This window comes from Vicia villosa, unplaced genomic scaffold, assembly GCF_029867415.1.
Source record: "Vicia villosa cultivar HV-30 ecotype Madison, WI unplaced genomic scaffold, Vvil1.0 ctg.000756F_1_1, whole genome shotgun sequence".
NCBI lineage: Eukaryota > Viridiplantae > Streptophyta > Magnoliopsida > Fabales > Fabaceae > Vicia > Vicia villosa.
This window is the reverse complement of record NW_026705338.1, coordinates 420,146-492,234: the sequence shown is the minus strand read 5'-3', so window position 1 is coordinate 492,234 and position 72,089 is coordinate 420,146. Positions and strand designations below refer to the sequence as shown.

The 72,089-nt window shown below is 34.7% G+C and overlaps 5 protein-coding genes across 7 annotated transcripts; 3 read left to right on the top strand and 2 right to left on the bottom strand.

Annotated features, from left to right (window-relative positions):
- Positions 1-2,082: 2,082 nt before the first annotated feature.
- LOC131630960 (uncharacterized) lies at positions 2,083-4,690 on the top strand. Its single transcript, XM_058901701.1, has 6 exons — positions 2,083-2,418; positions 2,569-2,739; positions 3,452-3,616; positions 3,704-4,003; positions 4,131-4,228; positions 4,340-4,690. Exons 1-6 carry the CDS (start codon positions 2,233-2,235, stop codon positions 4,539-4,541), a joined length of 1,122 nt encoding a protein of 373 aa, XP_058757684.1. The 5' UTR covers positions 2,083-2,232; the 3' UTR covers positions 4,542-4,690.
- An 11,952-nt stretch (positions 4,691-16,642) lies between these two features.
- On the bottom strand, positions 16,643-24,920 carry LOC131630975 (E3 ubiquitin ligase PQT3-like). Of its 3 annotated transcripts, XM_058901719.1 has the most exons (16): positions 24,272-24,920; positions 23,873-24,060; positions 23,309-23,405; positions 23,003-23,084; positions 22,749-22,915; positions 21,994-22,070; positions 21,819-21,875; positions 21,558-21,714; positions 21,333-21,481; positions 21,021-21,185; positions 20,636-20,935; positions 20,405-20,446; positions 19,919-20,255; positions 19,560-19,679; positions 19,111-19,186; positions 16,643-17,546 (listed from the first exon to the last, which is right to left on the bottom strand). In XM_058901719.1, the coding sequence occupies exons 2-16, from the start codon at positions 24,039-24,041 to the stop codon at positions 16,860-16,862; spliced, it is 2,682 nt and encodes an 893-aa protein (XP_058757702.1). In that variant the 5' UTR covers positions 24,042-24,060; positions 24,272-24,920; the 3' UTR covers positions 16,643-16,859. The 3 variants fall into 3 exon arrangements, with proteins under 3 accessions (XP_058757702.1, XP_058757701.1, XP_058757703.1); XM_058901718.1 differs by having other exon boundaries at positions 23,873-24,920; XM_058901720.1 differs by lacking the exon at positions 23,873-24,060.
- Positions 24,921-41,449: 16,529 nt separating this feature from the next.
- On the top strand, positions 41,450-42,157 carry LOC131630952 (uncharacterized). The gene has a single exon (XM_058901693.1). It carries the CDS (start codon positions 41,450-41,452, stop codon positions 42,155-42,157), a length of 708 nt encoding a protein of 235 aa, XP_058757676.1.
- Positions 42,158-51,886: 9,729 nt separating this feature from the next.
- LOC131630959 (uncharacterized) lies at positions 51,887-55,647 on the bottom strand. Its single transcript, XM_058901700.1, has 10 exons — positions 55,450-55,647; positions 55,138-55,197; positions 54,985-55,024; positions 54,677-54,855; positions 54,513-54,551; positions 54,284-54,370; positions 53,797-53,857; positions 53,525-53,649; positions 52,333-52,424; positions 51,887-52,228 (listed from the first exon to the last, which is right to left on the bottom strand). Exons 1-10 carry the CDS (start codon positions 55,495-55,497, stop codon positions 52,114-52,116), a joined length of 846 nt encoding a protein of 281 aa, XP_058757683.1. The 5' UTR covers positions 55,498-55,647; the 3' UTR covers positions 51,887-52,113.
- An 11,327-nt stretch (positions 55,648-66,974) lies between these two features.
- LOC131630951 (uncharacterized) lies at positions 66,975-68,478 on the top strand. Its single transcript, XM_058901692.1, has 2 exons — positions 66,975-67,018; positions 67,197-68,478. Exons 1-2 carry the CDS (start codon positions 66,975-66,977, stop codon positions 68,476-68,478), a joined length of 1,326 nt encoding a protein of 441 aa, XP_058757675.1.
- The last annotated feature ends 3,611 nt before the right edge of the window (positions 68,479-72,089 follow it).

Genomic DNA, 72,089 nt, shown 5'->3' with positions numbered 1-72,089 from the left:
ATAAAAGATATGGCGATATTCAAACAAAGCACAAATCCTACAAAGAGCTTCATGCCCTTGAAGACTCTTAATGAGCAAATTTGGTGTGAAGTCCTTCATACACATGACATCCTACAGAGAGCTTCACGCCCTTGAAGGCTCTTAATGAGCAATTCTCAGATATGGCGATATCCCCAAACCCCAAAGGGGAAAATAACCAAGCAAGGGAGCGAGGACATAACTATGTGCCACACCCTTAATCCCATAACAGGAGGATTCACTAGAGGCGGGGAGACTAGTTTTACCTGCATAAGGCATGTACACCAAATTCTCACCATTGAGGGGTTGCCCGCAAGCCCTGACTCTGGACACAAGGGAACCCTAGAATTTGAATTACTAATTAACTAGACAAAATGCTTTCGCCTCTTTTGAACAATTAAAGCTAACCAAGTTTAACTTTGATAGTTGGACGACTTTCGATCTTACCCAACGAAATTAAGTACTGAAAACTTGTGCTAAAAATCAAAACAACCCCTAAAGTATTTCTACATATACAATATGTGAAATATTATTATAACGATAATCCTCACATTCTAACCTTTAAAGATTTAGCCAGACATAAAAACAAAAACAGGCATATCGAAATTTGTCATGTTAAAACAGAAATAAAGACAGGGCAAGATAATAAATAAAGTAAAGAAAACAAGACAAGATAAATGATAAGTAAATGCAAATACTAGAAATAAGGAACCTGCTCCAAATCGGAGGTTCCAAATTGGAAATAAACTAGAAAATGGTAAATATAGGCTTATTGCTTAAAGACTAATTTGGATGTCCAAAACGAATCCAGAAACTCTAATTTATAGAAGAACAAAACAACATGGAGTTACAAGACCGCCCCCAACTCCTTTTGGGCGGGATACAATATGTGAAGACGGCAGTCGCCGTCCCTTGCTAGGCGCCCGCCATGTGTGTAAAAAGGGGAGATCGTGGAAACGTGGCAGTTAACTCCTGAGTGAAGACAGACATGTCATGGCGTCTCCTATAGCGGCCGCTGTGCTGAACGCCAAGTGTACAATTTTGCCGAAAAACTCAATTTCTTGGGCTTTTGGCTTTGTTTCTTCAAGAAGGGCTCTGGATAAGCAAGGTACTTGAAAGTAAGACAAAAACACATATAACACAAGAAAATAACACTAAAAACTCTAAGAAATGTGTGCAATCTAAGTCAAGTACGCAACGTGTTTTAGTGTTATCAAGGGACTCATCCAAATGAGATGGGATAATTAAACTAAATCACTTCACCGTTTCTAAACCCTCTTGCTTGAGAAATTGTGTGCTGATATATTCACAAATGGTCCACAAGAGGCGGTACATGGGTTCTCCAAGGATAGGTGATGCGATACGTCGCCCCTGTCAACTTCACAGTCTCCCATTTATAGGAGCCCTCGCCCATCATTCGTAATGGTCGCTCAGATGATTGGATTACTCGTCTAATTATGGAAACGAGAAGAGTAGCGTGTCCTTATCCGTAACATTGTGGGACATGAAGTCAACAGTGTGATCCACGTTCTCCAGTATAATATGGAAAAATAACCACCCATTTCTCCCGCTTCTAAGAGAGAGAAATATTGTTACTGCTTTCTTGGAGCTTGAAATTCAGACCAAAGAGATTTCGGTAAATATACCTTAAAGCTAAGATTGAGGAGGACATTCAATTCACTCATAAACACTTGTATACAAAGCTACTCATAATTCTTGCATAAATTTACTCGAACACCACAACAACTCTAAAACTCTCATATAACCTTATACAACTAAAATTTCTTCCATTATACTTTTAGCGAATACAAATATTATAAAATTAAAAATAATACAAATTACACAACAATAATACATAAAAAGTTTACATTTTTATTAATACATAATACAATACATAACAATCAACAACATATTAACCAAAGCACAATAATACACAATTTTTTTTTAATTATAAAGTATAAAGAACTTAAATTATAAAGCATAAAAAGAACCAACATTAGTGCTAAAGATATTCCAAGGCATATACTAATTGAAATTATTTAAATTAAAACAAAATTGATAAGGAGAAGACAATCGAGTGACTATGTTCACAGTTGTCATACGAAACAAACAAGCAACAAATGAAACTCATTCAGATATGATTTCAGAAACCAAAACCGATGAAATTGAACCATGAATGAGTAAAGTGTTGTAGAATTAAAAGAATCGCAATCGATGGCCACTGCAACAACAGTAGTAAAGTATGGAATAATAGGAGTTGGAATGATGGGAAGAGAACATCTCATTAATCTGTATCATCTTCGCAACCAAGGTGTTGCTGTTGTTGCCATTGCTGACCCTCATCTTCCCTCTCAACAACTCGCCCTCAACTTAGCACACTCCTTTTCTTGGCCTCTCAAGGTATCATCAATCTTTTACTTGTAAATATGTGTTTTGTTTTCAGTATTTTTTTTTTTTTTGTTCCAATGTTTTCAGTATCTTTGATAACCTGAAACCAATTGAAAATTTGATGATGTATTTTGGTTAAGAATGAGTTTGTGATTTGTGAAGGTTTTCTCAGGTCACAAGGAGTTATTGGACAGTGGATTGTGTGATGTTTTGGTGGTATCTACTCCTAATATGACACATTATAGCATTCTTATGGATATTATCAATCATTCAAAACCACATCATGTATTGGTAGAAAAGCCTCTCTGCACCACTGTTTCTCATTGCAAAGAGGTATGTAACATGTTTAGTCTTGTCTTATAGATGTGGCTTTTGCCTTTACTGTGGGAATATGTAATGCAATTTTGATTTTAGCTGTAGGATTTCATAAATAAGTAAAATATGCTGAAAAAAGACACTTTTTTTGCCCCTTTCATTTGGAAAACAGTTACTAGTTGCATTGCTATATAGTTGGATTGGATGTCTTTTTATGGTTTAACAAAAAGGGATTTTAAAACTTTCAATCACCTATCCCTTTTAATGTCTTCACAACTGCTATGTTACCGCGAATTAGAATCTTGGTTTTACCATTTAAGTAACATCGACACATTAGATAGAATGCATGTTCGGTATCTAGGTGGTTGACATACGTTGGTGTCTGAGTCTGACACCGACACATGTAGTTTACATTCAATCATTTTATTTATTTTTTGAACTATTAACGATTTCTACATGCCAATATAAGTGCTTTGCACGGTTTGGTGTCAGTGCTTCATAGCTTACCATTTGCTGGAAGAGGTCATGAATGACCTTAGACAAGCTGTACTCTTTCGACACTTGTAGACATAATTATTGCAATGGCAATGGACAATGTAATATAGTCAATAATGCATTTGTTTTTTGGAATAAATATATCATCTGAGTTCCTGATTAGGTTTGTGCTGTTAGTTCCTATGATAAGTGTTTGGTAATGGTCTAATTTATCGCCTTAATGTGTATGGATTAGGTTGTTCGTGCTGCTCAAAAGAGACCAGATATATTGGTTCAGGTGGGACTTGAGTACAGATACATGCCGCCTGTTGCAAAACTGATAGAAATAGTGAACGGAGGAAGCCTTGGACATGTTAGAATGGTATCAATTCGGGAGCACCGGTTTCCTTTCTTGGTTAAGGTTAGATTAATTTTATACCAATTGAGATTACCTTGCATGTTTTGGTTCTAGTATTAAATAAAGCTGAGAGAGTGATATTGGCCATAGGTGAACGACTGGAATCGGTTCAATGTTAACTCAGGGGGAACTCTAGTAGAGAAGTGTTGCCACTTTTTTGATCTCATGAGGCTCTTTGTTGGCGCGAATCCTGTTCGTGTGATGGCTTCTGGAGCTATTGATGTTAATCACAAGGATGAAATATATGATGGAAAGGTTCCAGATATTATTGACAATGCATATGTTATAGTTGAATTTGACAATGGTTCTCGAGGAATGCTTGACCTTTGTATGTTTGCTGAAGGGAGTAAAAATGAGCAAGAAATATCTGTTGTTGGTGATACTGGAAAGGTAAAATTCTTCCTCTGGACCAGTAGTTTACATCTATTTAACTCAACTAACATATACCAGTTGAGCTACCTCACCTACCCATATGGTTACTATACGTGTGATCTTTATTTAAACATATTTTTAACAGGGAGAAGCTTTCGTTCCTGAGAGTGTTGTGCGGTTTGGAACGCGTAAAGCCGGACGAGATGGTGTCCAGAGTTTGAAAGCAGAAGATTCCCGGATAAAGTACTAGTACCTTGTGTTTGTGTTGAATATTTCATTAATTAACTAAGTTTTGAGATAAATTTGAAGTTGATTTTATTCTAATGATGGAAATTGTTTTTTATTTTTGTACAGATATGATGGGTTACACCATGGGTCTAGCTATCTGGAACACCTAAATTTCTTGGCTGCTATTAGAGGTGACGGTGAAAAGGGTCCTGCTGTAGATCTTGAAGATGGATTAATATCAGTTGCTATTGGAGTTGCAGCACAACTTTCGATAGAAAATGGTCGATTTGTTACTATTCAGGAAGTTATGGATGGCCTGGAAGCATGAAAGTCTTGTTTAATATAAGCCATATAGGTTAGGGATCATGCCACTCTTGTTATCACTACATGATAAAAATATTAGTTGTTATGGACGGAGTTGAATCCATGAACTTCTTATCAGTTATCACTTAATTTTTATGTTCCTCCTCCAAACTACTTTAGCACTCCTTTCTTAGACAGTTATTTTGCAATCAAGTAACATTCAGATAGAGGCATTTTAACTGGAACTGGTGTAGGATTGGAGGTCTAGAACTAGAGAGTTTGTGATTGGTCTGATAGAAAGAAAAAAAAAGAGCAAATGAAGTGAAGTATTACACTCTTTCATGCGGATAAAGAGTATTTCAAAACATGTCTCTATTCCATATCTTTATATTTTCTATAAATCGACCATAGTTGTACTTCTTTTTACCAAACCAAAGTTGTACCTAAACAATAAGAATTAGGAAGTGATCATGCAATGTACGTGTGTTTATGAACGGGGAATAATATTTTAAGATTAAAAAAATTGTATTTGAAACTTGAAGATTATCATATATAATTATAAACCTGAAAACTAATACTCTTTCGATAACAGAAGCCAATATAGAAAAATAATAATTAAAGTGAGATAAATTTTTATTAATTAAATAGATGATTTTTCATTGCACCTTTATTAATTCTCTCAAATCAAATTCAAAAATTCACTTCTCGCACCGTCCAAAGATTTAAATTCGAGTGCAACACAATTTAATAAGTATCTTTATCAGAAACGTATCAAATGCAAATAAATATTTGTCTAGATTCCTAAGAATACCCGACAAATATTTAAATTGTTGTAGTACTCGCTCCGATAGATGTGGGTATATATGTTGAGGCCCACAAGTCAGCCATCCAGAGTAACCAATATATCACATCCAAAGGCTGTGTCTAATGGTGCTCACCATATGAAGTGAAATAAATATCATTTGCCATAATGCGATCAAGAGCAAGTTTGTACGACTCAGTCGCCGGATTCCACGTGAATGGGATAGTCGAGCACGCAAGTGGCAACTTTTAGTGTAGTCGAAAACATACTCCCCTGCCAATATCTGGAAAATGATGGAGGATTCATGTCTAAAAATGGTTCATAATAAATATCAGTAAGAGTATATTACAAGTGATATAAAATTAATGATTGACATGTAAATAGATTATCTAAAAAAGATAGTTGTTTCTGATTATTTGTCTTGTCTTCCATTGACTACCTTCGTCTAACTTGGAGTTCTGGTAAATCAAATAAAATACCCCTAATTATACTCATGAATCCTCTCCAAGTCCATGAAGTATTTAAGGAGACAACATCAACATATGTCACACTTTTGTTCACCAAAATGGTCGTTGCAACAAAAAACAAGAAGTGTGTCTCAATGCACATTGTCTATGATAGGCAACCTATGCATCATCTCTAACATTATTTTATGCCTTCTTCAAATGGTCAGTGTAAATTTTCTTTAGAAATGAAAATTTGGCAATGACTTCCTATGGTATCTAGAATCTCTTTTTGAGCATCGTCTGGGTCATCTCCTAATTTTGTCACAATTAAGTCTGGTGTCTCAGATCTCTAACATGAAAAGTGGTCCAACAGTCTTCCTATGATAGAAAGATGGAGAATACACGATATATCATCAACATATCACCAATATAAAGATGAAATAATGACGTTTATGCATGTCATCTCTTAACAAATGTTGACAGAAGACCATGGTTAATATAATCATATCTTGTCATATAGACGACCTATAGTTTAGATAGCTCCAATACCTCCTGAAATCACAGTACATCTGGTTGCGACAATGTTTTTATCTTCCTAACATGGTGTATAAAATTTAGTGTGTCACGGTACAACAACAACAATAACAAACGATTCAATTAGTATGAAACAAATGTTTAAAAGAATCATTGTAGAAATTTATGCTATCTTTCCTTCCCACGTGTATCTAGAAGTATGATTTGCATATAATAAGTAGTGATATGTCATTGTGGCCTCCTAGAAAACTATCAAATGTGGTAACAACAGGTCTGACATGTTCATCAGCATCAAGAGCATGCGCGGAAGGAGCATCGTCATGAGCCGAAGATACATGACCACGAGAAGATGACACCTCAGTAGCACGAGAAAATTCTCCAACTTCTCGTCAAGGGTTATCTTTCTCCCTACGCACTAAAGCATGTTGAAACAGTCGGCCATGTTTGTACCTATGTTATTTGTTAGCAATTATCTATAATTACATATAACAAGCCATATCATAATCACAATTAAGAGACACTTAAAATATTAACAAACAGATTGACAAATAGAATGGAAAACATAATCAAAGAAGCTAAAACTATGGGTTCATATTTAGTTATTCGTATTAAGAGTTTGGGTTTTGAAATCTAAATTGTCGTGTATCATATTAGAACTCATCCAAAAAAATTATAACCCCTAAAATGTTCCAAAATTATAATCAGAAAAATCATGCATCAATATTAGATGAAGGAATTTATTGATGTAGCTTAATTATGCATATAATATAGCTTAAATATAATCTATTAAGGATTTGCATGCATAAAAAAAACATGGATGCAAACTTACCAAATGCGAGAGGTGAAGATTCTTAGTTTGAATGAAAAGGAGTAGAAGTGCTTAGTTTAAATAAACATGAATAGAAATTGAGAGAATCTGGATTTTTGAGAGGTCTCTTCAGCCTCATCGTATTTTTAGACTTAATTTTAAATGTAAGGAAAGACTAGTTATGTCATTTAAAGGTTGTGTTCAAATATTAATGTCCTATGGTGTGTTTGAAGATTTAAATTCATATGTATTTTTTACTTGCACTGGGAGCGATTCTGATGAAGAAGTTTATTGTAAGCGTCCGGATTTCAAATATTAGATGTTGCAAAAGGGTTATTTTTGAGTTTTCATCAGAGTGCGAGAAAAATAGGAAATGTGCAATGAATAACCCCCTTAAATAGGCACACATGTGCCTATGCCAAGCATACAAAAATTCACAAAGCAATCATATATGGAACACCAATCAAAAGAGATGATTTGGTACAAAAGCTATCATCAAAGTCATCCTTGAATATAAAAAGGGTTATGGAAGATATGATGTGCTTCCATGATCATCCATACGAAGTATAATTGTCAATTTAAGGGTTCTAGAAGATATGGTGTGCTTCTATGATCATACAAAGTATAATTGTCAACTTAAGGGGCTTCTAAAAATTATAACCTAACTTTTAAGACCCCAAAATTTAAGAGTCTAAAATTGAAGATTGCTTATTGCAACCTAAGTGGTGCTCGCGTACCCTTGTAAAAAAAATCAAAAAGCCCGTTAAATACATAAATGCATTTTCTGATGCACCAACTCCTCAGAACAAATCTGGAACTTTACTTCCCGAAAATGATGTGTTTAAAAAATCCAGAAACAGATGCAGAAAACTTAACATAAATTAACATTAATCATTGTTATGACATACATTAAAAATGTAACGTTACATAAATAATTGTTAACTTAAATTTAACATTACATTTCATAATCAAATAATGGTTGAGGATATTTCAACATATTTAGAATATCTTCGGTTAAATTTAGTGCAGTTCACTAGAGGAAGAAAGAGACGTTTCGAGAGTACATTGAAAAAATCACCAAAGAAACGGTGGAAGTCAATGAAGCCATTGGCAAACTAAAATGATTGATTTTCAATAATGGGTTAATATTAAATTGCATGTTCAGAAAAAATCTAGGGTTGGAGGAGTCAAGGAGCATGAGTGATTTTCTTGCTCGAGCAAACCCTAAATCAATTATGAAGACAAGTTATTAGTTGAAGACATTGAGAGAAATAAGGCATCTAAAAATAGAAAGCAATAAGACAACATGCGTCTTAAAGACATAGATAAGGAGAGGCCGAAGGGACCCCGATCTAAGTTCTTAGAGTATAATCTAATGAAATTGTCGAAGGAGAAAATATTGAAGGAGTACACTAACACAAAGTTTAAGTAAGCTAAGATTAAATATACCCCTACACCATGAATGTATTAGCATAGACTGATAAGACAGAGTATCATATATTTCAAAAATGTCATAGGCATAAAACTAACGAGTGCGTCCATATGAAAGATGCAATCGAATATTTGATCAAGAAGAGAAGACTTGGTAGATACATCAAGAATGACACCCCAAATGAGGGACAATAATAGGAACATGGATTCTCAACAAAAAGTCGTCCAACAAAGTGAATTTCTAAGCAGAAAGCGTTCTTCCCTTCAAGGTGATACACTCCCTAGAAAGACAATATAAGCAGTTGAAGATACTAGCAAATAGAGAGATAGTAGTGAAGATGGGGACAATAGGAAAGGTAAGTGATCCTGCTTAGCCTCCATCTCTAAAGTTTATCATTTTATTGCACCTATCACTGGAGGGTTTCCACCACCGAAGCTATTATCTAAAGGAATCGCAAAGAAGAAAATATCATAATTATTGTTTGTTGATCAGAATTGGGAATTTTCCTCGGGAAAGAGTCTTGAACAATTCGTTTTAGGCTTTAGAGAAAGAGATAAGGTAGGAGAGTTCCCAATTATATCTTTACATTGGTCATCATAACAATCATGGCCAACTTTGATGTTTCAAGGATCCTTGTTAACGAAAGTAATTCATGTGATATTATGCATGGTGAATTGTTCACCAAATTAGGTTTAAAAAGAGATAGACTATAACATTATATGGGTACATATTTGCAGGGCTTCAACGGAGAGGTAACACGCCCTTGGAGTGTCATTTAAATTTTTGATACCTTTGGACAGGATAAGGATGTTAGTATGGTGGACATCAAATCCTGGTAGTTGTGTGCAAATCAATCTACAATTGCATCATAGGGAGACCATTAATAGTAATTTTGGACATAGTTCTATCTATTGTCTTCTTAAAGATGAAATATCACGATGTCCATGACGAAATGGTAACAATTAGCGCGGATTTGGAAAAGGGCATGAAGAAACATGGACACAACTTCAATCCTATTAGCCTGGGAATTTTAGTATAGCATTTCTACATGAAAGTGTTTATATAAAGATATGAGATTGCTAAGTGTAAAATGACCTAGCTATATTTCCGACATATTGATTACTCTGATTGAGGAGGTGAGTTTGAATCGCCTATCAGGTGTTTCAGAACTTAGTATATTCTTGATTTTGGGGATTAGATGACTTAGAAACCCACTAAGCCTGGTTTGGAAGAATTTCAAGAACACACACACACAAACACACACACACACACACACACACACACACACATATATATATATATATATATATATATATATATATATATATCCACAAGATTAGAATCACTCTCTCTTTAAAGGGAAACAACTTGATTCTCGACGGGGGAAATTATTAGACCTGAAGATGTTTTTCAACATAACAAGTTAGGAGATTTAAGGGAAGTTTTCGATATTGATAGCAGTTTGCAGCAATTTGAGAACTCCAGACACATGGAAGCAAAACAGAGGACAAAATACCATGTAATGGTCTACGTGTCAAATATTGGAGAATTGAATGTTGTCGAAGGTTATTGATGTACATAGTATATAAGTAGTTTTCATCTCTGAGACAAGGGTTCTTAATTTTCATAGTTATTCTCTATAGAATTCACGCATCCAAGTTACAATGATAAGAGATTGTAAGAAATGTATGAATCTGCGTCCCATCTTAAATTTTAGCAATTTTACTCAATTGTTGTTTATGATTTGTTTGTTTTACCTTTCTATGCATATCTAATTGTTATTTCTGAAAAATCTTGTTCATTTGTTCTAATCTTCATGCAAACACACATTTTCTTAAACTTTCTACATAAATTATCCGTAGGATTTTTTCCGAGTTTAATATCTTAAGTGAATGAAAACTTGTGGTTTGATTTAGTAATAAAACAAGTAAACAAATTGGCATGCCCAATGAGACTCTTTTGTGCAAGAAATTTAAAATTTTGAAGAAAAGTGTTTTGTGCTTTTATTGTTTGTTTCGATCTATATACATGCAATGTTTTCAATGTTTGAGTGTCTACGTGTTTGGGAGTGGTAAGACTCTTGTTGAGATGGTTCATCCAAAAAATTACCCACTTTCCAAGAACAATGCTCCAAATGCAAAAGATTAACCAGTCGAATCAACGGTTAGTGATACATATGTTTCAAAAACTGTTGGAGTAACCACTCCTTTCGTGTGTCAAACGTCATTTTTTACGATGTCGACACATATGGTGGTTGCTCCACCACAACCAACTAGTTTGCCAACTGTTCCCAAGGTTACACAAATTACTATAGGATACCATAGGCCTTCTTTTCTCCTAAGTTTCACGCTAGCCCCTAGTAGTAGTGAATATCCATATGGCATGCCAACTGCAATGATGGAAGGCCTACAAACTAATGAATTTACATATGCATATAAAACAATGACTATTGTGTCTCCTATTAATCCATACTTAGCATCAGTATCTCCCGTAAGCAATCCTAGTCGGATGCCACAACCATAAGGAGAGTTAGGATATATCCCTTAGAATATGCCACCTTTAACTACAAGTTATCTCTTAGTTGTAAGGAAACAAATGGATGATAGTAACCATGATATGGTCAATATAATTACCCAACAAATTAGTACTGTGTTTAATCTTATAATCCAAAACACAAATCATACTTACAAACAATTGGTGCATTAAATGGGTCGAATTGGTGATTTTTTTAGTGGTCATCAAGCACCTATTCATCCAATTCCTCAAGTCCAAGTAGTTGGGGATATTCAATACCCATGAGTTACAAACAATGAAAGTTTTCCTAATAACCAAGTGCAACAACAGGCTACACCCTAACCGATCAAACAACCCATACCCAGGGCAGTCGAAGGAGACTTAGGTTGAAATGGGCCAGAGGTAGTATTGGTCAATAGGAAATAGGATGCAAATTAAGTGGTTAAGAGAGTTCATCAAAACAATTTTGGGTGGCAAAATAAAATAGCCAATATGGACGAGCATATCCTAGTCCAAATTGGCCTTGTGTTGGTCTTCATAGGCCTTATCTTGTTTCTACCTTGTCTAGGTACGTTCTGCAAATTGAACTTCCCAGGGATTGGAAAATTCCTAAATTTACAAAATTTTCAGGCGACACCATTGAATCCAGTGTCAAACATATCGCTCGATATCAATCAAAGGCAGGAGATTTGGCCAAGAATGAAAACTTGAAGATGAAATACTTCGCTAATTCTTTAACCAAGAATGTATTCACGTGGTTCACCATCCTACTTCCAAATTCTATATGTAATTAGAATCAATTATAAATGGTGTTCCATGACCAATTATGCATGGTTCTGTCGAAGATCAACCTAAAAGAATTAGCCAGTGTGAAGCAAAAAATGGCTTAATCAATAGATGATTATCTTAATAGGTTTAGGATAATGAAGTTGAGATGCTTCATTCAAGTGTTTGAATATGAGTTAGTCAAAAAATTTACAGGAGGCTTAGACTATTCCATTAGGAAGAAGTTTAGATACCCAATACTTAAGGGATATGTCCCAGTTAGCAGACAGAGTTAGGCAAGTCGAACGGTTGAAAGTTGAGAATACCAGCGTCCCCTATGGATATCAATGAGTAGGCAGTAGAAGTAAGTGTGTTGGATTATACTAAGAAGATTAAAGTGGTGTATCAGAAGTATGAAAAGGAGTTGATCGACTTCCTAAACTACTGCAAGATTAAGGGTTTTAAAGTTATGATATACCCTCGTTGCAGTCCAGTGTTTGACAAGGAAGCCGCCAAATCCCTCGAGAGTATAAGGCTTCAGCAACTAAAGAAGAATAATTAGAATTGTAGAAGGCCACAATTTTCTTTTGACAAAAGAGGAGTCCCCTACAAAAAATACCAGGAGCCTGCAAACTAGTGGAGAGTTAAAGGAAAACTTACCTTTAATTTATTTTCGTACCCTCTGGTGAATGGATTCGACCAGCGCCCAAACCAAACTTTGATCAGCAAAAGTAGAGAGTAGTTAAATTTGGAGATAGTTATTCATTCCAAGAAAATTTGTTAAGCGTCGAAGAACTACTCCTATGGTTTTAGAATTATTTGGATAAAAAAGACCATGACTAGAACTTAATTGAGAAGACATCAAAGGAAAAAGAAGGCGGCTATGAAGAGTGCAGAGTCTTGTAATAAGGAAATCCCAAACACTAACAGAGGATCGAATGGTAAAGAAACTCATGAGTGAAAAAAAATTTCCTCCTTCACCAACAATAGTCAAACCAAATGGCAAGGATCCCTTGCAAAATGAAGATGATGAGATGCTGATAGAAAATTTTGAGTCTGGGTTAGAGGATGAATTTGACGTTATATGTATGTTGTTTCTTTTTTGCCCATTGAATTCGATAAGATCACTGAGGTAACAAAAGAAAAGGATACTGACCTTGCTGAAGAACTAGCAAACCATAAGTCTTTATGTTATAATGTAATGAATAACAGTTGTGTAGATGAAGACAAGGCCATTTTCAAAAGGCCTGATTTAGGAAAGCAACAACACCTAAAGCCCCATTTTATATGGGCTAAGGTTGAGAATGTATGGGTTAATAAAGTCCTAGTTGATGGAGGGAAGGAGATTAACCTAATGACACATTCTTTATTAAAGAAGATTTGCAAATACGACACTAATTTGAGACCTCATAACATGGCTCAGTCCAATTATAAAGGAAAAACGAAAAAAATCTTTAAGAGTCATTTAAGTTGACATTGTTGTAGGAACCATTACAAGACCAACATTATTTGTGGTCATTTTGACCATGGCAAATTATAACCTATTGCTTGGTCAGGAATGGATCCATGGTGTAGAAGCAGTCCCTTCGACACTGCACCAGAGGATCTCGATTTGGAGAACTAGTGGGATTGTAAAAAATGTTAAGGAAGGTCATTTTTATTTTTTAACTTAAATAAATCATGTATACAAGAAATATTTTGACAGGTTTCACCATATTTTCCGGTTTGAACTGTTTTCTCTCCACAAGGAAATTGTTATATTCAATGAAGTTACATCCTATTCTTGGGTTCATATGGGAACATGGGGATATGGGACATTGGGATGACGAAGAGGTCACCACAAGTACTAGGTGGCCAGAACCAAATAATAATGATTGAATCGAGCACATTAGCTCGAATTTCAGCTTATATGACTGAAACTAGAATAAAGGCGATCTTATAGGTTGATTTCCTAGAAAAAGTGGTTGTCGAAACCACTACAGTTGAAACTAGTAAAATAGATTATCTTAGTAAGAACTCAATTTCAGACAGGCAGAGACTTGATTGTATTTATGATGAAGAGCCTTTACGATTCAAAACGGATCCATTAGCTCCAACTAAGAGGGTTCAAGCCCAAGATTCGCTAGAAAAGATTGATTTACGAGATGGAGCAATCAAAAATCCAACTTACATTAGTGTTAAGGTTGACCCAAAGCCTGAAGATCTAGTTGATCAAATTGCTTAAAGACCTTAAAGATTGTTTCACTTGGGATTATGATGTAATTCCAGGACTTAATTGAGGTCTGGTGGAGTTGAGATTGCCTATTCGACCTAACAAGAGGCCAGTGAAGCAGATGCCAAGGAGATTTGCACCTGAAGTAATGTCAAAGATTAAAGAAGAAATAAAAAGGATTTTGAGAAAGAAGTTCATACGAACTGACCGGTTGAATGGTTAGCAAATATAGTTCTTGTTATTAAAAAGAATTGAACTCTTAGACTTTGTATAGATTTTAGAGACTTAAATGTTGCTACTCCAAAATATGAATATCCGATGTTTGTTGGAGAACTGTTGGTCGACTCAGCAACAGGGTAATGAATTCTATGTTTCATGATTTCACTAAGACCTTTATACATGTTTATATTGATGATATAGTTGTTAAATCCTCGTAGAAAAATGGTCATTTGGACGACCCTTCACAATCCTTGAAAGGGTGAGGACATATGGACTGAAAATGAATGCATTCAACTATGCTTTTCGAATGTAGGCGACTTTTTGGGCTTCGTGGTTCATAAAAAAAGACATAAAAATAAACAAAACCAAAACAAAAGTTGCAGAAATGTGAGGGCTCTTAGGGTTCAGAAAAGAAAAACAATGTGGCGAAGAAGAAAGAAACAAATGAGGGTCTATATATAGATTTTGAAGAGGGACTTATCAATTTCCCCTTTTGAATTAAAAACTCACTAATGTTTTGATTTTCTAGATAATATTAATTAAATGATTTTTAAAATGGTTAATTCTTGTGGCTCACGATGGTCTAGGAAATCGGAATCCTAATGCAGTTTACACGCACATTTCTTGACATGACGGTTTTGTGAAAGAGATCATGATGACGAGGATGTATGCATACTACTTTGAACAATGTCGAGTGTTTACTAAAAAACACCACTTTCTTCCAATATGTAAACATGATCAGAATTTGACATTTTTTAGGGACATCTGTTAGCATGGGAATTCTAGTTTAGTATTTTGACATGAAAGTGTGATATAAAGGTATGAGATTGCTAAGTGTAAAATGACCTAGTTATAGTTTTAACATATTGACTACTCTGATTGAGGTGGTGAGTTCCACTCGCCAATCAAGTGTTTTAGGACTTATTCTTGAGTTCGAGGATTAGGTGAATTATTAACCCATTAAGCCTAGTTTGGAAGAATCTCAAGAACATATCCCCAAGATTAGGATCACTTTCTCTTCAAAACATGTTCAAAATCTCAAAAAGATTTGTAGTGATTTGGAATACAACACAATCATGTTTTAACGCCAGAATCACAAGTAGTCGAAAAGAAACAACTTAATTCTCGATAGGGGCAATTAGAAGACTTGAAGATATTTTTTTTATAGAAGCAGTTGGGATTTAAGGGCAATTGTCGACATTGATAGGAGTTTATGGGAATTCAAGAACTAAAGAAATGTGGAAGCAAAGCAAGGGGCAAATGACCACGTAATGGTGTACGTGTCGAACGCTGGAGAATTGACTGTTGTCAACGGTTATTAATGTACATAGTATATAAGTGGTTTTCGTCTCTGTGACAAGGATTCGAAATTTTCATAATTATTCTCTATAGAATTCACACATCTAAGTTACTGAGATAAGAGTTTGTGAAAAATGTATGAATCCGCGTCTCATATTTAGTATTAACAATTTTACTCGATTTTATATAATTTTTCTTCGTTTGTTTTACCTTTCTATGCATTTCTAATTTTTACTTCTGAAAAATCTTATTCATTTGTTCTAATTTTCTCAAACTTTTTTTGTACAAATTGTCTATAGAATTTTTTTGAATCTAAATGAATGAAAACTTGTAATTTGATTTACTAAAAAAAAAATCAATAAACACATCTATACAAGAGAAAAGGTGATATAGGTGAAAAGGTGAAGGAGGTCATTTCTTCTAAAAAATCACTCTCTAGATCGTAATATGATGAACTTCAACTCCCGTATAAAAGAAGCCATGTTCGAAGATGAACACACCCCGAGAGAAAAAAAATTTTATGCATGTTATTATAATATAATAATTAAAATATTTTTGCTAATATAAAAAAATTAATTTTATAATAATTATTAAAAACAAAACGGTCTTTGATAATATGAATGACTATAAAAAAATAGGTAGACTCTCCACGTTTGCACAAATAAACTAAGACTTGTAAATATTTTTCATTGACAAGTGAAAAAAAAAAAAAAAAACCTATTTTGTACTCCCTCCGTTTTTTATTATAAGTCGTTTTAGACTTTTCACACAGATTAAGAAAAATAATAATTGTTGTATGAAAATGAGGAATTATGAAGGTTTTTACAAAATTATTCTCCATTAATGACATGTGGAAGATAAATTTATATAATTGAAAAGAGAGAGAATAATAAATATTTAAGGATATAATAGAAAAAATAAAATTAATTACTCATTGAAATTGTAAAACCATTTATCTTAAAATACAATTTTTTTCTTCTAAAACGACTTATAATAAAAAACGGACGGAATACATGTTATGGTTTATCATTTAAGAAATGTAAAAAAGAAACTTAAAGCATAATCGAAAAGAAGACATAATTTCAGGGAAGAAAATGGAAAAATCAACACATACATTTAATTAGATTTGAATAAAACATAGTACATAATTGTACATGGACGAAATTATTGATACTTAACAGTCACAACAAAGTTACACGGTCAAAACCATCCTAGCAAAGTTTATTTTAAGCATCGGAAGAGAAAGGTAAAGTTTTTTGTTGGCGATAATTTCATTGCGTAAAGAGCACTACAACACGTTCAAAATCTTCACCTATCGATGCTTCCGATCTCTAGTTCCTCTAGAGTGTCTTCCTTCCTCCTTCCAATCTGTAGCCTGCGGCGGAGGAGAAGGCTCGTACCTTGACGGCCTCCGTTTGAAATGCCGTTCATCGTCGCTAGATTCATAATCATCCATGTCAGCGTTACTCTTCCTCCCTTCGTAATAGCTATTGGAAGGTGCCGCGGATGCACTGGCGATCGCGGTGGAAGATTCTGTCACTGAAGTAGTGCTTAGTTTTCTCTTCTTCGCAGCGGCTTCTTCCTCCGAAGGGAAACTTATCCGTGTGAACACGCTGGCCTTATGCTTGCGCTCCGCCGCTGCGGCTGCCGCCGCCGCCATAGCTTGTGAAGCATTCGATGAGGATTTTGCCACTGGTTCTGGTGACTTTCGAGATGTAGATTTGGCAACTGGTTCCGATGATTTCCTGGATGAGGATTTGGCAACTGGTTCTAATGATTTCCTGGATGAGGATTCTGTTCGGTGATGACGGCGATGCTGGTGACGGTCGTAGTCGTAGTCGCGATCCCTATCATCACGTTCGCATTCTGAGTGGTGATCTGATTTTCTTTTAATTGGACGTGGCGGTTCCACTTCACGGTGAGTTCGATCTGGAGATAGACGTTCAGAACGATGGCGGTGTTGATGATAATCACTACCCGCAGACGGTGGAATAGGTTTCTGCACCAAAATATAAAAGCCCAACCGTTAGGCCCATAAGTGCATTATTTTTCATTAACACCCCCAATAATAATAATAACTATGAAGAGTATTATATAACACCCAACTCATGTAATCACAATACCAAAATACAATGATAATATTGGTACAAGGCAAATTTGAAAACAAGATGAATTTTTTTATTAAATGCATTCAAAGATGACTCTTATTTTGGTCCCAACCTAATATCTAAATGAACGTATTTTTCAAAGTTAAAATAAATTGACATGTCGAGTCTTAAAAAATGTGCATCATGTATTGCTAATTTTGCTACTTTTTAAACTTCGATCCAAGTATTTTCTTAAGATTAATATTCTTCCCGAATTTAAATGATTATGTTCCTTAATCCTAATTTATCTCAATCGGTTTGATTATTTTTCAGTGGATCAGTTTGATTGTTTCTTTTAAGCAAGAATTCACCATAGTAAACGAAGTATGTTAGGCAAAAGAATAACTACTTTCTCTCACACTTACCGAATGCAACACACCTCTATAGCTAAATAATTAAAATCAGTTTTTATATTTTTTTTATAAATGTAAAACTATTTTTTTTTCTCTCTATTCTGACATAATAAATGAACCGTTAAGGCATTGTTACTATTCGCATGTAGGATTTATGATGTGTTAAAAAAATGATGCATAGATCTAGAAGGAAAATTAAGGGGGCATTAAGGTACCCCGGGCTTCCTGCTTATAGAGCTAGAAGTTGCTAGAAAATAAAAGCCACAGAATTACTTTAGCTGCCATATGAATGAATGAGAATCTCGGTCAAATCTCCCATTGGCACCATTCAGGCATTGTAACCCTAAAACCTTTGTATTAAAAAAATTTAAAGAGACCTTAAATAAAAGGAAACACACATTACAGACATGCTGTAAACAACTAAATCTAAAATCAAACTATCCAAAGTTTAGGAATCTCTGAACTTGATGGTCCAAGTTATTCCACCCTCCTCAGAAAACACTAATTATCATCTGGAAAACCAAATGTGGAAGAAATCAACCATGATCTTGAAAAAATCGCCAAAAATTTGTCACCCAATTAGAGTCCAAAGACAAAATGCGTCAAACAGCCTGCTTAAATGATTTGAACCTCCAATGGTTCAAAGCATATACCCATCCGACACTTGAGCAGTGAAGATTTAGTAACAGCACTGAACCATTATCACATGCAGCAATGCATTATCATCATTTTCTTTTAACCCACTTTAAACCAGTTGATGCTGTTGACCATAAATTAATGGCGAGACAAATGGGCATCGATCCCTCAACCATTTCATGATCAACCAGAATATCGCTTGATAAACAATTCTTTTTATCAATAAAAGAAGCCAGAAGAAACAATTGCCATAGACTAATATAATTAAAGGAGCGAAATAATTTGTAGGATTATATAGTGCAATCAATGTTCTTCTGCAAGCTTGAAGTTTCTGGGTAAACTTTTGGTAAAAAACCCACAAAAAGTAAAATGCGCATAAAAGTCCACACAGAGAGGGATGAAAATTAAGACAATAAAAAGTACATACAGTTTTTGATTTTATTGAAGAAACATCCCCAACACTGCTCGCTTCCCTACCAAACTCTCGATCTTTGGAGAAGTCCCTGTTCCATGAAAGAAATAAACTCATTAAAACAAGTTCAAACATGTTAACTTTGACAGTTATTAAATTAGGCAACAAAATTCACTAGGTAAAGCCAAGGAAGAAATTAGTTTAGGTAGAGCAGTGTATTGCAATTACTAAACCAAAATCTGCATTAAGAAGGGGGAAAGGGAGATAATAAATTGTAGAGAATAATAAATTTCCAGATAAAATTCCAATATCCCACCCAGAAACAAAATTAAGTGAAATGTAAAAGTAAGGACATCAAACCCAGGTAAAACTGTTGCTATTTCGCAAAGTACAAAATATTTAACCTAAACAAACTTCTCAAACAAGCATATCAGAGCATTACAACCACCAAATTCAATTTGTACCTTTCCCCCCGCCTCTCATTTTCACGCTTCCTCCTCAAATTGGCGTTCCGAGCTTCAAATTCCTCTCTACTCATAGCCGGAGGTGGACCATTCATCCCCATACTGAACTCAGCAAGATCCCTGAACACAGTCATAACTATTAAATTACAATATGACATTCTGGAGTAGACAAACAAACAACCACGTTTACTATTGGTATTCACACTGCAACCCTCAAATCTACCCCTCGGCATCAATAAGACATAATATCCTGGAATCTGTGTGGGTGGGGGGTGTATGTAACTTATGTGTGCGTGAGTGACAAAGATGCTAAGAGGTAAGTACCGAAGTTTAAATTTGACAAACATAAAATTGCATACCTATGAGGCGGAGGAGGAATAGGAGGCATCATGTAACCATGCATGCCAAATGGGTCATGAGCCATACCATTTGCAAATGGATCATGAGGCATACCATTTGCAAATGGATCATGAGGCATACCATTTGCAAATGGGTCATGAGCCATACCATTTGCAAATGGCATGTCATAGGGGCCTAGACCGTAACCCATCATATGCATTGGACCAGCATATGGTGCCATAAATCCATCCATACCAGGTTGGATGCCATTCCAGTATGGATTATAGCCAGGAGGTGGGCCCATTGGCATCATATAGTTCTCAGCTCCAAGATCATGTGGGGGTTTCCACTGAAAATCTGCATGATAAGCAAGATTATTTGCAATTACTACCCGGGTAAAAATATTAGCATTTCCCTGGTCCACTAAATGCAACATTATACAAATCCAAATCCATAACTTTTTTTTTACAGGTACTGTGATAAATCAGACAAAACAGTAGATTTACCATTTGCAGGCATCCGGACTTTCTTCTTTTTCTTTTTCTTTGCTACAAAGTCAAAAAAAATCAAATAAGAACACCTCAACAGAAAATCAACATACAAATAAACTTTTGCTATTCAAGAAATAGCACTTCACTATCGTCCATTTTCCACCAAATCATTTTCAAGAAGCACACGCATAAATAACCATCACCACCACACAGAAATAGGATGACATAAGCAGCAATCTACATTACCTGCCTCAGAAGGAACCAGCTTTTGCTGCACTTCTTCCTCAACCACCTGGGCACTCCCTTGCGACACTGGTTCCTTCACACTCATCGACTCATGAGTAGCTTCAGATACATCACCGACTCTAGGGATCTTTGCATGCTCTGACGTCTGCTGTGGGGCAGAAATGGCTTTTATTTCACCAGCTGTCTCCTGTATTTTTGGTGTTCCATCATTAACAAGTGAAATCTTCAGTTCTCCCTTGGAGGCAGCAGATGACGTTGGAGAGGGATTCTTCGGCTGTGGACAACGGGCAGACTCCATATCTGAAAAATCAAACCCAAATTAAAAAATATATGCAATAATTGATGCCAGTGATGGTCCAAGAGAAAAATCATCAGTCTTAATAACCTTGAACTTGAAAAGTGCTTCCAGCATTTTCAGTACTGCTATTGCCTGACTCCAGTATGCGATTGATGGTATCCCTTAGTGTCTTATTCGGTAAAAGATCATCTGCGAGAATATTTGTTGCACCACATACGCACCTGGACTTGGAGATGATATAGTCCCTAATACCTGAAAAGAATTTTCAGAAAGATGTCACATAACTTCGGCGTAAGATTCCAATCTGTAGAATAACTTCAGCATTGCAACATCTAAAAAATATTTAGTATGAGTTCTAATTCAGAAAACCATAAATACTACAGAAGCATAAACACATACATTTGTCACAGAAACTTTTAAAACAACACTTGCTTGTCAACACGGCATCTTTCATAACATTGCTGCACAAGGGACAGTGGAGCTCAGGTGGTAGATCCCCAACAGATCGTGTAGATGGCATCCCTTCTATTTCTTTCTCAAAAGCAGCCCTGTTTGAAAGAACATAAATCTCAGCTTCATGTCTACATAAAACGGAGTGGAAGAGAAGAATCAAATTAAACTCACTCATTTGGCTTCAAAACAGCTACTGAACCATTTGGTAAAGCATAGGAACCTTGTGGATTTACCATCAGCATAGATCTAGGGATACCAGTAGGTTGCTTGACTCTCTTGATGTCATAATTTGGATCACCATTTGTAGGGCAGTGTTGAATGAAATGTCCTACACAAAATTGAGAAGAAAAAGTCAGCTATCCGAACTGACATTGGTATCCGGAATTTCGTAAGCAAGTGGAGAATTATGAAATCTTAAAAATTATGACATACCAGGCATTTTGCATCTGTGACAAACATAGCCTTGTGGAGGTGTTTTCCGCTCCAAACCTGGCAAACCCGACAAGTAAATAACCACTAGCCATTAGTTCATAAACATATTAATATTTGTCTTCAAAGAAGCAAATCACTAAAAAACTGTATAGAATGATGAATGAAAAAGAATCACCAAAACCACGCCCACCGCCCATCCGTCCACCCATGCCCCTTCCAAAACCTCTACCAGGGCCAAAGTCTGAACTTTGACTGCATGAAAAAAAAAAATATAGAATCAACATAAAAAATCATAAATCCAAGAATGCGTGCGTGTTCACCCAAGAAAAGGCGATTTAGCTGTGGAATGAAATCTCATGAAGGATAAGGATTTCTTAGGATTATACCGAATGGAATGAATCAGACTGGAATCAAATTAGTGCCATTGACTACAATGTTTTAGATAAGTAGGAACTGAATGGAACTTAATTGATGAGTTCATACCATCTAATACCTCTAGTCCCTCGCCTCTAGAAATGTATGGGATCTATCTAGCTTGTTCATTCTTTACGAATTCATTTGGTCCACTTACAGACAAGAAAATTGAAGTTTTTCTCCATATTATAAAATACCCAAACATAAGATGGTCATGTTGTTCCACCCGTTTCCTTGTCTCCTTTCATTTCACCCATCATTAGATATTCTAACATAGCATAAGGATGATAGAAAAAACATGGAACAACTATTCCAATACAGGTCTTACAGAAATGAATAATCTTCATTTCCTCTTGAAGAGAATAAGAGAGGGTACTCATTCTTGTAGGTAGGAAAGAGTTAGTAACTTAGTATTTATTTGGGTTCCATATATCTACTGATTATACTTATAATTCCATTTTATGTTGATTCCATGCATGGAACAACACACCAGAGAAAGGAGAATAATTTACTCACTGTTGCCAATCCAACGCTGGAGTATCAATCAACGCTTTAAGCTTACTTTCTTCATCAACTTTGCTTGTGGGAGGAGCCTCTGGAATCAAGTTGACCGATTGAACTGGAAGTTGATCGGGTATTGAATACAAATCATTACCAAATTCATCCCAGTCTGAATCTTCGGGCTGTTAAGTGGTACGAAATGCTCAATTAGCTTAAGAATGCAGCTGAATTGTTAATAAAAAACAAAATGAAAAGAAAAATGGACTTACATATTTCATGGCAGACATATCTTCAGCTGCTAAGCTACTGTTCCCAGGATCAGTCTCCACCATGTTATTTTCCACCTTTTGTCTGCCAAAAGCAAAAATACAGCTGCGACTCAAGAACACATAATTTATCTCACAAACACAAATGAAGAATGTAGTTTCTGGCTGCGCCACTATACATGGAGGACATAAACAGAAAATGACACGCTGATGACTTCCTATTTTAACAAAAACTTTTATGCACAAATCATGATCAATGGTTAAAATTCCAATAACAGTAATAATAAGATTAAAGGTTTGAGATAGTACTGTAGTTCGGCAACAATTGGTAAACGTCGCTGTCCTGGTACTCGACGAATTAACACCGAGGTATTTTTAGGGACCAACGTTTCTTCGTCAAGATATTCTGAAATTTCAAGAGACAGAGCACCTATAAAAATACTATAAATGTGCTATTGCATTAAGCCCTAATATATGAACTACCATATATAAACTCAGCAGAAAAATTGTGCACTTCTGATTAGTACACAACTATATTGCAGTTTAGCTTCACCTTACTTTAGGCCTCTTAATTGTTAGTTTATTTTCCTTCATTTTTTTCTTTTACCTGGGGCTGTGGAGAGTGATAATCAAATCAAACCTGTCTCGTTAATGACAGATGGGATTGGTTTAAATTTGTACTTTGAAAGGAACAGGATAAATAAGGTAAGTTTATCCAGGAAGCCCTTCTTCAAAGTTAAAAATTTGCAAAAGCTTTGATTTTTATTTCTTAAAACTTAAAATTAAGCACCAAATTGAAACCCTGAAACTCACCCACGCTATCGCCCCAGATCACTAGTTGAAAATAAGAGTTCAATTAAAATCAGAACCAACCTTCATTGGTCTGGGCGTTGGTGGTGACCAGAAGATCAAAATCTGTACCTCTCCCTAAATGCTTGGATTCAAATATTTTTTCTTTCAAAGTACCAACAGATATGAAAGGACCATCCATGGGAATTGAATCATAATCTCTTGCACTTTTAAATTTATAATACACCGCCATGGTATATTTCTCTTTCAATCTATAAAAGAAGATTAATTTACCAAAGCAATAACAAAACACAAAGAGAATCAAAGGGCCTCTGAAATTTAAAAATAATAATAATAGAAAGCCCTGTTATTGAAACTCAAAACAAATAAAAAAGTACAATAAACTCAAACTTATTTTTTTTTCTTCTCTTTTTTTTCCTACACTTGCAAATTATACTAAGGTAAAGATCGAACAAATCGAACCAATCGCCACAAAGATGAGATTCACTTCTAGAATTCTTCAACAGTTTTCTGCAGCTTCGTCTTCCTTAAGAAACTCCGAATCTAGAGAAATCAAATTCCTTGTACAACTAAAAAATCTCCTTCTGAACAGACGAATCCAAATCCAAATCCGGAGAAGCAAAGCCCTATGAAATCAGAAGCTTCGAGAAGCCATATCAACAGTAACTAGGGTTTGTTGTGGAATCGAATTGAACCGAAGAGGAATAACAACAAACAAGATTTGTCTGTTCCTTCGGTAATCCAATCCAACACAATCAAACACGACGAGACAGTGAGCGGTTGTTCTGATTCTGATTCAGATGGAAACCTCGTTGAACGGCGACGACGGAGCTTCAGATGAGAGTCGCGAGCATCTCCTCCTTGTTCTTCTAGTGTTGAAGCAACGGAAAATCTGAATTGATTTCTGGTAACGGATAAGCGGATCGAGAAACCGTTACGGAGAATTGAAGGAATTTCCGTTGGAGTAAAAAGGGGCTAGGGTTGGGAAAGTTAGGGTGAGAGAAGCAGAGGAGTGGGAAAAGAGAGAAATGGAGCAAAAAGAGAGAATGGTGAATTATGGAACTCACGAGAGAAGGGGTGTTGTGTTGTGATTTTTGTGGATTTGGAATCCACTGAAATAATTAAATGATTTTTTGTTGATAGGTTGTTAGTGATTGGATATTGAACTAACGGTTTAGATTTACTTGAATGCGTGCAGGTAAATCCTGATCTGTGGTTTGCTTAAATTTAATAAAGGATTTTCTAAATCTTATAAAAGATATTTCATCTGGATTGTGTGGTTTTTTAATTTTTTAAAGTAAAATGAACTTTATTTATTAAAACTGTTTTTTTACAGCATTATTAAAACTGTTTTATTAATTGTAATTTGTAGGTTAATTAAAATTACTAAATACACTTAATTATATCTAAAAAATTGTGAAAATAATTTTTTTTCCTTATAGTAAGTAATTGATTGATTCGAAATTTTCTTCTTTTAGATTTTAAACATAAAATACTTATTAAAAGAAATACTATAACTATTTAAATTTCAAACATATTAAATATACATTTTTTAATAAATATTTATTATGCTTGAGAACATTTAAATTAAATATTTGTAATAAAATATTTCTTTAGTCATCTCAGTATATAAATGTTTATAAAAATATTATGATGAACCACATATCTTTGAGTTTAGTTAGATGTCATAAATAAGTAGGTAAAATTTAATTAAATTTATTTTTATTTTCAAATAAATTAATATTTGTTGTTCTACGATTTTAAAAATTCAGCCACAGAAGAAATTATTAGGTTGAGTTATGGACTAGGTAGCTCTCTTTAAAATTTTCGTGTCACTGTTCAAAATTATACAAAACAGTCGAATTACTGCGCCGCCTCCAAGATAAAACAGCCTAGTGTGTATGATTAATAATATTAAAAAGTTTTTCCTCATTTCAGATACCAAAAAGTATTGGAAAAAAACCCAAGCCCAAGATCACACCGAACCGAGTCGACCCGTCGGACAGACGGTGGCGACGGGCGTGCGTGTGTAATGTTTCATGGTAGTGTGTTCTCACCGACTACAAATTTGGATAACCCTTCGGGCCCAAGCCAATTTACCCACTTGGAATATATAAATACTACCAACGTGTGCTCTCCCTCCTATGTGGGACTTTAATGAACCTTTTCAAATTCACCAACACACTCCAGTTCATAATTGTGCTCATTCATCGTGAACTTAATGCCATTGCCATTAACTTCTTCCAAGTCCCCACTCTAAGGCTATGTTTGGATTTGTGGTATGAGATGGAATGGTATAGTAACTAATGAGATTTCATCGTTTGGATTTACAAATAATGGATGGCATGGAATGGAACATGATGGAATCTATTTCATCCCATTCCATCCAATTTCCCATTTTTTTTCTTCCATCCAATTTGGAGTGTATGTTATGGAATGAAAAATTTTAAATAAAATAACCAAACAATGGAGTGGTATCTTTGTTCCGTTTCGCTACGCTCCATTTCGCTCCGCTATGTTCCATTCTGCTTCGCTTCGTTATGTTCCGTCAATCCAAACATAGCCTAAGTCTTTCATCATCCAAAGAATTTCAACAATCCCCACTTGAATTTAAAAAAGGTGACTTCATAAGGAACGTCAAATGTGTCTAAGATTGTGCATAAGCAAAGGTGCCTACGACTTGAACATTTGTGTAGCAAGTAGGATCCTGATTCAACAAGAGTGACACAAATGTCTTGAACTATATCTCAGATTTCAAACTTGCACACAACATTTTCTTAAGGTGTATTCTAATAGTATGTGCTTTAATGACCATGCACGTGTATCCCAATTTAGTGAAGGCTCTAAGAATTCTGCCTCGAAATTCCATAGGAACAGACCTAAGTTCCAAAATCACATAATTGAGTCTATCAAGAGTATTCATGTAGCCCAGGTACTCCCTCATACAGAGTATAGATCTCATTAAGAGTTTATATTATCCCTTCCTTGTATCGCTTCAGGATTCATGATTCTCTTATTCACATTAGCATGATCACCTCATATTACTTACAACTTGTTATTACCCATTGAACCTATTTCTAGGAATCTCCAGTCATTTAGATCGGGTTACCATCATGAGCAATTCATTTTTCTATAAGCATTAGTCACATCCTTTTTAATGTATTTTGTACTTTCTCTCTAGCTAACCCTTTCGTCAAAGGATCTGCTAAATTTTCATCAGTGCGTACATGATCCACTCTCACACCTCATTTAGTGATACAATTTCTAACATTGTTGTGGTTTCTTCTTATTTGATGTATTTTACCATTATAATAACGGTTCTCGATTTTTGTGATAGTCGCGGTACTATGGCAATGGATCAACACAGCTAGCATTGGTTTTTTTCCACAAATGGATCACAACCCGTAAGCATCTGAACCAACTCGTTAATGTTGTCATCTCAAACTCCATCATGGACTGAGCCAATATAGTTTGTTTCTTTGATTTCCAAGATACAGCTCTTCCATCTATACTAAATATATAGCCATTAGTTGCTTTGGAATCATCTGATATGGTATTCCAATCAGCATCATTGTGTCCTTCAACTACAGCAGGAAATCTTTGATAATGTAAATTCAGATTCATGGTCCTCTTAAGGTACCGCGTGACTTGTTCAATAGCTTGTCAGTGCTCATTACTCGGTCCACTAGTGAACTTGCACAACAACCCTATGACATACACAATGTCGGGTCTAGTACAATCAGTGACATACCTAAAACTAGCAATGATGCTCGCATATATAGTTTGTCTAACACTATTTCTAGTGTTCTTAAACCATTTTATATTTGGATTGTATGGTGTAAAACGGGTTTATAATCAAAGTAGTTATATTTCTTTAAGATCATCTCCATATAATGAGATTGATCCAAAGAAATTCCTTTTTCAGATCTAGTGATCTTTATTTCAAGAATCACACTAGCTTCTCCAAGATTTTTCATATCAAAGTTTTCACTCAACAATGATTTCACATCATTAACAGCCTGAATGTTTGATTCAAATATGAGTAGATCATATCGTCTACATAAAGACATATGATAGTGCAAATGTGATTCTCATATTTGTAATAAACGCGTATGTAACTTTAATTCACTTTGTACCCATTCGATTTTATTAAGGTTTCTAACTTTTCATGTCATTGCTTAAGAGATTGTTTTAGACCATACAAAGAGTTATCTAACTTACAGACCTTGTTTTCTTGCCCGTGAATCACAAACCTTTCTGGATGGTCCATATAGAATTTTTTTTCTAAGTCACTATTTAAAAAGGCTATTTTAACATCTATTTGGTGTACTATTAAGTTATTAATAGCGGCTATTAAAATTAATACCCTAATGGATGTAAATCGAGTTACTGGAGAAAAAGTATCGAAGAAATCTATATTTTCTTTTTGTCTAATACCTTTGGCTACAAGGCGAGCCTTTTACGTATCAACAATTCCATCAAGTTTTAGTTTCTTTTTCAAAACTTATTTACAACCAATTGGTTTGCAACCAGGAGGCAAGTCTAATAAGTGCTAAGTCTTATTAGATTCTAGAGAATTTATATCATCATTAATAGCTTCTTGCCACAGATCTGCATTTAGAGATGACAAGGCTTCTTGAAGATTTATTGGAGGTGGCGAACAGAGCATCAGGCGAGGAGGTGGCGAGCAGAGCGCTCTAGTGTCGTCGGGCGAGGCTGAGGCGAGCAGTCTTGCAGCAATTCTTTTAAAGATCGTAACTTGAGTTTCATGAATTTGTTGGATGCGTCGTTTGAAGCGTTGGGAAGATGATATGGTGGACAACAATATGATAGAACTATATGAGTTTTTTGATGCATGATTCTAGTACATATTTGTTTATATCATTGAATTGTTATATGTTGTTATGTTATGGTGCTTTGTTTTAATGATGAATATGACGTTTCTGTAAGGTTTATATGAAGTTGTCATGAAGTTGTTATGATGTTGTTGTGATGCTAACGATGGTTTTTTGACGATGTTATAGCGATATACATGTCTTAAATATGTAATACATGTTATGTGATGATTATGTGAACGATGATGCATTTTACTACCTCTGGTCGAATTTTATATGACGTTGTTGTGCATCATGTGTTCATGGCATTTTTGGATGGTGGTTCGCTTGTGATGAACCTCAGTGGCTCAATCCCACTGTATGGATTGAGTGCATTTATGATGTGCTCCGGTTCCAATAAGGAATCAATCCTATGGTTGGGATAATGGAGGGTGATGAACCAGATGTTCATAAAATATTGGTACCACATGCATTGTGTCTGTGTTATTACATTAACATTCTATGTGGCTTTGAACGATTTCTGTTGGTGATTTCTGAAGTGATGATAATTGTGAACTGTGTGATTAGATGATGTTTTAATGATAAAAGGTATCTATGTGTTATTATGATGTATAAGTGAGTATGACGAGTCGATGAGTGATATATGTGAAGGATAGAAAAACACTTAGAAAGGGGGGGGGGGGGTTGAATAAGTGTAGTTTTAAAATTCTTAAGATAAAAACAACTTGCACAATTATTTTTATCCTGGTTCGTTGTTAACTAAACTACTCCAGTCCACCCCCTTGGAGTGATTTACCTCACCTGAGGATTTAATCCACTAATCACACAAGATTACAATGGTTTTCCAGTTAGATAACCTCTAAGTCTTCTAGAGTATTCTGATCACAACCTGATCACTCTGGGAACACAATGCTTAGATAACCTCTAAGACTTTCTAGAGAATCCGATCACAACTTGATCTTCTCTAGTTCTTTACAAATGAATGTAAACAAATTCTTACTAGAGTTATACAATGCTTCTTAAAAGTTATAATCACAACTGTGATATTTCTCTTAAAGTTTAAGCTTAATCTCACTAAGATATTACAACAGTAATGAAGTGAGGTTGAATATGAAGTTTGAGAGCTTTTTGAATTTGACAGCGTTTCTGTATGTTTGTGCAAAGTGTTGTATTCAGCTTCTCATCAGAACTTCTATATATAGGCGTTTGAGAAGATGACCGTTGGGAGCATTTAATGCGTTGCATGATCCGTACAGCATTGCATTTAATGTTTCACTCTTTTGTCAACTACCTCGAGCCTTGCTTCTGCTGCGTCTACTGACTTTGCCGTTAATAGCTTCTAACGTTCCTTTTGTCAGTCAGCGTAGCCTGCTATCCTGTACTTGCTTCTGATCTGATGTTTGTATGAACAACGTTTGAATTTCATCAGAGTCAAACAGCTTGGTGCAGAGCATCTTCTTGTCTTCTAACCTTGAAGTGCTTCTAGCGTGATACCATGAGAACTTTAGTGCTTCTGCTTCTGATCTCAAGTTCTTCTGATGCTTCAATAGACCATATTCTGATTCTGCTTGACCATCTTCTGATGTCTTGCCAGAGCATGTTCTGATGTTGCATGCTGAACCTTCTGAGTCAGTGCTTCTTGTGCTGATTTTGTGCATACTCTTTATGTGATTCCTGAAATGGAAATTGCATAGGATTAGAGTACCACATTATCTCATACAAAATTCATATACATTGTTATCATCAAAACTAAGAATATTGATCAGAACAAATCTTGTTCTAACAATCTCCCCCTTTTTGATGATGACAAAAACATATATAATCGATATGAATTTGCAATCAGATTATCAGATGGCTAAAGACAAATACACAGTTATAGCAAAAGCATATAAACATAGTGTGTGAATATGTCTCCCCCTGAGATTAACAATCTCCCCCTGAGATGAATAATCTCCCCCTGAAATAAATACTGGAAGAAATTTATAAATAGAGGACTTCCCTGAGTATTTTCTATTTCAGTTGAGACGTTCACATAAGCTTAGAACTTCAGAACATTCAGAGCTTCTGCTTCTTGCTTCCATAGGACAGCTTCAGAGCTTTGAATTTCTTCTAGAACCATTGCATGCTTGATTGTATCAGAACATTCTTGATTGTACCAGAGCGTCGTCAGAGCATCTCTACATCCTAAAATGTTTCAGAAACAAACTAGACAACAAGAGTCAAGGCATGAATGAATCAGAACATAAAATATGTTTCAGAGCATATACTATGTATCAGAACGCATAAAATGCATCAGAACATAAAATATCTATCAGAGCATATAAAAAAATGTATCAGAACATATAAGGAGTAAGAATGTGTTATAGCATATTCTATCACAAGAATATCAGAACATTCTTCCTTCTTGCTTCTGATCTTGAAGCTTCACAACACTCAACTTGCTTCAATTTCCATGAGCTTGTTTCTATATAGAATTGCTTTTCCCCATGTCTTTGCTTCTCATGTTGAGCTTTTTAGAATGTCTTCAATCCTGCAAAACACTCAAAGACATAGAACTTGCAAATTCTGTTAGAGATGTGGAGACTTACTCCCAGTAACTGATATAGTAAATCAAATCAATTATCACATTCTCTCCCCCTTTTTGTCATAACATCAAAAAGCATAAAAGATTCAGATGAAAAACAAACAATATGAGAGAAGATAAAAGATTTCATTCATCAAAATTAATCAGAAGATACAAGGGATGAGAAGACAGATGCACAAAATAGATGCAAGAAAAAGGAGACATCTAAGACCAAACGACTACGACTAGCCTAGTTTAGAAACTATCTTAGCTAGAAGGCCATGAATCTCATTGTTGCTTTCAGTCTGCTTTTGTATAAATGAGCGAAACTCATTGTTGGTATCTTCTTGCTTGTCCAGGCGAGAAGCTAGATCAGCTTGATTCTTTTGAATAACCTCTAAAGTCTTCACCAGAAGAGAGGTTTCTCCAGAAGAAGCTTCACAACTCCTGTTCAGTGGAACAGCATTCTCAACAGCAGCATCCATCGTGAGATCATCATCATGATTTTCCTCAGCAGGAATACTCTCAGCAGTATGTATCTCAGCATCAGCTTCTTCCCTAGAAGCATCTTCTTCATACATAGGAGCAGGAAGATCAGAATCTCCGTTCTCAAGGGCTTGAATAATGGCAGCTAGATTTCTTAGAGGAGTGGGAGCATCAACTTCTGGAGGATAGACAACTTCTGGAATGACCATATTTGCGTACTTCTCAGAAGGATTCTCCCTTAGAAAGTCAAACAGCCACTTGAAGTCTCCAGTCAACACAGAATAATGAGGCTTGAAAACCACAATCTCTCTGCAAGGGTTACCATCCAGCTCGTCTACATACAACTTCTCATCAAGAGATCTCAAGCTTCTGATGGGGTGATAATATCTGCCATCATCAACTTCCAAGAAGTATCCAGAAGAACCAGGTGCTTCAGCCACGAATCTTCTCTGGACTTCCATAGCTGCAACCTGAAAATCCTGTCGAAAGCTTCTCCAAAGGTTTCGAGTAGAAGCATCATCTAGGTTGTTATAGAAGGCATTTGTCAAGATTTCCAACCTTCTGGTGAATTCAAGTTTGAACAACTCAAGGTAGATGTGAGAGGGAGGTTCAGGAGGATTGAAGGTGAATTTGTAGTCAGGGTAAAGAAGGTAGTATGGTTTGGATTTTCTGGAAGGTAAGGGATGGGATAGAGAAGGTGTAGATTCTGTGGTAAAGGTAGAGGAAGATGGAATATCAGAAGGTGTTGGGGGAATGATATTTAGTGGATTAGGGTTCAGAACTTGTGTAGAAGGAGGTGGTTGGGGAGTATTTTGTATGGTGAAGGAGTTATGAGGTTCAGAAGGAGGAGGCTTACTCTGAGAAGAACCAACAACTCTCAAAGCATGAAGAGAATCCCTAATGCGCTTCTCTCGATACTCTTTGGAATTAACCTTGTCAGGATCATAGGACAACTTTGGCTTCTTGGCTGCCTTTGATTCTGCTTGTGAAGCTTTTCTTTTTAACCTCTTTTCTTTCTTCTTCTGTTCCTTCTTCTTCAACTCAGCTAAAGAAGGAGGAACTCGTCCACGAATCCATGCAGGATCAACAGAAGATTGAGCAAGAACACATGTCTTCAAGTAGCGCTTAACAGACTTGTGTAGCTCTTCTTTCAACAGCTGTGAGAAGTTCTCAACGGGAGATCTTCTGGTCAGAATATCTGGAGCTATTCTTGGAGCAGAAGTTACCTCCGGAATTAGAAGCATCCTCTCAAGATCAATTGCATTCAGAACATGTCCTTGAAGGACAGTAAATAATTTTGGTGTGCCAACATCTCTTAGAGCATTCATCAAACACTCTCTACTAGAATATCTGAGATCATTCTAGCAAGAGGAATAGTATTCTTCTTGAACTCAGGAAACTTCTTGCGTTCCTCATCTCTAGATTCTTCAATATTCGTTTTCAGATGTTGAAATAGAATAGTTGAGAGAGAGACTTTAATACCTTTACCAACGCATAAGAGATTATACTTGTGATCCTGACTCACATACTTGGCAGTGATAGTTCTCTTTCTATGATAAAAGGTTCCCAAAATAATTTCAGCCCAAACTCTGTAGAACGACTTCAGCAATGTAGTTTGATTTGGTGAAGCTTTAAAGGCAGACAGTTCTTCATCAACTTTCTCCCAAGGAACTCTACCAGGTTCAGCGCATGTGAATCCTTCTGAATCATCAAGATTATATAGTTTCCTGTAGGAGTAACGGTTGCATGCTTCCAAAAATCCATTACCAAGTGAGGATAAATTGGTCCAATCAGTCTCTCAAAATAGTTTGACCATCCTTGAACCAGTATCGTCTCCTTGACATTGAAACCATGTTCCAGAAGACTTTCAAAGTCCACCATTGTTTCAGTTAAAACTTCCAGTTCTCCATTTGGAATAAAACAGGTCTTCAATGGACAATAACCAAACTTGCGATGAACACAATGTGCATAATACATTTCAAGTTACAGACTTGAAGATGAAAGCATGAAGAGACTTTGAGATTCAGTTAGAATTAGGGTTTATGCAACAAGGAGGGAAAAAAAAAAGAGATGAAAACGAAGAGACAATGTATGAAGAAAGAGAATGTAAAAAGATAAATTGTAATGAGGATGAGTTTTTATAGGGACAGATTTGAAATGAAATGCAGTGTGTGTTTGAAAAAAAATTGCATTTAATGAGAAATGACGTTAGGAGAGATAATGTAACATTTGAAGTAATTTGCACAGTTACCTAAGGCGGTGTCTCCTCAACGGTACGCATGCTTGTCCAAATAGAGTGAACACGTGTTCAGCATCTGAAAAGCTGGTGACAGCTGTTTTGCTTTAAAAGAACTTCTAAATCAACTTAGATAATGAAACGTCAGAGATGACTGAATCAGAACTTCTAATTGATCATCATCAGAACTTCTTATAAGAAGATAACACAAGATCATTTCAGAACTAATCCATACATCAGAACTTCTCATCTTCTCATTATGGGCAAAAGTCCATACTGATATTCTTCAGAATGAACTTAAACCTTTCTTCAGCAAGGGGTTTTGTAAAGATATCAGCCCATTGATGGTCTGTATCAACAAAGTTCAAAGAGAGAACACCCTTCTGAATATAGTCCCTAATGAAATGATGTTTGATCTCAATATGTTTAGCTTTGGAATGTAAGATAGGATTCTTAGATAGACAAATAACAGAAGTATTATCGCAGATAATAGGAATGTTACTCTCATATATATGATAATCCTCTAGCTGACTCTTCATCCAGAGCATTTGTGTACTACATCCAGTAGCAGCAACATATTCTGCTTCTGTTGTAGAGAGGGCAATGGTAGCTTGCTTCTTGCTATACCAGGAGATCAGATGACTTCCAAGGAATTGACAACTTCCATAAGTACTTTTTCTTTCAATTCTATCTCCAGCGTAATCAGCATCACAATAACCTACTAAGTTGTACTCTTTAGATCTTCTGTAGACTAAACCAACATTAGTAGTACCTTTCAGATACCTCAGAATTCTCTTAACAGTTGTTAAGTGAGATTCTCTAGGATCTGATTGGAATCTTGCACACAGACAAACACTGAATAAAATATCAGGTCTAGAAGTAGTAAGATATAGAAGAGATCCAATCATACCTCTATACAACTTCTGATCTACCTTCTTACTTACCTCATCCTTACCTAAGATACACGTTGGATGTATAGGAGTCTTTGCTTCTTTGCTTTCAGAAAGATTAAACTTCTTCAGAAGTTCTTTCACATACTTGGTTTGGTGAACATAAGTTCCTTCTGATGTTTGATTGATCTGGATCCCAAGAAAATACTTGAGTTCTCCCATCATGCTCATTCCAAACTCAGCCTGCATAGACTTAGCAAACTCCTTTCCAAGTGTAGCATTAGTTGTTCCAAAGATAATATCATCAACATGAATTTGACAAATTAAAATATCCTTTTTAAAGATTTTACAAAAGAGAGTAGTATCCACTTTTCCTCTAGTGAAACCATTATCCATAATGAAAGAACTTAATCTTTCATACCAAGCTCTAGGAGCTTGCTTCAATCCGTATAATGACTTCTTTAGTTTAAAAACATGATTTGGAGACTTAGAGTCTTCAAAGCCAGGAGGTTGGTGGACATAGACTTCTTCATCTATATAGCCATTTAAAAAGGCACTCTTAACATCCATCTGATATAGAGTGATATTATGTTGAGTGGCAAAAGAAATTAATAGACGAATAGATTCTAACCTGGCCACTGGTGCAAAGGTTTCTGTATAGTCAATACCTTCTTGATGACTATAACCCTGAGCCACCAGTCTGGCTTTGTTTCTTACCACTTCTCCCTTTTCGCTTAGCTTGTTTCTGAAGACCCACTTTGTACCAATGATGTTAAATCCTTTTGGTCTAGGAACAAGATCCCATACATCATTCCTTGTAAACTGATTTAGTTCCTCTTGCATGGCATTTATCCAGTTTGCGTCTTCTAGAGCTTGATCAACAAAAGTTGGCTCGATCAAAGAGACAAGACCTAATCGACATTCTGCATTGTTCTTAAGGAATGCTCTTGTTCTGATAGGATCATCCTTCTTTCCAAGAATGACATATTTTGAGTGAGCAGATGTGAGTCTAGAAGATCTTCTGACTGTTGGCTCTTCAGAAATTCTGAGATTCTCTAAAGATGCAGCAACTTGATCTTCTGATCCTTTGCTTCTGAGATCTTTAGCTTCTGAAACTTTGATTCTTGGTTCTTCAGCTTCTGATATATCAATATCTAAATCAGAACATATGGTTCCTGAGCCAATTATCTTGCCCTTCTGATCTCCTCCAAACTTAACTTCTCCAGCAAATTTAAGCACCAGGTCTTGGAACATAGACCTTCTTCCTGTCATGTGTCGCGAGCACCCAGAGTCCAGGTACCATGACATGCTTTTCTTTGTCTTCTTTGCTGCCAAGGATATCTGCAACAGAAATTATCTTCTCCTTAGGTACCCACAACTTCTTGGGTCCTTTTTTGTTAGTTTTCCTCAAGTTCTGATTGAACTTGGGTTTAGCATAATAAACAACAGGAGGTACATCATGATATTCCTTAGGTTTAGCAGCATGATATTTTCTAGGTTGTGTCACATGCTTCTTAGTGTGTGTAACATGAAAGCTTTTGGCATGTGAAGTGAGCCTAATATCATGTGAGTGGCCAAACTTGAACTGATCATACAATGGCTTGTATGTGATTTTCATTTCATCTACAGGTTCAAATTTGCATGGGGTATCACCCTCATAGCCAACGCCAATTCTTTTGTTTCCAGAAACACCATATATCATAGAAGCAAGATGACTTCTGCCAATACTTCTAGATAAGAACTTTCTAAAGCTCGAGTCATATTCTTTCAGAATATGATTTAGACTAGGAATGGATTTTCTGAGTCAGAAGGAGATCCAATATTTTTGGATAATTGTAAAAAAATTTCCTTCAGTTTAGAATTTTCCACTTCCAGCTTCTTAGTTTCAGATTCAAATAGCTTTTTCAGCTTTTTGTATTTGATACTAAGATGAGCCTTGAGTTCCAGAAGTTCTGTTAGACTAGAAACTAACTCTTCTCTAGATAGTTCAGAAAATACCTCTTCAGAATCTGATTCTGATGTAGATTCTGATCCATCATCAACTGTGGCCATCAGTGCAATGTTTGCCTGCTCGCTTTCAGAGTCTGATTCTGAATCTGAATCATCCCATGTTGTCATAAGACCTTTCTTCTTATGAAACTTCTTCTTGGGACTCTCCTTTTGAAGTTTTGGACATTCATTCTTGTAGTGACCAGGCTCATTGCATTCATAGCATGTGACTTCTTCTTGTCAGATCTTTTGCTTCCAGAAGATTCTCCATGTTCAGGCTTCTTAGAACTTTTGAAGTTCTTAAACTTCCTATGCTTGCTCTTCCAGAGTTGGTTTACCCTTCTGGAGATCATGGACAGGTCATCTTCTTCTTCTGATTCTGATTCTTCAGAATCTTCTTCTTCAGCCTGAAAAAGCATTAGTGCATTTTTTATAATTAGATTTTAATGCAATAGACTTACCTTTCTTCTGAGGTTCATTAGTATCCAGCTTAATTTCATGACTCCTCAGAGCACTGATCAATTCTTCAAGAGAGACTTCATTCAGATTATTGGCAAATTTGAAAGCAGTCACCATAGGACCCCATCTTCTTGGCAAGCTTCTGATGATCTTCTTGACATGATCAGCCTTTGTGTATCCCTTGTCAAGAACTCTTAATCCAGCAGTTAGCGTTTGAAATCTTGAGAATATCTTCTCAATGTTTTCATCATCCTCCATCTTGAAGGTTTCATATTTCTGGATCAAGGCAAGAGTTTTAGTCTCCTTGACTTAGGCATTTCCCTCATGAGTCATTTTCAATGATTCATATATGTCATAGGCAGTTTCCCTGTTAGATATCTTCTCATATTCAGCATGAGAGATAGCATTCAACAAAACAGTCATACACTTGTGATGATTTTTGAATGCTTTCTTTTGATCATCACTCATTTCTTGTCTTGTTAGCTTTACTCCTCTAGCTTTCACTGGATGTTTGTAACCATCCATCAGAAGATCCCATAATTCACCATCTAGACCAAGAAAGTAACTTTCAAGTTTATCTTTCCAATATTCAAAGTTTTCACCATCGAATACTGGTGGTCTAGTATAACCATTGTTACCATTTCCATTATGTTGCTCAGCAGAGCCAGATGTAGATGTAGGTGTTGAATCTTCACCAGCCATCTAAGTTTTGTGTTTTTTTCTCTTCCTGAATCTTTTCTAACACGGTTAAGTGCTTGCACCTAGAATCGGCGCTCTGATGCCAATTGAAGGATAGAAAAACACTTAGAAAGGGGGGGTTTGAATAGGTGTAGTTTTAAAATTCTTAAGATAAAAACAACTTGCACAATTGTTTTTATCCTGGTTCGTTGTTAACTAAACTACTCCAGTCCACCCCCTTGGAATGATTTACCTCACCTGAGGATTTAATCCACTAATCACACAAGATTACAATGGTTTTCCACTTAGATAACCTCTAAGTCTTCTAGAGTATTCTGATCACAACCTGATCACTCTGGGAACGCAATGCTTAGATAACCTCTAAGACTTTCTAGAGAATCCGATCACAACTTGATCTTCTCTAGTTATTTACAAATGAATGTAAACAAATTCTTACTAGAGTTATACAATGCTTCTTAAAAGCTATAATCACAAATGTGATATTTCTCTTAAAGTTTAAGCTTAATCTCACTAAGATATTACAACAGTAATGAAGTGAGGTTGAAGATGAAGTTTGAGAGCTTTTTGAATTTGACAGCGTTTCTGTATGTTTGCGCAAAGTGTTGTATTCAGCTTCTCATCAGAACTTCTATATATAGGTGTTTGAGAAGATGACCGTTGGGAGCATTTAATGCGTTGCGTGATCCGTACAACATTGCATTTAATGTTTCACTCTTTTGTCAACTACCTCGAGCCTTGCTTCTGCTGCGTCTACTGACTTTGCCGTTAATAGCTTCTAACGTTCCTTTTGTCAGTTAGCGTAGCCTGCTATCCTGTACTTGTTTCTGATCTGATGTTTGTATGAACAACGTTTGAATTTCATCAGAGTCAAACAGCTTGGTGCAGAGCATCTTCTTGTCTTCTGACCTTGAAGTGCTTCTAGCGTGATACCATGAGAACTTTAGTGCTTCTGCTTCTGATCTCAAGTTCTTCTGATGCTTCAATAGACCATGTTCTGATTCTTCTTAACCATCTTCTGATGTCTTGCTAGAGCATGTTCTGATGTTGCATGCTGAACCTTCTGAGTCAGTGCTTCTTGCGCTGATTTTGTGCATACTCTTTATGTGATTCCTGAAATGGAAATTGCATAGGATTAGAGTACCACATTATCTCATACAAAATTCATATACATTGTTATCATCAAAACTAAGAATATTGATCAGAACAAATCTTGTTCTAACAATATATTGCTATATGACGATGTTGTTGTAACTACTAATCTTTTCTTGATATATTTTATAATTAATTATGATTACTCACCCTTTCTATTTGAATGTTGCCTCCACGTGGGTAACATGCATGTGACCAGGAGTAGTTGTATAAGCATTGAAGATAGCTTCGGAGCGTTTTATTAGTTTCGTTATATTATTAATGTCTTGCTCTAATATGTAACATTGGGTTGGGAACGCTATGTTTGGCAAATGATTATGTTCTTTTGATGTTGACATAAAATTATGATGGTTTTGATTTTTAAACTGATTTGAATTCCAATTTTTGTTGAGACTATGATGTAATGATAATTGTGAACTATGTGATTAGATAATGTTTTGATGATGGAAGGTATCTATGTGTTATTATGATGCATCAGTGAGTATGACGAGTTAGTGAATTATATATGTTGATATATGACGATGTTGTTATAGCTACTAATCTTTTCCTGATATCTTTTATAATGAATTGTGATTACTCACCCTTTTTGTTTGAATGTTGCCTCCACGTGGGTGACGTGCAAGTGACCAGAAGTAGTTCTAGAAACGTTAAAGATAGCTTCAGAATGTTTTATTAGTTTCGTTATATTAGTGGTGTCTTGCTCTGATATGTAACATCGGGTTGGAAACGCTATGTTTGGCAAATGATTATGTTCTTTTAATGTTGACATAAAATTATGATGGTTTTGATTGTTAAATCGATTTGAATTACAATTTTTGTTGAGACTATGATGTTACAAGTTTTGTTGTATGAAGGAGTTTATTTATGACGATGAATCTTCTATGGTGACTTAAATGTTTTATTGAGATATGATAAGATGTTTTAATTGATGTAACATGTGGTATGGGGCAGGATCTCATGTCAATCAATTAGTGGGAGGAAACTATCAATATGATTGTTTCTTCTAACGTTGGTTACCTACATACAGAGTATGGTTGGAGGAAGAAATGACAACGTTATTGCTCGGGCTTTCGAAGCAGTTGCTTAGGCTCTGGAAAACCAACAAGGTCCACAGAACCAGAACAGTGGAGATAATGATAAGGCTCACACATGAGGGAGGTTTTAAAGAAATAACCCGCCGATCTTCAAGGGCAGGCACAAACCCGATGATGCTAAAACATGGCTTAAGGGAATTTAAAAGATTTTCTGAGTGGTGATTTGTTAGGAAGAGCGGAAGTTGCAATTTGGTACTCGTATGTTGTAAGAGTGAGCTGAATAGTGATAGAGTAACGCACGCTAGAGGATGGAGATTCTGGGTACAAAGATTACTTAGACTGTATTTAGAGCTGCTTTTTTAGAGAAGTACTCCCATGAGGATGTGCATGGTAAGAAAGAAGTCCAATTACTTAAGCTGAAGCAAGAGAGTTCAACTTCTGTTGAGTATGCTGCTAGGTTTAAAGAATTAGTGAAGTATTGCGTGTATTATAACAATCAGGAAGTTGAAGTGTCCAAGTGCATCAAGTTTGAGAATGGACTACGTCCAATGATCAAACAGGGTGTCGGGTATCTTCAGATTCACCAGTTTCCTATGCTAGTGAATAAGTGCATGATCTATGATCAGGACACCAGAGCCAAATCTTCTTTTATAGGAGTTATAATGAGGAGAAAGGGAAGAACCAAGATCATGGTAAGTCGTATAGTACTCCTGCCGATAAAGGGAAACAAAATGTTTATGATGAAAAGAAGCCGGGTGGGGGGAGGAGCTCTTGCTTCTATCAAGTGCTTTAAGTGTGGGGAATAAGGCCACCGCGCCAACGATTGTAACAATAAGGTGCTACGATGTTTCAAATGTGGTAAGACAGGTCATCATTCCCTTGAGTGCAAGAATGGAGGTCTGACTTGTTTCAACTATGGTAAACAAGGTCACATTAGTACCCAGTGTCAGAAGCCGAATAAGTAGGGATAGCAAGCAGACTCAAATCCGCGGGGCCCATCCGCACCTGAAATCTGAAATCACACCCGCTTATATATATATATATATATATATATATATATATATATATTATATTGTGGAAAGTTGTTGGAAAAATATATTTTATTTATTTTGCTGCGGGTTCGGGTTTGGGTGAAAAAACCCGAACCCAACGGGTGTGGGCGTGGGTGTCATTTTACCATCCGAACAACTTTTGGGTTTGGGTTCGGGTTTTGATTTCGGGCGCGGGTTTGGGTAGTGTGAAACCAGCACCCGACCCGTTGTCATCCCTACAAATAAAGCTGCTACTACTGCTCAGACTAATGGAAGAGTGTTCGCTGAGTGGTTCAGAGGATTCTAAGAAGGACAACTTGATTCGAGGTACCTGTTTTAATAACAAAGTTGAGTTGGTTGCTATTATTGATATTGGTGCCACTCATTTGTTTATTACGCTTGAATGTGCTACTATGATGGGTTTGAAATTGTCTTTAATGAGTGGGAGTATGGTGATCAATACTCCGGCTAATGGTTCTGTGACTACTACGCTAGTCTGTTTGAGCTGCCCTTTAACTATTTATGGTAAGAGTTTCGTGATGGATTTGGTTTGTTTACCCTTGCATGTAATTGATGTTATTCTTGGAATGAACTGGTTGGAGTTCAACCATGTTCATATCAATTTCTATAGTAAGACCGTGAGGTTCCTAGAGTCTGGTGATGGTGGAAAGCTGATGTTTTTATCTGCCAAGCAAGTAGAAGAAATTTTAGAAGATGAAGCTCAGATGTTTGCAATGTTTTGGGCACTGCATGTTGATCGTGAAGTTGTCAGTGTTAATTTACCTGTTATTTGTGAATTCCCATGGGTGTTTCCAAATGACATCAGTGATATACCTCTTGTGCGTGAGGTAGAGTTTGCTATAGAATTGGTACCTATTACAAGTCCGACATCGATGGATCCTTATAGGATGTCAGCTTCAGAGTTGGATGAAATGAAGAAACAATTTGAAGAATTACTTGAGAAAATGTTTTTTTGACCGAGTGTTTCTTCATGGGGTGCTCCTGTGTTGTTGGTTAAGAAGAAAGACGATAGTATGAGATTATGCATGGACTACAAACAGTTGAATACAGTGACTATTAAGAATAAGTATCCACTTCTGAGAATTGACAATTTAATGGATCATTTGGTGGATGCTTGTGTGTTTAGCAAGATTGATTTGAAATACGGTTATCATCAGATTCATGTTAAACCTGATGATATTCCGATTACGACTTTCAGAACGAGGTATGGTCATTATAAGTACACTGAATGTCCTTTGGTGTATCTAACGCGCCAGGTGTTTTCATGGAGTATATGAATCAAACTTTCCATTTGTATCTAAATAGGTATGTGGTGGTATTCATTGATGGTATTTTGATTTATCCCAAATCTGAAGAAGAACATGAAGAGCATTTGAGAGTTGTGTTGCGAGTGTTGAAAGAGAAGAAGTTGTATGTGAAATTGTCAAAGTCCGAGTTCTGGTTGAAGGAAGTGACTTTCCTTGTCCATGTGATTTCAAGTGGTGGAATTTTTGTCAACCCTTCTAAGATTGATAATGTGTTACAGTGGGAGACTCCGAAGTCTGCTACTGAGATACGAAGTTTCCTTGGTTTGGCTGGTTATTATCGCAAGTTTATTGAGGGTATTTCTAAATTGGCATGGCCTTTGACTCAGTTGACTCGAAAATGACGAGCTTATGTGTGGGATGTTACGTGTGAATTTTTTTTGTAGAACTGAAGAAGAATTTGACAACGGCTCCAGTATTAGTTTTTCATAATCCAAGTGAATCATTTGTAGTATATTGTGATGCTTCTAAGATGGATCTTGGTGGTGTGCTGATGCAGAATGGTCAAGTTATAGCTTATGCATCCAGAAAACTGAAGGTGCATGAAGGGAATTATCCTATGAATGATTTGGATTTGGCAGCAGTGGTTTTTGTATTAAAAATTTAGAGACATTATATGTTTGGTTCAAAATTCGAAGTGTTTAGTGATCACAAGAGACTTAAGTAATTGTTTGATCAGAAGAAATTTAATACGAGAATGAGAAAATGGTTTAAGTTGTTGAAGGATTATGATTTCAATTTGAGTTACCATCTTGGTAAAGAAAATGTTGTAGCAAATGCTTTGAGTAGAAAGTCTTTGCATATGTCGATGCTTATGGTGTGCGATTTCAAATTGATTGAATAATTCAGAGATATTAGCTTACTGTGCGAAGAAACTCCTAACAGTGTGAAGTTGGCTAGGTTGAAGTTGACTAGTGGTATCCTTTTTTAGATCATAGAAGGTCAGAAAGCTGATGTAAAATTGGTTGACTGCGTACGACTAATTAACCAAGGTAACGAATGTGAGTTCCGAATTGATGAGAATGGTGTGATGAGGTTCTGAAATAGAGTGTGTGTTCCAGATATATCATAACTTAAGAAGAGTAATCTTGAAGAAGGGCATTGAAGTGGTTTAAGTAATCATCCTGGTGCTACAAAGATGTATTAGGATTTGAAGAAGTTGTTTTAATGGCCCGGTATGAAAAAGGAAGTTGCTGAGTTTGTTGCTTGTTTGACTTGTCATAAGTCGAAATTGAACATCAGAAGCCTTTGGGACTCATGCAACCGTTGTGATGATAAGTGAGGGCGTAAGGGGAATAGCATAGAAAGTGTCCAAGGGGGAACAAAGTAAAAAGAGTAAACAAGAGAGATAGAGTTCATTTTGAACGATCGTAGAATTAGGAGAACATGAAGAATAGGCTAGGGCTCAGAGGAGAATTTTTTAGAACGCGAAGAAACAAATCAAATATGGGTCTTTGGTCCTCTTGTGATATAACTTAACTAGTACGCTAAAATTTGGTTAGGACTTGTATACTCTTCTTGATGATTGTTGGGTCTAGGTGATGTGAGAATCTCTTTTGCAAATTAAGGATTGTTTCTCCGTACTACATTATAAATATCTTATATTCTTGTGATAAATTGTTTAGTTTGAATATTTTTACTTCTAACATACCATCATGAGTCATTTCCAAAGTATCCCAAATTTCTTTTGTTGTTTTACAATTAGAAACACAAAAGAATTCATTTATACCTAGGGTTGATGCAATAATGTTTTTAGCCTTTTTGTCTAATGATACTTTCTTCTTGTCATCTTTATTCAAACAACATTTCACCTTTGATTGTTCTAGACTATTAATGATTGTTGTAGGAATGAATGAACCATTTTCAAAAGCATCCCGTGTTTCTTCTCTATGTGCCTCTAGGTACATTTGCATGTGAATCTTCTAGAAGTCGTATTATTCACCAATGAAACATGAGGTTTGTTGTTATTGCCACCATCTACCAAGAACGGTTTTGCATAAGTCATATTTATCCAGAATGAGGAGCAAGTTACCTTAACCCACCCTGATGATAAATATAAGTTTAGAGTGCAACCTAAGATAGGGGATGGGGTGAATTAGGTTTTAAGAAAATTTCTCGTTATTTTTCCGATGTCCTATTTCTTTTATTTTATGGAAGAACAATGATGAACTTATGAATTATAGTGCAAAAAATAAAAGTTCACTAATGTAAATGAGACATAAGGATTGTACTAGTTTCCATTATAAACAAGAGTACGTATAGTCCATTCACACCATGTCAAGGATTTTCACTATGTTAGATATTTTTACACCCTCACTCCAAGAATCTCTACAATCCTCTAACAAAATCAAGAAAGCACACCACTTTCTTTTCTTACAACACTTTGAGGAAAAAAACCCTATTTTCTCTTAAACTGGCTTGTTACCACAAACTTGGTGAACAAGTTACAATACAATGATACAAATATATATGTACATGTTATTTTGGATGATTTCCAAAATTATAATTTTATCTTCTCTCTCAAATAAACAATTCAAGAAAATGTAAACTTTGAGTGCTAAAGGTTTGAAGAATTTTTTCTATGATATATGAAAATTATGCAGGCAAAGTTTCGAAGAGTTTTGAATATGAACACTTTGAAACACATATGAATTATTTGAAAATTTTAATGAAAGGGGTAAATTGAAATCTGAAAAATTCTTGCTTTAAATACACCACAAGATGCCTCTTGAAAGAATAACAATGTTTGAAAAATATTCATGATTGAATGCAATGATTAGGAAAAGATTTCATGAATAATTGCAATGTAAAGGCAGTTTTTTTCACAAACCTCCAGGAAGCAATCAATTGTACTAAGAGGTCAATCGATTGTTCCATGGCCAACGTTCAAAAATATGAAAAATTTACAAAGAGCAATCGATTGTGGGGTTAAAATTTTAAGATAAAAAGACCCCTCGATTGATTGCCTTTTAGCATCAATCGATTGATGCTTCAATCGAAATTTCGAAGTCAGGGGAAAACATGTGATCGATTGTTCTATATTTTTAATCGACTGCGCCCTTTAAGAATTTGTAATTTTTCTCTTTTAAAGTGTATTTTGAATAGAAATCCTGTATGCATGATATGGCAATTTTAGAAGGGTTTATATGAAAGGTTGCGAACACCTAAAACTTATACATAATTGAGTTGTCAGTGTACCATAACACATGATCAATCCCTTGATATCTAACTTAAGCATGATCAATTATTTTCTTAAGACTTCTTCGATATTGAGAGATCTTTTCTTTCTTTGAATAAATGTATTTTCATCAAAACATCATATAATTAAAAAGTTTGTCTTCACAGCAAGTATGTTTTTGGGTTGCACCATGTTCAATGTCATGTCAGAAACAAGATCCTTCATTTCAAGATTAAGACGATATGGAATGGAATAACTAAATATTTTGTAACACAATCATGATTTTCTATACCATAGCCACATTAAATGTTCATGTATTATTTAATATAAGGTATTAGTGTAACTTAAAAGGACACACATTTCCTCGTTTCGGTGTCATCCTATTTCATCTTTTGAAAATGTTTTGTGTACTTGCCACTTCTTTCGCATCTCAACATCACAAATGCATGTCTTCTATCAAACCCATTATCTCACCATCCAGTTACAACGTCAAACCCCAATTTGGCAGCCTTTGTGCGGATCCATTAGAGCATATTTTCACGAACAACATGCTTCTTCTCTATTGCAAATTGTTTATAAACATCTCCTCGACATCATCCAAATATAACATCCATATACACATAACACAATAGCTTTGGGGACAACGTCAGAGTGCACCATATATAAGTTCAATCATAACAGGAAAAAAATTAAAAACTCACTAAATTTAACATCACACTAATCCGGAAATACACTTTCGTATTATATTCAATAATAATTGAAAGATACACTTCCAGATACAACACTCGTTTTTCAAAACAAAAACTAGATTCTAGCAAATAATGAGGAAAGAAATACATGTACATTACCTTAAATTTTAACATATTTGTTCTTTTTTATGTGATGAAAATAGAGAAATGTTATTTTAAAGTAAAAAACTTGATTGAGTATAGAAGGAAGTTTTGGTAGGGTTTGAAGAAGAATGACGATATGATCATGAGTGAAGCATACATGCAAGGTAGTGTTTTATTCAAATATCCTGATTGACACAATAAATGTAGGGGTTAGTCAAGAGATATATTTCCAAACTATTTTTTTAGAAAAATGGAGAATTCTCAATTACAACATGTTTCTTTATTGAGAAGAGTGTCAAAGGCTCAACAAGGAAAAAGACTACACAATAGCTCTAACAAAACCAGAGCCAACCAAATCTAAACAAATCTGATCTTGAACGAAACCTGACATTTCATCTTGAAATTCAATGTCTATATAACTCTTAATGCCTGCTCTAGCTAATTTATCAACACACAAATTAGCCTCTCTACATGAGTGCAACACATTCACATCTACAAAAAGCTCTATTATGTTTCTGATTTGCTTGATCAAAGCACACCCTTCAAACTCTTTGACAATATCCAAATCAATGACCTCAACTACCTAGTAGCGTTCATACAAATCTCCACCTTATTTCACCCCATTTTCTGGCTAAATGTTTTGGTGTGCATTAAGTGCATCTTGAGATATACTTATTTTAGAAAGACAACTTTGAGATTCAAGAGTAGTTCTTCACCTGTAAGGGGGGAGGAACATCCCTAAAAATAATAGGTGCAAGGGTGGTAAAAAAGTTGACATAATTATTTAATTAGAAAAAAATGGTTTAAGTAATAAACTTTGAGTTCTTGTGTGGTCTTTCTTTGAAATATTGAATCTTTGTGTTTTATACTTTTTGGTTAAATTTCATATTTTATTTGATGAGTTTTGAAAGAAATTTAAAAAATTTTTTTTTTTTTTTTTATAAGCAAGGATTAGATTAAGACGAGTACTAGGGGGAGAAATTTTAAAAATTAAAATGATTTAATAGATTCAATTTGTTTATATTTTTCTTAGAAAATGAGAATTTGCCATTTTTTATATTTTCTTTTTTTCGTTTTGGGAGTTCTATAACTCTACCTCTGCTTTAGGGAGCTGACATGCATTGATTTTCTCGAAGAAATCCATGTGATTGTGTCTGATCAATTTTTCTATAGTTGCCTTTTTTCTTTTTCTTGTATGAACTGTTTTTGGGTATAACTTCCAATATATACATTCAATTGAAATGGCACATAAATGTTTTGAGAGTTTCCGAGAGCATTTGTAAAAATTCTGGTCTCTCTGAAATAAAAAAAAAGATGCATTTTTAAGAATATAAATATTTTATTTAAGGTTGTTGCATGTTGGAAACTAGTAGTTTGTATACTGAACTTAGCAATAAGCCTTGTACTTGTACAACACACAAATAGTTTGCATTCTGAACTCTTTTGTTTTAATAAAGATGGTTCCTTAATAATACTTAGGGTGGTAAAACGGACCGTGGCCCGCGCACCCGTCAAAAAATGGCGGGTTGGGTTGTGATTGTAGGCCCGCCGTTCGCCAAAGCCCGCCCCGTCAAAATCCGTCGCCCGCCATACCTGCTCCGCCAAAGACCGCCGCCCGCCAAAGTCCGTCCCTCCTCCAAAACTCACTCTTTTTTTAGTTAATTCTAGTAATTACAATTGTTTATGGTTTATTTTATACATTTATTTAAATATATGTAATATTTTTTAAGTAAATTTGTTAAAAAGTTGATTTTATAAAAAAATATTTTAAAAAATAAGTGAAAAGTTTAATTAAAAGGTAAAAAAACCTATTAATCTATTAAAAAATATAAATAAAAATAGACGGGTAAGCCCGCCAACCCCCCATTTGGCGGGACGGACATGACTTTTATGTCCATTTTACTTGGCGGGCATGTCCACCCCACTCGTTTTTTGGCGGTCATAAGGTGAGGCGAGCGGCGGGCGGCCCGTTTTGCCACCCCTAAATACTTAACTTAATGATGTCCATGTTTTAATTTTTTTTAGCGTTTATAGCTTTTAATTTTCACCCCTTTTCATCACCGTTGATTTTTATAACATATACCATTTGTTTTGGAAATTTCTTTATCCACCTCCCTACTTTCTTGGTCACTCCTGGTGAAATCCCCAAAATACCCCCTGTTTCGGAAATGCATTTCCGAAGTCCCTTATTTTATGAGAAAATAGGTGATTTCGGAAATGTACTTCCGAAAACGTGTTTTTTTGATAAAAAACATTGATTTCGGAAATGTACATCCGAAATATTGTTTTTTTTCCAGAAAATAGGTGAATTCGGAAGTGCATCTCCGAATTCACCCCCCTTTGAAGAATTCGGAAATGTACTTCCGAAATAAGGTCTGGGACAGAAGAAAAATAATAAACAACAACGAATCGATTTATTTAACGGATGAAGATTACATCGATCACATTACATAAGATTAAAGTTACATATTGTTAAACACAGGTAGGTGAGGATGAGTCAACATTTTGATAACGTCGGCCCCCGATCTTTGAAGTTTCGCATCCAACTCGATCGGACCCTTCGAAGAAAATCGGTCGAAAGTTGTCCACAAAACCGCTAAATCTTCGTCGTTCTTGACCTCGAATGGTGTGAACTCAACGTCTTCGTCGTCGTTAAGCGATGGCGAACGGTACTCAAGCTTGACAACCTTCCGATTTTTTGGATATTGCAATAGCGTGTTGAGCGAAGTTATCAAGTCCACAAACGGTGTGTCGCGCGAGAAGCAGAATTGGAACGGCATCGGGTAGCCACTGGTGAAGTAGACGAATGCTAGGTGGGGGTAGGTTTGTGTCATTTGTGTTTTGTGGTGTGAAGATGATGAAGAAGAGTGTTGTATTTATAGACTTATTGGAGTAATAATGGTCCAACAAACCTTATCCTGCATTCAGTGGAAGTTTCGGAAATGAACTTCCGAATTGGTCTGAAAACATGTATAATTCGGAAATGAACTTCCGAATTATGCAGAAACAGAGGTGAATTTCAAATTTTAAGACTTGCATTCTGTTTTGGGTTAACAATACCAACTGCATGTAAAATAGGCATAAAAATGTCAATGACAACATAAAACATACTTATATTATATATGTATTGAATCGGTCCGATTTTACATGGTAAACGAGAATACATACAAAAAAGGACACGCACCGGTCATTACAAACAAAAAACGGCCCGGTAAAAACTAAAATTCGCCGAACCAATTGGTGGCGCCTAAATCTAAAATCGGTATGTTCTTCGATCGCTCTCTATTTTCCTCACGCTCTTGGCTCATCATTTCTTCAAACTCCGCCATTCTTGAAACGAAAGGATCCGGCCAAGTCTCCGCCTCATTTGAATGATGTGTCATCCATTGACAAGAAGTAGACGGTATAGGACACCCCGGTTTCAAAAAAACTTGCACGAAGTGGCGCAATCTTAGATACCCGAGACATATGATGCGGCTCGACGCGTCCAATGGCGGTCGGCTATGAAGTGGAAAGAATGTCTCACATAGTCCAAATCTCGTCAAATCGACACACACCCGATCATATGCACTTGCTATTAGATGGCCCATATCGGGGAATGACCTCCACTTCGAAACCGGGGCGATACCTCTAAGTGATGGAACAAGTGAATCATGAAGTTTCTCAAAGTTTTCTTGATTTTCATAGAGTCGGCCGTAGATGTCCCGATGCGAAGTCAACTCCGAAATAAGTTCTCGTCGAATTAGAGTGTGATTTTCTTCTCCTTTTCCGAGCAAACCCGCAACGGCCCGATATCCACAATTGTCGTCGCCTCCAACATTAACTATGTTGTCAATATATTTGTGCATAAAAAGCGGCATCTCTTCAATGTAGATCATGAGAGATTTTTTGATCGGAGGTGTGCGAGGCGGCTTTGAAATACGGGCTCCTTTGTTACCACTACACTTGGACTTTGGTGTCGGTGAATCCGCATTTGTTAGGTAACTTAATTCGGAAATTTGTTAGGTAACTTAATTCGGAAATGCACTTCCGAACCATCGCAGTTTCCATCACAGATTTCATCAATCAATGTAGTGAAGTAGGGAATGAAATGAGAGATGTTTACCTCAAATTGTAGCTTTCTATGCTCCCTTTAACGTGATCAACGGTTTGAAACTTGATTTTGAGACGAAAAATGGTTTGATTTTGGTGGAAGTTTTGGAGAGGATTTGAGTTTGTTTTGGAGAAAAATGATGAAATAGTGAAGGAGGGAAAATGGTATATGAACACTTTTTTTCGGAAATGAACTTCCGAAATAATACCTGACTGTAAAAAACAACGTATTTTTTTGAATTTTCATGCATTTTAGAAATGCATCTTCGAAAACACCAATTTTTTGGTGTTTTCGGAGATGTATTTCCGAAGTCTGAAAAAATCTAAAAAAAAATTACTTCGGAGATACATCTTCGAAGCAGGGGTAAGTTGGGGTTTTCGCTAGGGGTGACCCCATAGGAAGGTGGATAAAAAAAATTTCTTTGTTTTAATTGGAACTTTAGTTCCTATATTTTTTTATTACTAATTTCTATAAAACTATAATCGTATTACTATTTTAAATTTTGAAAAACGATAATTAAAAAAAAAAATGGATGATGCACCGACAGTGTAAAACATTACATTGTCAACCAATCACCACCATGTCTCCAATTAAACCATTATTTTATTTTAAAATAAATTTAATGACATGACAAATTGATGGTTTTCTATTAGATGACAGTATAAAAAGTGCACTACCTTTTTACTCAAAAAAAACATACAATTTTCACAAATATGGCATTTAAAAAAAAAACGGAGGAAGTATTACTTATCAATTAATATGCCATATAACATAGACGGTGAGTTTAGAAAATAGATTAGCATATTTTCATTTACATTTTGAAAGAGAAATATTAGCACGAGATGAACTTAATATACATAAAAGTAGTAATTGATAGACCTTTGTTAAGTTAGCTGATGCATCATTCATTACTTCATTATTGCATTAGTTTTATTTGTTCGTGCCTACTTCATTAGATTCATATAATCTTCTTTACCTCCAGTCTTTCTATTCAAAGTCATCACAAAAACGTTATTGATTGTATCATCTCATAGAAGCAAATATCCTCACTCATAGCATACATTCCCCTGGAGCAACATACCTTCAAAAAAAGGTAAAACTCTCCTAACATGAACTACACAACATTCTACATTCAAGAATACTCGGTCAACAAAGTCAATAATCTAAAACCCTTGCGCTCGGGTTGACCGGCCGTCAATGAGGAAAATACCACGGATAAACTTTCATGATTTTCAAAAGAATCTCCTTTAAACTATATACTGGTACTGATAATATAATTGAAAAGCTCAAAAAATCCAACAATTCATAATAGAACGAAAAGTCACTCTACACAAATGGTCTACTAATGAAATAAAATTATTTCTATTTTAGTGATAAACATAATACAATTTAGATTTATAAAAAATGGCAAAGATGATCTGCCAAAAAGAAATTCAATATTGACATAGGAATCCAGGGCACCACCTACCTATAATGATATTCAACAAAAACTAAAAAGTATCATTCATACATCTGTCAATATTAATGAAGATACAATGACAACATATGCCAGGAAAAAGAAAAGGGCGATCTGTACGAAAAACTTTGGATTTTCCCTCATGTTAGGCGATGTCACCGCCCTGAAAATCAGATAATGAATCATCATATTATAAAATCATTGAACAATCCATGGCAGTAATTTAATTGATGTTTTGATTACACTTTTAACTAGCAGAGTGATTACCTAGCAATTCGCTGAGAGAAACGGGGAAAGGGTAAACTTTGTATGAACACAATGCCTGGTCCAGTTAGAAGAGCTGTTACCGCATTGTCACCCTGTAATTTCAAGATCACAATCATATGTATAAGACTCTTAAGAAAATTAAGATGTATTTTGACAGGAATCCGATATCAAGGGAGACATGGTGGTTCCCATTTGTACAATACTATGCGGTGTACAAAAAGGCTACTGATGATTTATCATAAATAATTTCTATTAGTAATCCATTTAAATCTAAACCCTTTTTAATAGTTTGACCTATCGTTTTCTTCATTCTCCCTCTTATCTTAGACAATCTTTTGTCAAAGTTTCCTCATTGTTAAAATTTTTTACAAGTGTCCAAACCAACTTAGTTGAGAATAACTTTTTTTTCCAAAACAGGTTTTATCTAACTTCTCTCTAATACTTCCATTCATAATCTACTCATCCGCTGTAATTTTTACGGTCTCACCCTTGGTCTCATAAACCTGTACATCAGTTGTTGTGCAGGAAAAGTTTCTCTTAAACTCGAGTGACGTCTGTTTGAATCCTATGCTTTACATATCTTAATATTCTCTGTCATTTTGGATGATGGATCCAAACAAGGTTGGAGTTTATACTTCCTCCCTTTTCCCTCTCCTCAGTATTCCCTCAAACCATTCCCTATCCCTCCCTACTATATTATTAATGAATCCTCCCATCCTTATTTTCCCTAATTATCCAACTGATATACCCTTGTACTCCCTAATATTTCTAAATTTACCTACCCAAAGACATTCTAACTAACTAACTAACTAACTAACTAACTAACCAACTAACTGTTTTCTCTATTTACCCCTTCCTTCTTTCCTGACAAAGTTTCCTACTGAGGTTATCAGCTAGTGAAGTCTTCAGTGATGACTCATGAGCATAAAAACTTGGAACTGAATACTGCAACTGCAATTATTGAAGAGGAAGGGAGAGAATTAACTGCAACTACAAAGTTTCTAAACTTGTGAAGTGTTACTAGGAAAACATATATGTAAATTTTGAACTATTATAAAACATTTAGATAAGAAGTTTCTACTGCGACAATCAAACTTCAAACACATTTTATGACCCACACAAAAAAGAATAGTTCACAAGAACGGTATTTACTGTGGAAGATGAAAATACTTCAGAAATAGAAGCTACTTACTCCAAACATTGTCCTTCTTGCAGGACCATTATATTTTATTTGGATATCTACTGTACTCGTCACAGCAACAATGCAAGAAACATCAACAGCTAGAACTTCACCAACCTCGAGAATTTTCTGTACAACTAACAATGAAGATAATCCACAAGAGCAATCCAATGAGAAATACTACAGGAGTACAGTAATAAAGAAAAACAAAAATACTCCAAAGGATCCGGAAACCAAAATAAAAAAATAATGCTATAATATGTATACAAGTCAAGAAAATATACCGGATCCACCCCCTAGAATGAATGCAAGCCCTTGGCCGGATAACTTCTGCCTCAAAAAAGCCTATAATATGAACATGGTTTTAGAGAAGTAATATATACGCATGACAATAATACTTTAACTTCTTCCACTTCCACATTTATTTTCCAATTGAAAACAGATTATGTCGGAAGAAACATGACTGTGATAAAGTTTATACTGATTTATTATCAAAAAAAAAAGTTTATACTGATTTTGAGGAAAAAGTCACAAACAAAATCTGAAGCCCAAATGTCAGGTGATAAATGTCGTGGTAGATAGTATGATAGAACACCGTAGACATTGCAGCCTACTCAGAATGCCAAATCTTTGAGCGCGAGTACATTGTCCATTTCATATAATATAAATATAACAATAATAATAATAATAATAACAATCAAAACAAAAAAACTAAAATTGCTTCCCGGACAAGTGGCCAAATTTTAAGTTATTAGTTCCTAAATATCTCACCTCAGCCCCAGCAACAACATTACGCCCCCTTTGATCAACCATGTTGCTGACCTTCACGTCATTGACCGAGCACAAAAATGCATCAGGCTACAAAAAATTCAAAATGAAGTTAGTTTGTATTTCAGGTCCTTAGATTAAAAAATAATGATTACCAACGAGTAAATCCATAGAAATCAAATTTTAGTATTTGAATCAACCTGAACAACATTTGAAAAGAAATTGGATATACCTGACACAGGATCTCTCCATTAAACATTGCCAAATCAATCTGTATTCAAATAAGTAGCAAACACATATGAAATAATTTCAGCTAGATAGATACAAATAATGGATTTTGAAATTTAATAGTGTAACAATCCACTATTTAAAAAATTCAGAGATGTAGGTACAAACCGGGAGAATTCTAGCAAAATAAGGCGCAGCAATTCCAACAAACCCATCACTTGGTCCAGAATTGCGAACAACAATGTTAGATATAGTTTTGCCAAACAACCACTGCCATATGCCTACTTCATTTTCTGGAACATATGCATTTTCCATTTCAACAGACCCCGACATAAAGCACATGGAACCTACAATTGCCATAGCGTACAGATTCAATTAAAAATATTGGCAAGTGTGCTCCACAATTCCAACTGTAAGTTATGTATATCTATGAAGGAAATAAATTGACCCCTGAAGGTTTTGATCAAACAGCTTACCAGGCTTAGCGATGATTTTTTCTTGTGGCTTCAACATTATCTGGATTGCAAGAAGCAAGGGATAAACGATGTTACATAATTATATATTGTTGATAGTATCAAATGAAAGACAAAAAGAGATTGAAATTTAAGACTCAGGATAGTCACGTATACCTGAACCACCTGAGCTTCACCACCTAAAATCTGAAAAGGGATCATTGCATCTTGCTGGCTCTAAACAACATTAGATGAAAATTCATAATAAGATTGTGAAGGATAATTGAAAAGAACAAATGAGTTCAGCCAAAGAGTAAATTATCACGATCTTAAACTCAAGCAAAACTTTGTATGAAACTAACTAAGGATCAGTATTAGTTGCAAAACCTAAATTAATTTCACAAAATTCAGGAACACTTCAATTTCATGAAAGCTATTACAGAATCTAGGTTAACATAAACAGATGATTGAAAAAATTGGTGTAATTACCTGATAAACATAAGGCTGAAAAGGCGTTGAGAAAAATGGCGCAGCCATGGCCAAGTTCTATAGTGGTGCAACAATTTTCAGAATGATAGTAGTAAATAGTAACCTAATCGAACGTGATTTTCAGATCTGAGTTTGATTTGGAGGATGATGGTGATGAATTGGGTTCGGGGTTTTTGTGCGTTTTGTTTTTTATTTTATTTATTTATTTATTTATTTATTTATTTATTTTCATTTACCGCTTCTTGTATATGTTTTGTTGAAAATACGTGTTTTGTTCTGATGTGGCTTATTTCTATTGGGTGATTGATAGATGATTTGGCTAATTTCTATTGGATATGTCACTCAGAAATTCCAAGCGGTGCTCATGCTTTTTTAACATGGTCAATTTGTTTTAAGATGGTCAATTTGTTTCCTGGATTTGTTTTTTCGTAGAGATTTTTTGTTTTTGTTTGTGACAAGTCAATTCATCCATACTTTTTGTCGAAGTCAAGGAATTAAAATTTGGACAAAGATTTTAGTACTCTTGAATTTGGTTGGGTATTGATATATTTTCTCAATTAAATGAAGATATTGAATGTCACATTATTTTTTAATATTATTTTATTTTTGAAAAAATTAAAATTTTAAATCAATTAATACTAGCGTTCAAAAAAAAAAAAAAATCAATTAATACTAAGAATACTAGCTGGTACCAATTAAAACTAAAGGATATCAAAGAATTTGTCTAAAATTTTAGGTCTTTTGATCTTGATTGGTTCAAAAATATAAATTTATTTTTAATTTGTAATTTTTGAAATTATCAATTTTAAGTTAAAATTATTTGATAATCGGACTTCTGTCAAGATGTAAATATGTAACACTAGTTGATACAACTTGGTAAAATGGTATTAGTTTCTATTACATCGTCTAAGGTTATTTTACATTGATAATAGATATTCATTAAAAAAATATTATTATTTTTACATATATTAAAAAAATATATTATTGTTATATGAAATGATAAATTATAAAGTATTTTATAAAATTGACTCACACTGACAAAAAAGTTGTGGTTTCTAAGTTGAGACATTTCATCATTAATATAAAAGAAATAAATTTAAGTAATTAATACGATAGATAAAAGAAACAATTATTTTAAGATAACAACAAAAAATATAGATGAGGCATTATTTTAGACATAATAAATAATGAGGTTTATTTATTAAATTACTGAAATTTATATATCATTTGTGTTAATTTTATAGACATTAAATAGGGATAAATAAATGAAGTAATGTCTAACTCCAAATTTTAATATTAGACACCATTATAACTAAAAAATATTTGTTATTCATTAGATAAATGACATCTATGGTATATGTATAGGTCAGGTACATCGATTATTTTACAAATCTTATAAGTACATTTTTTGTTTATAGTAGGTATAAAGGTAGACCTTGCCAGCTCTTCGTAGGATTTTGTTGGCACCAAATTTATTTGGTGAAGATTAACCAATCAAGATGGGAGAAAGATTTACGAGAAGTTAGACCAAGATTTGTGTATTGAATAGTGGAGGTTAAACTTTACAAATGCTTTTGTGAAAACTCTAACACAATTTTCAGATCACCACCCAATACTCATAATTACCTATGAGGATAACTTTGAGAGAGCAGATAAAGTTTTCAGGTTTTAAAGTGTATGGCTTTTGGAAGAGATATGTGATGATACTATTCGCAACATTTGGAATCTAAGTATGAGTATGATAGATAATTTGTTGCAAATTAGAAATCACGTGGTTCAATGGAAAATGCACACTATTAACAACATTATTCAGCAAAAGTTAGAAATGATGGTCAGATTGAATGATAGTCGATGTTGCATTCAAAATGGGAGAGATCAGTATGGCCTTTCTCAATTAGAAAGAAAACTTCATCGAGAAATGACTAAAATCTTGCATCAAGAAGAACTTTTGTAGTTTCAATGACCAATAGCAGAGTGTTTGGTGGGCGGGGATACAAAACATGTTATTCAGGCCCGACCCTAGGGGTAGAAAAACAAGGCCACCGCCTAGGGCCTCACTTTTTTAAAAGAGAGTACTACTTTGATTTGCATAGTGTATATATATATATATATATATATATATATATATATATATATATATATATATATATATATATATATATATATATATATATATATATATATATATATATATATATATATATATATATATATATATATATATATATATATATATATATATATATATACTATATCATTATTTTGGCTAGTTACAGCTTTATGTTTATATATCAATAATATCAATAATTTGCTGTTTTTAAATATGGCTAGTTACTACTACTTACTAATTACAATGTTTATATCATTACTTTATCAAAAATAAAAAGAAACAAAACAAATAATTAGAAAATTGAAAATAAAGAAAAATAAATGAACACTGCATTTCTTTATCTATAGATTTTTAATGAGCACAATAAATAATTAAAAATATATATATATTTTAAATATTGGTTAATATATTTACACAATTATAATAATTTTATAAAAAAATATTATAATTTATGAAAACATAAATAAATTGTGGACTTTTAATATTTTCACTAGGTTTTTATAAAATATAATATCTTATCTTCTTTTTTTATTAATTCAAAGAAAATTTGACCATCAAATAAATGAAATTTATCTAATTTCAACTATTTTTAATAAATTTATGTTAGATAAATATAAAAAATAATATTTAAATAAAAAACTAATAATTTTACTAAATTAATATTAACGTTTATTGAAATAATTTTAGTTAATTTGCCTCGGGCCTCCAAATGTGTTGGGTCGGCCCTAATGCTATTAACATGTTAAAACATTCCAAAGACAAAAGAAGAATGTAATTGTTATGCTCATAGATGGTCAAGGAAGATAGATCGAGAATGCATACGACGTCAATAAGTCACACTACTAAAAAAATCGCTTTTAGTGCTCGATTTGGTGACTAAATATTTTTGGTTACTTTAGAGACCGAGTTAGAGACCGCAATTTGAATAGAACAATTTTCATCACTAAATCAGTTGCTAAAGTAATTTGGCTATAAAAAAAATAAGGGGCCAACATGTTTTTAATATTTCATTAATAAAAATTTTCATTAGCGTTTTACTAAAAAAAATCTCAATCAATCTTTTAAGTTTCTTTTTTAACATTTATCAATAAATTTTTTTCTTCCCACTTTTCTTTGGAGAAGTTTCTATTTATTTTCTATAACACTCTCATGTATCTACCAAAGAACTCATCTACCTCAATCATAAAACTCTAATGTCGTCCCCCTTTTTTACTGCGTTATTCTGTCCAACAATGGCCACACAATTTCCACAATTCTCTATCTTTCATTGTGGATTTTCTTTCAATCCATTCATTTTATCAAAACTACAGAGTTTATATCGGAGATCCACCGCATAATGCTTAACTTTCGATCACCTTTAAGCTCATCCAAGGGGGTTGGGCATCGAATATCCCGTCCTTGTTACTTAAACTGCCTTTGTGACTGCCTGACTGGTATGTTTTTTAAATATACTATCCCTTGTTTGTATTCTCTCTCATTTTACGATTTTCTTTTCATATTGATATTAATTTATTTATTCTATTTCAGCCATTTTGAGAGTCTTTGCTCTATTCATAACTTATGTCACAGGTAAAAATCTTTTGTCGTAGCCAATGTTACTTTAAGTGGGTGTTTCATCTTTATTTTATTTTGTTTGAAAAAAATCGGACTATAACCCTTTTTATAATTAGATCTGTTTGATTCTATAAAATTGGTTGTATTTGGTTTGATTTTATGACGCCAAAGCTACTTGAAGGTGATGCATATGAAATATGGATGATGTCGTGGATTCTAATCTCCTATAAAATGATGGTCAATTAGTATAATTGTCATACTAAAATATTTAGGTTGAGTGCCCGTCTTTCGAATCAGGCACCCCTTGTTCAGATACACCACCCGAATCCTAAGCATTCATTCATAGTGCACGATCGTGCATGAGACATATATTGGATCAATGAACAATATATACGAGATAGTGGAATTTAACTACACTTCCTAGACTTCAGTGAATCAACTACCCATTCTTGGAGTGGCTGCTACATCCTAGGAAGACTCTGTTAATGGCTCTGTGGACTATTAGTACATCAAGGTCGTACTTCTCATCTCCATGTGAGCTAACTCTCAATACCATAACAACCTTAAAGCCTCTAACAATCGTTAATCGCCAGGGATTGTCACACATTTATATTTCTAGAAAGTAAAATTAGCACCTACCGTGGGGCCCTGATAAAATTAACTTGGGCCACCGTCACCTCATTCTACCAAATTATTATCTTTATGCTCATCCTACATTATGGTGAACAAAAAGACAATTACTTCAGCCAGCGAGGAATCTAACGACGAGAAAGGGTTATGGCATAGATGTGTGTTATTATGGATGAGCTTCGTCGTCGGAACCAAACCTTGGAGGATAACATTCTTCACATTCAACAGTGCTAACAAAGAACATATATTATGGATGAAGTATAGTATTGGATCCCCAACCTCTCTCAAACAAGATATGAGAGGCGCCCGTCCCTGAGAACTTCAAGCCGTCACTGTTGGCTAAATTGATGGATACATTGACTCATATAAGCATGTGGCCTCAATCAAGACTCATATGGTCATCATTAGGGATCCTGACTCCTTTAAGTGCATACTTTTGTATAGTACCTTTAGAGACGTAACCCTGTAATGGTATATGGACCTCCCAAGGCTCTTTGTCACTAGCTATCAAGACCTGGTGAAGAATCTGGTCCACCAATTCGCCAAAAATAGGAAAGAGAAGCTGATCGTCGCCAGTCTTTTCAAAATATTCTAGGATCCATCAGAGTTGTTAAAGGAGCATCTCGCTTACACCAACGAAGCAACCATCAACATAGTCCATCCAAATTAGGAAATGTTCATAGGAGCATTTTAGAACGAGCTCAGGGTAGGGCATTTTAACGAATCCTTCGCCTAAAGGCATGTGTCATCCTTGGCTGAGGTTGTAATGCAGGAAGAATACTATATCAAGAGTGAGGAGAGCAATGCTGAAAAATAGCCTTGCGTAGCAAAAGAATGCACTTCAAACACTGATAGCTCACGAAGGAACCAATGTACGTCACTTATGAGAGAGAACGATCTTCAAGCAAATGGAAAGTCCATCGAAAGTTTTATGCCGTGTGTGCCTTCCGGGAGTAAATATTGCATGTGGACCTCCACATGCATAATATCCCTCAACCACCAGCTCCCAAACAGGCGCCATGGGATCTGATCCTCGTAGTTGGTACAAATTCCATAAGGTCAAAGGATATCAGACATAAGACTATTACCAACTAAAAAAGGAGACATATCACCCCATCTAAGAAAGTCATCTGAAGAAATATATCATGGGTAACTTTGTCAAAGGGTCTAGTGAATCCAATTCTTAAGGGCGAGAATCCTTAGGAAATCCATGATCCAAGAAGAGGAAAGTTCCATCTAAAGGAAGCGGGGTTATGTCTATTTGCTATACTCTTAATACCACTGCATAGATTTTATTGGAGGAGGAAATACAAAGATCGGCGACAAAGAAAATGCTCTTCAGGTCCTGACCATCAATGGACCACCATCGACTCAGAGGTAGGCGAGTCATAAGCTCTAGAGGCCAAGATTATCTTTTCGGAGAAAGATGTTGAAATTCTGGTATACAAATCTCAGATGTCCTAAAGGATGTTGAGACGTTGATCTCTGAGTTACATGTAATGGCAGGATAAACAAGATTTAAGAACAAGGGTGAAAGTAATTGAACACACATTATTGTTAACCCAATTCGGTATAAATAATACCTACTCTGGGGGCTACCAAGACAGGAAGGAAATCCACTATCAGTAGTATCAATTCAAAGCTAAACAACCTTCGGTTTACAACTTCTCACTTAATCCTTACCCAGTGCAACTTCAACCTAAGAACTTCCTGAATAAGAGAAACCCATTTCACTTCCAATCACCACAGTGATATCTCACAATAACAATCCATGTTACTGATATTGACGGCCCTTTGCCTTAATCTTTAATTACAAGAAACACTAGATTAAGAACTTCTTAATCAAGAATACTTGATCTTTCTTAAAAGTTTCGATCAAGAACAATAACTTGAAACACAATCAACACACACTTAGAATAATGTATCAACGATACCTAAGTGACATACATACATTTAATACTTAACAGCTTATGAATGCATGACAGAACTTACAACTCAAAATAGTCCTACTCTTCTATCAAGAATGATATTAGAGAGACTCACATTAAGCTCACAAACCCTAAACTATTCCCCGTAAGTTCTGCTCTTCAATCAGGGTTGTTGTCTTCTATATAAAGCACACATTTGGTCTGGATTTGGGCTTCAAAATACAGCAGGGAGATTTCTAAAAACCTATACAAGATTCTCCATAAAATAGGTATCCAATCATTAGTTTCCTAAATATTCTCCATATTTAGAAACTATGAATACATCTTAAAAACAAATAAAATCTTTTATCCTTAAATTAAGCGTCATGTTGGATTGCATAATATTCTCAGAATATCCTGCATATGTAACAATCAATACAGATTCCAAAAAGTCTAACTTTGCGCACAATTAAGATGTCAGATGATCTTTGCATATGACATTTTACTCGACATGTCATACCAGCTGCAGTCGATAGAACATCTCGTTCAACATTATGTCTAACATATATTTTCTACAAGTTAGACCACCTATGTAACATGTTGTTGTCTAATTTGTTTTACTAAAATCAATGCCAATCATAAATATTATAATTAACAGATGTCGTCGACATTCACCAACACAATGATGACACCGTAGTTATTGGTGTTCGATATGACGAGTGAGAGATAAAAGGTGCCTTGATTGAACTAGAGAGCTCCATTGACATCCTCTATTGGGATTCCTTTGAGAGGTTCCACCTATATTTGGGGGACTTTAAGCCCTTTAAAAGATCGTTGGTGGTTTTCTCAAGCGAGTCAGTAAATGTGAAGAGCTACATAACATTGAAAATATCCTTTGGAGCAGGGGAAAATGCCAGGAAGGTCACGGTAGGATATCTAGTCATTGATGATCCCTCATTTTATAACATGATCATATGGCAACTGATAAGTTCCACATTTATGTGAAATACGTGAGTACTCATTAACTTATTTTACAAGCAATTAATACAAAAACTCCTAGTTTATATATGAACGGTGAGAAAATACATTTTTGAATTTTTAAAGTACACAATACTCCCTCTGGTCCTATTTATAAGAGAAAGTTGACTTTTTAGATTCATTGAAAGATCAATGTATCTGGTTATCTGGTCCATGATACAGTCCAAATACATTTATTATTCATTGAATCTAAAAAGCAAATTTTCTCTTATAAATGGGATCGGAGGTAGTAACTAGAAACAGGTGAAAAGGATTGGAAAATCAGGATTTAGCACGAAAAGACTAACCCAGAGCAAAACCATGGAAGACTAGGATCGCTGGGCCTACTATAGGTGCGCCAAGCACAAGAAAAAAGCTATATGGGATGGCTTGATGCAAGTTTCATGGTGAAATAAAGGTTAGCTCTTTAATCGAAGGGGTGATGCGCTAGGCGAGGAAAGACAACTATGGACACATGGCAGAAATGCAAGCATTGCTTGTTGAGGAAGAAAGTAGAGCAGGTCAAAGTATGGTATGTAACGCCCCAGACTGCTTTCGCGATGATCGACTGACCCCATAAACCAACACGGGTCTTTTCAGCATGCTTTTACCTCACTCGCACGCTTTCCGGGAAACTTCCCAGAAGGTCACCCATCCCAATACTACTCCAAGTCAAGCACGCTTAACTGTGGAGTTCTTATGGAATGAGCTACCGAAAAGAAGATGCATCTTGTTGGTATAGGTAGTACCGATCAATCCTTATAAGCTTTCTTTTTGACCATGCAGTCCCATACCTGCACGGCCTCAGGATCCCTCTCATTCCGATGTGGCGACCACCCTAGCCCCAATTGGCCCCAGGTGTTCCGCAATTGGCCCCAGGTGTTCCATGCGGTGCAACCACCCCTCGGCTTCTTCGGCCTCGGGTGTTACATGCCCACCAGCTTCCGCATGGTTCGTCCTCGAACCACAACGTACTGGGAGAGGTCTGGCTCTGATACCATTTTGTAACACCCCATATTACCGGCTGCACGCATCAACCGTGTCGGCCAACCGAGCATGTTACCGGCTTAATCAATAATCCCCCTAGGTCCGCTTATCGGCTGCCCAGGAAATATTGTTTTTGCCTCCCGCAGGAATCGAACCATGTACCTAGGGGTTAAGTACATATTCATAGCAATTCCTGCTACCACTTGAGCTACTAGCTCAATTGGTAGCAGGAATTGCTATGAATATGTACTTAACCCCTAGGTACATGGTTCGATTCCTGCGGGAGGCAAAAACAATATTTCCTGGGCAGCCGATAAGCGGACCTAGGGGGGATTATTGATTAAGCCGGGTAACATGCTCGGTTGGCCGACACGGTTGATGCGTGCAGCGGATATCGGGGTGTTACATGGTACACGAGTTAGGCGCAAGGACGATGAACCTAACGAGAGGTTCAGAAATTTGCATATAAGTAGGATTTTCCAATTTATTGCAAAGGAAATTTTTGTGGAGCGAGGTAATACAAAATTGGAGTAGGTTTGCCTTGGTCTGTAACAGTATAATAAGAGAGAAAACTTAAAGGTGGAAGCGCTGCTTAAAAGACATGGCAAATACACTTCCAAGACTAGCTTTACAGGATTACCGACAATTACATTAACAATGAATAAATGTAGCTAAAATCTCTTTGTTGGGAGTTGGATGTAGTCATTATATACATGTATTGAATAAGTCATGACGTTCTATGTAATTCTACTCATGCTTTAATATTGATGACTCTTTAATCTTAATGCTTGTTTTAATTTTTTTAAACTAAAACTCATTTTAAGGTGTGACATAACATCGAAAGGTGCTTGTTATTGCTAGATTCAAGATAATCATCTATTTAATAGTAACACCTAGAGGTAAAGTTTAGGTCAATATTTCCATGTAGCGTAGCATGGATGGATGTAGAGTCTTGGTGCTTTATAACTTTTGGAACTTAATGCTCTATGTTGGTTAATAGTCGATATATCATACTATTGGATAATGCACTGATCTCAGGGTGTTTAGACCGAAAAAAGATATGAATAAGAGCAACATGTTGTAATATTAATAGGTGAGTAAAGGATCATATTACTAACCTATGAATTTGAATGATAAATACGTAATAATGAAATCAACCTCTAGCAAGTTTTCTTGCTATTAACACCGGAATCTCCATTTTATCTTCTATCATTTATTTTGTCCTTTAATTTCATGCAACATATCAAATACACAACCATTCTCTACTTAAAATCTTAAAAATTATTGAACGATCTTTAAAACCACCAATCTTTACGGATATGATAATTGTAAAACTTGCATTTGCTCCTCAGCAAACAAAATTGCGTTGTTGCTAGGATATTATGCATATGATTTATTTCATTATTAATAATAAAGATAATTTTATTTATATACTACCGTATGATTTAGCACCACTTTAATATGATTTACTTTCGGTGTCTTTGATTGCAAAATTGTAAGCACTTGATAAAACATTACAATACAAATCTTTAAAGTACTGTATAATTTTTTTTTTATCTTGTATGATGTTTGATAAATAATAGATATGACAAATAAAATCTAATAAAATTTACTACAATAAACTTATAAATGTAAATATTAATAGAGGAGAAAGAGAGAGAATATTTTTTAATATAAAATATGAGAGTATTATTAGTATATTAAGTAATTAGTACAGAAGACAAAAAATATATATTAATTTTGTAAATATTAATAGAGGAGGGTGAGAGAGAAAATATATTTTTAATAAAATATAAAAGAGTATTTTTTTTATATTTTAAATAACTTGTATTAGAGATAAAAGAGTATTTTTATATATTAATATTATAATAGTAAAGAGAGAGAGAGAATATTTTTAATAGAAAATAAAAGAGTATTTCAGTATTTTAAATAACTTGTATTAAGAATATAATAATATTTTTGCATTATAAATATTAATAGAGGATTATGAGAGATATAAAATATATTTTTAATAGAAAATCAAAGAATATTCTCATATTTTAAGTAATTTGTTCTACAAAAGAATATTTTTTATATAGCAAATATTAATAAAGGATAACGAGGGAGAAAAAATATTTTTAGTAAAAAACAAAAGAGTATTTTTTATATTTTAAATAATTTGTACAATGCACAAAAAAAATTGTTCCATATTTTAGTGAGAAATACAAATCATAATTTTTGTCTAGTACCTAATCATGATTTTTTGTCTAGTCTTATAAACATTTTTAAAATTAAACTCAAACAATTAGAGTTGTGTAGAGTTGTGTTGTCCCCTCTATTCTTTAATATCATATCAAACACACAAATTCTTAAAAATTAAACAATTGTATTGATTCTTCCATTTTTAAGAAATTATATCTTTTAAAAGCTAATATTATAAAAACATTATAAATTAAATTCTCGAGTTATAATAATTTAGAATCAAAGATTATTTTAACTATTTATTTATTAATATTATATACAAATAAAATAAGATATAAATATTATATACAAATTAAATAAGAGTTAAATATGTTTAATTAATAAATTTGACTTTTAATTCCTATAAGAAAATGTCGTGTACTCATATTTGAGTCATTACAAAATTATTTATGCCCGTAGTTTTAGTTCGTGTAAAAGAACTAAAACTTCGTTTAAAAATAATTTTATAAGAATTAAAAATGACATTACACCAATCATTAGTAAGTTTAGTGGTGATTGGCGTTAGACCGCAACTGCGATCGGGAGGGGGCTAGAACCACTTGATGCCAGAACTGGTCCTAAACCGGACTAAACCAGTGGTGATAAAAAAAATAGGCTAAATTACAGTTTTGGTCCCCCTATTTTAGTGTTTTCAGGATTTTAGTCCCCCTGTTTTGTTTTTAAACAGTTTTGGTCCCCCATCCCCACTTTGGCTACCAAAAACACCTATGTGGCAATTTTTAAATTACGTGGCATTATTATTTCGTTATTGTCAAATGTCAGGTCATTTATTAGCAAATAATAAAAATTAAGTAATTATGAAAGTCTTATTTTATTCTTTTAGTTAAAAACAAAAGACACAGTGCCAAACGAAGAAGGAAAAGAACGAAGGAGGTTACTGAGCAATACACATGACGAAGAAAGCAACGAAGGAGGATTCAGGGCAGAAGCATGACGAAAGGGAAAGCGTCCAAATCGCATCCAACAAAAAAGCATCCTTTCCAGGTAGTTTCGAGTTTCTGTGTTGAGTTTCACCCCTAATATTATGATTGAAAACCCTAATTTTCACCGCAGACCTTCAATTCATTTCATATGCAGAAATGTCTTCTTCTAAGTCTAAGCCAGAGGAGAAGTTTTGTTGTAGGTATGTTGTCAACTAGAATTTTGTTGTTGTGAACTGAGATTTTGCTATTCATTCATGTTTCTAATATTGTGTTTATTTGCTGAGATTTTGATATTCATTCATGTTTCTGATATTTTGATTATTTGCTGAGATTTTGCTTGTTTATCCTGAGATGTATTTGTTTGTTTGTATGTTATAGACCAGCTGAAAAAAATGTAGTTAGGTTAAGGATTAATCATGGGGGGTACTTTGTTCTTTATCCTTGCAAGATATATGTTAATGGAAAGGTAGAAGAACTGAATTGGGAATTTGATGTGGATTATATGTATTATATGGACTTTATGAAGGTTATAAACGAGTTGGGTTATGTAAAAATCAAGGGCATGTGGTATCATCACCCAAAATTATCATTTGAGCGTGGGCTACGACCTCTTGACAGTGATGCAGATGTGTTGAAATTTGGGGAAGAAATGAATGGCTACGATATTGGTAATATCTATGTTGAGCATGTAGTAGATGAACCCGAAGTTTTAACAGAAGAAGAAGTAAGAGAGTATGTTGAAGTACATATGGAAGAAGAAAATGTGGAAGAGAGGGAAAAAGTAAATGTGGAAGAGATGGAAAAGGTAAATATGGAAGGGAGGGAAGAAGTAAATATGGAAGAGAGGGAAGAAATAAATATGGAAGAGAGGGAAGAAATAAATGTGGAAGAGGAGGGAGAAGAAGTAAATGAGGATGAAAGTGAGGAAGACGAAGATTTTGTGCAAGATGAAATAGATGATTTGGGGGATAGTGAATTTGATGACTTAGTTGAGGATGATTGGGATTGGACACACGAAGTACCAAGCCACACATTTACGCAAGAAAACAACGATGCAACCCAAGTCTCATCAACCCAAGAACCAACCAAAGCATCTGATTTTCAAGAAGCCTATGATGTTGAATCAGATGAACTTGATACTCCCCGAGGAAGTGATGACGATGGTGATGAACCTACTTTTCCGAAGTTTAAAATGCCCGAAAGTGGTGATCATGTGAGATTTGAGCTTGGAATGTCATTTGCCTCAAAAAGTCTTATTAGAGAGGCAGTGAAGTCATTTGCAATGGAAAAGATAAAAAACCTACATATCACGAAAAATGATAGGAAGCGAGTTGTTGTTAGGTGTGATAAGGACTGTCCCTTTTACATGAGATTTAGTAAAAGGGTAGCAAACGAATACTGGCAGTTGGTGAACTTCACTGATGATCACACTTGTCATAGGACTGCTAAGAATAGGCAAGCTACAACAGAATGGCTGGCTAAGAAATTTATACCCCTCTTGAGACATACACCTGAAATGAGGCCAAAGGGTTTGGTTGCAGAGTCACTTGAAAAGTGGGGTGTGAAGTTGTCGTCGGCACAAGCATACAGGGCCAAAACAAGAGCATTGGAACTAATACATGGTGCTGAGACTGAGCAATACGCATATTTGAGAAATTAAGGTGAGGAGCTCAGAAGGTCTAATCCTAATACCACTGTGATAATCAAGTGTGGGATGTCTGATGTTGGACCTGTTTTTGAGAGGATATACATATGTCTGGAGGCCGGTAAAGCAGCATTTGCATATACCTGTAGGCCTTTGATTGGTCTTGATGCATGTTTTTTGAAGGGTGAGTACGGTGGTCAGCTAATGGCGGCAGTGGGAATGGATGGGAACAATCAAATTTATCCAATTGCTTATGCTGTGGTGGAAGCCGAGACAAGAGACTCATGGAAGTGGTTTCTGGATCTTCTATTAGCAGATCTGAACAACATTTTTCCAAGGTCTTATGGTTTGGGCACAATTCAAGGACGTGCAAGGGAAAGACAGCGGCGGATCGACAATTGCCCAAAGGAAGTAATAAGACAAAGAAGCAGACGAAAGCATCAACCTCAGGAAATACCAAAACAAAGAAGCAAAAGAAGTCATCAACCGATGAAGCGCCTACTGTTTTGACACAAGGATCGCAGGCGCCTCTAACACAAGAAACAACTAGATAGGAAATCCTTTTGGCCAATGTAATAGATAGCAACTAGATAGGATATCATATGGGCAATGTATAAACCTTTTGGGAAAGATGTATTGACAAATGTTACTGTCATTGTTGTTTATTTTGGGCAAATGTATTGACCAATGTTACTGTCATTGTTGTTTATTTTGGGAAAATGTATTAACAACTGATGAAAGAAATGAAAGAAATCTTGTTTTGAAAGTTACTGTCATTGTTGAATGCAGTTTTGGATCTTTCATTAAGCAATGCAGCTTACAATTATTATGAAATTGATCCATTATTTTGAAATTGAACCATGTAATTGAAATTAAACCATTTACTGAAATTGATCCATTATTTTGAATGCAGTTTTGGATCTTTCGTGTACTGATAAGCAATCTAAACAGCATAGAACCATTTTGATACGCAATCTTTCTGAACCATAAGAAATAGAACCATGTATTGATAAGCAATCTAAACAGCATAGAACCATTTTGAAATAGAACAATGTATTGATAATTTTGAGAACCATGTACTGATAATTTTCGTTGCAAAATACATTACACCTATATTACATAATCATTACACTAACACTAACAATACATTATCCAACCAACAATACATTATCCAACCAACAATATATTATCCAACCACAATTTTTAGCAGCAACACTAATATCAGAACCCAAGACAAAACCAAAAATGTAACTAAAATTTTGACTTTCTTTTTCAACTTGTCATCAGTCTTCTTTATCAATAATTCCTTCTTCAAATTGTTAACTTTCTTCAATAATGAGTTGATGGCCTCATTTGAACGTTCTTCCAGTTGCTCATCGTACCACTCAAAATATGCACATCCTTTCCTTCCTTGTAACTGTATAACACACGACCATTGCTCAGTGATTGAGAAAATTAAAACATTTATACAAGGACGAAAAAAATTAGGGATTTTGAATTACCTTGTATAACCCACAACCATAGAACCTTCGACCTGGATTCTGAGATGTCCAAGAAGTAACCAGGGGGCGTCCAACCCACAGTAACACTGCAACCTTCTTCTCCTAGAATGAGATAGGTTGCTTGAAATGCTAAATGCTTCAGATGCCATATGAATGAGGGATTGCAATGAAACACAGAAGAAGAAAGTAGAGGCAGCTTCTTAGTTGTGAAACCCTGAAACCCTGAAAACACGATGAAGAAGAGGCAGAGGCAGCTTCTTAGTTGTGAAACCCTAGCACTCTCAAACACACGAAGAAGAACATGTTTTCTTAAATAACCCATTTGTAATTAATATTTATAATTTTAATATTTAATTATAATGACATGGAAAAAAATAACGAAATAATAATGCCACGTAATTTAAAAATTGCCACATAGGTGTTTTTGGTAGCCAAAGCGGGGATGGGGGACCAAAACTGTTTAAAAACAAAATAGGGGGATTAAAATCGTGAAAACGCTAAAATAGGGGGACCAAAACTGTAATTTAGCCAAAAAAATATGACATTATTATATAAGGTCTAAAAGTGAAATTTAAAATATTTACAGGGGTTAAAAACATTTTTTTGGAGTCAAAGTAATATATTTTTAAATAAAAAGGAGTGTAAATATTTTTATTCATATTACAAATAAAAAGTGCATTTTATATTTTTAATTCTTCTTAATTACAAATTATTATTATAAAATGTATTATCTAAAGTGATATATGTAATATTTATGATGTTACATAAGTAAAGTATTTTTTACAGGGACATATGGTAGGATTTTTTATTTATATTATATTAAAAAGTGATTTTCTAATTTTTAAATTCTTTTCAATTATAAATTATTATTCTAAAACATATTATTTAAAATGATATATGAAGTATTTATGACATTAAATAAGTAAGATATTTTTTTATATATAGGATTTTAAATAAGTAAGACATTTAAGGATTTTTTTTATAGATAGGATTTTTTTATCTATGTTGTATACATAAAATTATAAAAATTTTGGAAAATAACTTTTTGAAAATTATATTATTATGGTAAAGAAGTTTAAAACAATTAATTTTTTTAATATTAAAGTGGTGATTTTTAAAGTGAAAATTAAATATTGCTTATAAAAAGTAAAATTTAAATTAAATAAAGTATAATTTAAAAATGTGAGAATTAAATTGATACATTATATTTTTAAAATAAAGTAAATAATTAGGATCTTTGTTAGGATTGCTAAAAAAAAATATTTAAGAACGAAAACGAACTGCCAAATCAAATTGAAATGAAGATAAATAACCAAACTTATATTTGGTTAGTGAATCAAATCATTATGCACAGTTCTAGAATCGAACCGAATCCGAACAGAACCAAAATTGAAAATAAAAAAATGCTTAAAATAAGTTATTTTTTTTTTTAAATTGAAAAATAGCTTAACGGTTCAGTTCTTTGATAAACAGTTCGGTTTGAGAAAAATTGTCTTCTAACGGTTCGGTACAATTCTTAATTTTGAAATAGTATACCAAACTAATAATTTTGGTTCAATTTAATTCTTAGTAAATTGAAACGACTCTGTTCAATTCGAGTGAATTTTTATTATGATTTGGTTCGATTCAGTTTAATTTTTCTCACGACCTCTAACATAAACGGTCCTTATGATGATTAATAAATTTTGTGAGAATGTCACATAAAACAAGTGTAGTTTGCTTTGGTCAATACATTTAAATATTTATATCTTAAAAATGACAAAAATAACTGAAAGAAATATAAAATATTTTTATTTGAATAAGTTAAGAAAATATCCCAAATAATTATAATCAATATTTTAATTATTTAAAAATAAAAATTACTACTTATTTTGAGAACAAAAATATCATATTTTAGCAAAGAGACATATTGATTCTATAACTTTTAAAAATTATAATATTTCTAAACTAATAATGTATAATTAATATTTTTAATATTTAGAAACTAAATTATCACTATGTATTTAGAGAAGAAAAATAATTTATGTGTTAATCAAACATTTGAACTTGAGTGGTAAATGAGTCTTTGCTAAGACACGAAGATTACAAAAATATCGAGTTTAATTTCTGTTGGAAATAATACTT

Coding starts and splice junctions, on each gene's coding strand:
- LOC131630960 (XM_058901701.1), top strand. CDS start 2,233: ATGGCCACTGCAACAACAGTAGTAAAGTATGGAATAATAGGAGTTGGA. Junction 2,419..2,568: donor CCTTTTCTTGGCCTCTCAAG/GTATCATCAATC, acceptor TGATTTGTGAAG/GTTTTCTCAGGTCACAAGGA. Junction 4,229..4,339: donor GCAGAAGATTCCCGGATAAA/GTACTAGTACCT, acceptor ATTTTTGTACAG/ATATGATGGGTTACACCATG.
- LOC131630959 (XM_058901700.1), bottom strand. CDS start 55,497: ATGGCTGCGCCATTTTTCTCAACGCCTTTTCAGCCTTATGTTTATCAG. Junction 53,650..53,796: donor CATTCTAGGGGGTGGATCCG/GTATATTTTCTT, acceptor CTTCATTGTTAG/TTGTACAGAAAATTCTCGAG. Junction 52,425..53,524: donor CAAGAAGGACAATGTTTGGA/GTAAGTAGCTTC, acceptor TTGAAATTACAG/GGTGACAATGCGGTAACAGC.
- LOC131630975 (XM_058901718.1), bottom strand. CDS start 24,041: ATGGCGGTGTATTATAAATTTAAAAGTGCAAGAGATTATGATTCAATT. Junction 23,085..23,308: donor CCAATTGTTGCCGAACTACA/GTACTATCTCAA, acceptor TGCTTTTGGCAG/ACAAAAGGTGGAAAATAACA. Junction 17,547..19,110: donor CTTCAATAAAATCAAAAACT/GTATGTACTTTT, acceptor ATTTTGGTGCAG/AAACCTATTCCACCGTCTGC.
- LOC131630951 (XM_058901692.1), top strand. CDS start 66,975: ATGTCTTCTTCTAAGTCTAAGCCAGAGGAGAAGTTTTGTTGTAG. Junction 67,019..67,196: donor GAGGAGAAGTTTTGTTGTAG/GTATGTTGTCAA, acceptor TGTATGTTATAG/ACCAGCTGAAAAAAATGTAG.
- LOC131630952 (XM_058901693.1), top strand. CDS start 41,450: ATGGAAGAGTGTTCGCTGAGTGGTTCAGAGGATTCTAAGAAGGACAAC.